Source organism: Eutrigla gurnardus (genome assembly GCF_963514095.1).
Source record: "Eutrigla gurnardus genome assembly, chromosome: 17".
NCBI classification, from domain to species: domain Eukaryota; kingdom Metazoa; phylum Chordata; class Actinopteri; order Perciformes; family Triglidae; genus Eutrigla; species Eutrigla gurnardus.
In genome coordinates this window covers 14,591,544-14,663,632 of record NC_139928.1, presented here as the reverse complement: position 1 = coordinate 14,663,632, position 72,089 = coordinate 14,591,544, and positions in this window count along the sequence as shown.

Below are 72,089 nucleotides of genomic sequence, written 5' to 3'. Positions count from 1 at the left end.
TGTTTGACCTGCCAATCTCCCAGAGACCTGGGCAGCCGGGATGGACCGGCCGCTGCATTCACATCTCTACCCCGCGCCGTTAGTTCATAGGTCAGTGACAGTTGCTTTTAATGACAGTGAGGATGTAACCTTGATGTGCTGTCTCGCCTCCAGAGAAAGCTCCCTCCCCCCCTTCCAGCCAATACTTGACCTCCATAAGACGCGGGGTCAGCCCTCTCTGTGCCGTCTCTATATCTTTGCCTGAATGAAGACGACATCTTCTACAGCTGAGAGAAGAATGGACCTGGGCCATGAAATGAAATTCCATTTCAGACATGCTTTCTTCCTCCCACTGCTTTTAGAAACTTATCAGAAAAGCCTACTCTTTTGTTCAAATGTCAAATTGCTTGTCTGGCTACTTATTACACAGTGACAACTGTGTAGTTCACTCTTAGGTTGTCTTATTTGGGGCAGAAAGTGGGAAAAGCTGGTGAGCACAGCAGCTACAGCTACTGATTGTAATGGATTTCATCAATTTGTTCATATCTTTGATAGTTGGAAATAGGATAAGAAATAGGATGCACATGACTTTCTGAAAAGAGAGGTCATCCCCTGTGATGACCTTTTTGGCAAGAAACTGTCACTCATGCAGCACATTTATCACAATTAATAACTTTTATGTAACTTCACCAGCTTAGTTTACAGTGTTTTTCCATCCAAAAATGAAACCTATCAAGCTTGATGTTTCATTATTGACCTTTTGATATTTAAGAGCTTTCAGACGCGTCACATGACCTTCACCGGCTGATTGGTTACTCAAACTACTGGGGATACAATTATCTAGCATGATTCTGGGCACGGCATGTTTATTCTTGACCTTTTTGGGAGCGAAATACAAGCTTTCAGAGAACTTTCAACTGCATCTCCACGGTCTCGTGTTGCCTCGGTGGCAGAAGAACAGAAGCCCTGGCTTTGATTTGTGCCATGTGTCCTATAGAATCGGATAAATTCTTTATTGTCCTTTGAAATTGATTTTTACAGTTTGTACACGGAAATTACATTCAAATCAAGGTACGAAGTCCCTTATAATGTACCCTGGAAATGTAAAGCACTTATGACTGATGGCACCAAAACACTGTCTGTATCTGCAGCCAGAGTAGAGGGGAGGAGGGTGAAGCATCAGTTGGAGGGGTGGTGATGTGGTGTCAATGATGGCTGGCAGATTGAGAGGGGAAGACCAATTATTTAGTATCTTATTTATATGCTGATATATTATTTTGTAGCATGGGATAGAAGAAACGGGGTGGGGTTTGAGGGGGGCTGCTAGTAATAGGGTATTTAAAGTAAAGGGGCTCCAAGTAAACACTCATTCGTCCTGAATTCAAGAGAAATCATCGGAAACGTCATATTGCTCAGCAGCTTGAGTGCTCAGCTATACCTCCTTTTATTGTTTCTATCCTCCCACAGTACTTTTCCATATCATCACTGTCCTGCAGAAACACCCTCTGCCCATTTCTCCCACCTCTCCCTTCCTCTCTTCCTGGCCCTTTCACTCCTCCTATCTCCATTCCACCCTTTTTTCCACCTCCTCCTCCTCCCCCCACCAGGTTCTTGGCAGTGCTTGGCAGTCGCCCACCTTGTCTAACTAGCAGGTTGGTGTGTGTGTGTGTGTGTGTGTGTGTGTGTGTGTGTGTGTGTGTGTGTGTGTGTGTGTGTGTGTGTGTGTGTGTGTGTGTGTGTGTGTGTGTGTGTGTGTGTGTGTGTGTGTGTGTCAGTAGTCTAGACGTGGTTTCCTCTCCTGTGTTTGTCTTTCTCCTCAGGCCAGCTGATCTGTTCAGCCAGGAATGTTACTGCTACTGCTGCCATACTGTCAACACACTCTCTCTGTTTCTCTGCACCTCCCCCTTTTATCTCTCCACTCATTTTCTTTTTTCCTCCCCTCCTTTATCTTCAACCATCTGCCATCCATCTATGTGCCTCACTCTCTCTCCATCTTCTCAGTCTTCCTCTTCCTACCTCTCTCCTCCTTTCTTTCTTTGAAAAGAAACGGATTCACTATTTATCTCTCCTTCCCTCCTGAAAGGCTTACAGCACCGTCACTTCTACTTCCCTTTTTTTCTCCTCTTTATTGTCTCTTCTCCCTTTCTCCTCCCCCCCCCTCTCTTACTTCTACCCTGCAGACAAAGTTGTCTTTCACTCGATGTCTGCCGGCAAAAAAAACAAACACACCTCAGCGTGCATGTGCAGATTTATAGAAATGCTTGTTTCTGTAAGAGCTTGCATGGATGTTTTTGTATGTGTGTTCACTGTATTTGATCACTGGTGTAAAAGCAACTAGTGTTTAAACCAAGCGTGTGTGTGTGTTCATGGCACTGCCAGCCAGACGACCGTCAGGGTGGCACACCTCAAAGACGGGAGACGGGACAGAATTAGAAACGTGTGCACCAGATACATTACAGTACCGGAGAGCTGCTTTTTCAATTTCTTTTCTGTAGTCATCTTTTAAACTCATAATACATATTCATAATGCCTGAAAAAACTTTGAGGAAAGTATGACTGTGCGTGTGTTACTTCATGTCTGTAATGATATTTATGAAGTCATTCAAAATAATCATCATTATTCATCAGTAATTAGATTTATTTTTGGTTTGGCTAAAAAGGTTTCAATGATTATCAAGCAGGAGTTACAATCCCTCACTGACTTCCCACCCAATCACATGCAAATATATGCAAACAAGGCTGTTTTTATTTTGTTCAAATTAACCTACAAACCAAAATTAAAATAGCCATTTTTTCTTGCTCCTTCCTTTAATTCCTTTCCTATTTCCTTCACTTTTTGTTTCTTCACTCCTTACCTCCTTCATTCCTCCCCTTCACCCCAACCGTCTCGTTTCCTCCCTCTCTCCCGCTGCTTAAGGCCTTCTGGTTGTAAAAATTAATCTTCATAAAAGGGAAAAAAAAAAAAAAAGTTTCTTCTTTCATCTCCCTTGGTCCTCCTACACAAAGACGCACACGCACGTACACACTCTCTCACTTTTGAATTAAACTGATAAAATCCTCTTTCTAGTTGGCCTTGACAACGACCTGCGCTCGCTGAAACACACACACACACACACACACACACACACACACACACACACACACAAACCTCGGCACTGACCACACATCTCATATAAATAAGCAATGGGGAAGGGAATAAAAAATGAGGAAGAAGAAAAACAGAGGGGAAAAAAGAGAAGATGAATCACAAAAAAAGGTATAGAGGACGCGTGTCCCGGAGTTTTTGTCCGGCCTTGCTGAAACAATATGAAGAAATGAACATTAATCACACCCGTCACCCATCACCACGGAGATAACGAAGATATTGTTTCCTTATGTCACTTATCCTAACCACTTGCCTGAACCCGAACTTAACCACTGACCCAAGATCAGCTTTTTCCAAAGTGGGGACTCAGCTTTTGTACCCAATTAACAGTTTTTAAGCATGAAATGTGTTTGCTGAAGTCAGAAGCACACACACACACACACACACACACACACACACACACACACACACACACACACACACACACACACACACACACACACACACACACAGACTCTGCTTCTTCTCTCAGTCTCTAACCATCTGGTTAACTTATCAGCCGTCTCTCTCTAGCGGTTGCCGCGGCAACCAAAGCAAACAGCGGCTGGGGGCTGCCACACAGCACAATGCCTCTCTGTCTTTCTCTCCTTCTTCCTTCACTCTCTGCATACTCCCTCAGTCCCTTAATGCCATCACTCTTCCCTCTCTCTCTCGCTCCTTTCTCCTTTCCTTCATCCCTCATCTCCACCCCTCCCTCCCCTGCTTCCCTCTCTCATCTGCTTTGCCTCTCTCTTTCTCTCTCTCTCTCTTTTCTCCGACTGTCTTTCTCCCAAAGGCAACTCAGCCAATCAGGACTCTAAATTGAATTTCTGTTTCTGCTTTCTACATGAAATGGAGAAAGAGTTATGGTTTTCACAAAGAGCGAGAAACTGAAGGAATGTTCTCTGTGTGTGTGTGTGTGTGTCTCTCTGTGTGTGTGTGTGTGTGTGTGTCTGTGTGTAATTGCGGACATCATTAGCATTGATCCATGCTGTGCATCCCTCCCTCTTTGTCTTTGCTCTCTTAAAACTTAACGTTTGAACATTTTTGGATTAGGCTTGGTATTTTATATTTTACAAGAGTCCATTAACTCTCATCCGACCAACTGGGGTCCCTACACATTCCAGATAAACCAGAGTAGATGGATAAAATGTGGGTCCTAATTTATGTATCACACACTATCAGGGGGGTAGAGCCACTCTGTCCATTATTATTACAGTCAAGGAGGTCGACACACATGCAGCAGACAGAGATTTCCTCTTGTGCTCATATTTGTTTTGCACATGATGCACATTAACTGTAACTTTCCTAAAATAATGATCATCTGTTTTCGTCAGATGACATTTGCTGGATAACTAATAATTCTCTGAGAAGTAAAGATTTAGTTGTGATGGTTGTTTTTCTTAGTGGTGCTCGGATGTAAAATATGTCTGTAGCGAACCCTTAAGGGATTCAAAGATAATTTATAGTCATCATGTGACACAGCGTTACACAACGATCCTTTATTACCTCTAATTGTTGAAGAAAACTTCTTGAATGGTGATCAAAGAATCAAAAACCAGAGAAAAGTCATGATGTATTGGATTAAGTAGATGATGCATCTATCAACAGCAAAACGACATCACACTTTAATTCTCGAGAGTGTTGTCTTTGTTTTTACAAAACGAACCTCTGATTTTCTGCACTGTAAAAACCAAACTTTAACTTTAAAGGGTATCAACCCCTTCGAGACAGTTTTATTTAATGTGATATTTATTATTTTGTTGTTGCAGAGGGACAATTATTTGTTTGTCAATGTGAGTGCGTGTTGTTCCCAAATGTGAACTTTCTTTTTATTTTTGTTCAATGAAAAACAAAATCAGAGCGGATGATCAACATGATGCATCTTTCTTTTAAAATAAGAGAATAATGGAAGATGTAACGGATCACTGATCACTGCTTTGCTTTGTGACAAACAGAAGAGAGTGCTTTCTAATCTTCAAAAATGTGCATTAGTGCAGCAGACATTGAACTTTCCCTCCATACAGGGACCACGGTTGTTTGGTACTTGTGTACATGTGCAGTCACGGTGCTGTCGCTTTAATGGCTTATGAAACGTCCGGCTTTCAACACTGAAGCTACTCTTTTTTTGTTTGCTTTTAAATGTGTTTTTGTGGTTTTTCGGACTCGATGACCGCTATAAAGAATACATACAGTGTATAGAAATGGTCACTGATGGTCTCGTTTGCTTTTGTAAGTCATATAGAGGCATTCAGTATTAATTGAGTCTGTCAAATCACTTGCTGCTGGAATGTGCAAAGGTCTATTTAACGAAGGAGCCTGATTGGACTGCTAATCTCAGTGGAATCTTAGCAGTGAAGGGAAAAGTAAAACAAAGGATCATTTATTAATCATTTAAAGAAAGGCTGAAGATGTATAATATGCCGTTGACTATCCCTTAGCTTTCCTTGTCGTCTCCCTTCTGTCTGAGGATTGCTAATGTGGAAAATGGAATTTGCCCATCAAATTCTAAATACAACATGAAAGGCTGGCAGGAAGAAACCATGTCTGTCTATCTCGGCTCCGTTTTAGTTCTACGGACAGTAGTCCGTACACATGTGCACATGTACACATGCATAGCCCATTATTCTGGTCAACAGCTTATTGTATTTACTTTATTTTCTATAGGTGCATAAAGCTCAAACGGGCATCAATGAGCAAGAAAAAGACATTATTCAACGATCAGTTAATCCGATTCGACTATCAGTCGGGTACGACCCAATATGCACCATGTTTTCCCTGATTTTATAAGTGTGTGTATGATCGTAGCTGCACTGCACCACAGCGTTTTTGCATATTTGCATGTGCAGGTGTGTTTCTCCGCTGCCCTTGCCTGAGGCGGCGTACGTGCTCGTGTGTGTGTGCGTGCGAGTGATGGATGTGTCAGGTGAGCAGGTTAATCTCTTGCTAATGTAGATGAATTTGTCCGCAGCCCATGTTACACAAAAAAGTGCAAACACACACATTCACGCACACACACATATACACATACACACACACACACACACACACACACACACACACACACACACACACACACACACACACACACACACACACACACACACACACACATTGATTCATTGCTAGTAGTTTCTCCGGTCAAAGTGTCCCCACTCTGGGATCTGGAGGACGGGGATGTGTCATGGGCCGTGGGAGTGGGACTTAATTTTGGACGCTGAGCTGAGACCTGCAGCTCCTTTGGTCAGACGGACAGACGACAGTCAGACTTTGAAACCGCGCTGCTCGACAGCACAGCGCCGCCACCAAACGGGCGTCCTGCCACCTGTTGGTGATCCCACGGAAAAAAAAAAAGCTCATCAACGCTCCGGCTCGCTCCGTTTATTCACGCCAGGAGCCGCTGGCCTTCAGCCAATCACTGCAGGCAAACCCACGACCCTCATCTTTGTGTTGGGTGAGCAGCTAGTCGCTTTTACAGGCTTATGGGAATTCACACTGTGGCACGGTGAATACCGTAAAATTGACAGGAATTGGATGGAGAATAAGCCTGCATTGATGCTGTTTTTCTTAAAACTGATGATTTGTTTCTGATATTCTTTTGTGTTGTTTAGGTGGCTGTTTGAGTTTACCGACTATTAAATGATCTCTGACTCTCTGATTTTAATGTATAATTTGGTATTTTATTTTCAGTCATTTCAGTTTATAGTTATTTACATTTTCTTCAGGGAAATATTTATTTCCTAATTTCTTAAATTGCGTAGTTGATTTTTAATTCATTGTGGAGATGAAAGTGACGGATTTATCTGCAACTGTTGATTTTTCACGAATCAATTCTTCAAGCACACTTCTTATTCATGAGGACTTTATGCTTTTCTTTTCTTGTTTTAAGTGGTAACAAAGTTAAAACTCATTTGGTCAACAAGCAGTTTGAAGAAATCTCTATTTTTCTTGGTATTTGTTCGAGGAAACAATACATTACCATGATTTATTGCAAAAATAATTATTAAATAAAGCCATATTAAAAGTATTTTAGTTAGAGAGTTGTTTCAGTGGTTAGAGGAAATATAGTCAATCAATTGTGCTGTAATATAAGTGTGTGTGTGTGTGTGTGTGTGTGTGTGTGTGTGTGTGTGTGTGTGTGTGTGTGTGTGTGTGTGTGTGTGTGTGTGTGTGTTCGTGTGTGTGTTGTATTTACTCATTACTCTCTGTGAGAAGAGGAAAGTAGAAGTTGTTTTAATTCTAATTGTACATTAAGCTTTAACATACTGCATTTTTATTAAAATATTCAGTTTCATGCCAACATTTCCTCTGTGTCTTAGTGCACCATGTTGTCAGCAAATGCATAATCCCATTTCACACATCCTACATGGCACTGAAATCCCATCAGGGACAAATGGAGGCTGCAAATATGGGCTCCAGTTTTTCTTTGGAAGTCGCTGGAGGAACTTTGCGGGTAAATCTGGCTGAAATTGCCCCGTTCTTGTTTTGACAAATTCTAATGGATGGGTCACATTTATGTTTGCTTCAAAACCTCAACATTTTTCCGATTAAAGATCCAAATTCATGTTTTTTCTGTCCTTTTAATTTCTCTCTCATTTAATTTGAATAGAACAGTAAAAATCTATTCATTCCCCAAGAACACTGCAGCGCATCAAAATGCAAAAGCTGAGGGGAACGTGTTTTTGAACTAATGTAAATGAGCTTATGAAATATTGAAGACAATGTTTGGAATTCACTGTCCTCAAAGATCTCAGGAAATATGGTTGACAAATACAACTGCTGATGAATGGAGCGATACAGGGGAAGACAGGCAATGGCAGCGTCAAGGTTTCTACAGATTTGACTAATTCATCCTTTCTTCATCACCCATTCTTCCATTTGCCCATCCTCCTTTTCCCTGTTCCTCTCCCCTCTTCTGTTTCTCTTTGTCACGGGTCCTCAGGCCATTTCTCAGTGTGTTACTGTGTGGGTGTGTCTGTGTGTGTGCATGCCCTGACTGTTTGTGTCTATGCTGCTTTATGCATTAAATTGCTATAATCATTCACTATTGAAATGTTGAGTAAGGCACCAAATCAGGCGTTGCGGTGAAAAGGCCAGTCCTCCTATTCATTTGAATGTGTTTGGTGCTTCTAAACTACAACAATGCAGGGGGGAAGCCAAAAACAATGTGCGGAGAAATGTTGAAACTGCATCAGCTTGTCACCGTGACAACAACCTGCAATAATCACATCTGATTTGGTGGAAGTGCAGCTGCCAACTCCATGGACACTTTAAAAAAAAAAGTGCAGCAGATTTTTTTTTTTTTTAATAAAAAGTACATGTGTTTTTTAGATTCTGTTTTATTTATGCCTTCTGGTTTGAGCATGAAATCACAGTTTCGTCTACGTACTTGCAAATTCAAGTATGATTTCTATAACTTTACCATCATGCTTGATTTTTAAAGATCTGCTCATCTGATCATGTAAATGTGTAAATGTAAATGTGTTTTGTGTGGAGCTCATTTGATGGAGGACTCCCTGACGTCTAGGAAGTCTATTTCCTGAAAAACAATAACAAGAACAACAAAACATAATTAATCTCCATGTATCCAAGCTCAAAAGGTTTCTAACCCCACTCTCTGTTCACTGTGACTGCAGAGATGTTGTCTTCACAGTAAAAATCCACCTGCCGGCTGTCGAGTTATTTATTTCAGGCGTTCTTTCTGGTGGAGTGTCATGGTCATTGTCTTGTAGTGTTACGCCTGCTTCATTCTGGACACGGAAGTGCTACGATAAAATCCCTCCACTGTTTTATCAGAAATAGCCTACGGTCACTGCTGTTTGTGACAGCAGAGTAGAATCACTTATTGACCGGTGCAAAGAAATGCTTCTGATGTGAGCAGACGATTGACTTAGACCTCCACACTCCGTCCAGTCCAAGGTTTTACACCATATCTATGCAAACATACGTATCCTCCTCTCTTATTCTCTCCTCTGTCTTTGTTTGTCTCTTGCCTATGCTCCCTCCCTGAAGCTCTCCTTCTGCAAATAATTCATAAAAACACCACAGAGCTGAATTTTATCATTTCATTCAAAGTTTTCAACAACTTTCCCTCCCACTCTTCACCCTCACGCTCTCCTTTCTTCCTCTCTCTTCTCAATGAATTTCCATTTCACACCCTGACTCTCATTCCAGAGACCTGTTTGCCACATTTCTTTGTTTGTTTCGACAGCCATATAGTGAGGTTCTCATATATTAAATCACCTGCCTTTTTAACCTTTTACCGCCACCATCGCTTATCTTTACCAGACCCTCATTGTAATCCTAATCCTAATCTCAAGGTGGTGCAGGAGGTACAGCATGTCATTGTGGGACGATGGAGAAAAAACATGAGCACAACACTTTTTCTAGTGGAAATAATGACACACACACACACACACACACACACACACACACACACACACACACACACACACACACACACACACGCACACACACACAGCCAATGCCATAAAGTAGTAAATATTGGGTCAAGGTGACACAGCAAAAGATATATTCACTGGCAACCTGCAGGAAATGTGAAGGACCTACACACATATACTACATGACACTACATTGAAAAACAAACACACACACACTCGCAACTGTACATCCTGTAAATAATGTGTGTACTTAAACACCTGCTTAGTTTATGCACTCCCAGACTGTATAAATACATGAAAATATAGGGAGCTTAATAAAGAGTCATGGGTTTGGGATGTTGTGTATCCGAGGAAACCCTGCTGCAGGAAAGATGGATCAGCAGAGTATCGCAACTTTGGTCATGAGCTACGAGCCTTTACTCGACGCGTATTTACTGCCATGCTGTAAGTTACCCTCTGACTCTCTGCTTGTTACACTAAGGTGAGTGTTGCTCACTGAGAGCTCAAGGCTGCCGTTGTACAGCACTTGGATGGAACTCATGCCTCAGATCATCATTTTTGTTCATCTTTATTTCAGTTTTTTTGAGGGGATTTACAGCTAGGGCCCAATTTTAGTCGCCCAGCCTCAGCGAATTCCGTCAGCAATCTGTCTTTGATGCGACGAGGACGGCAAACGCTCGGTTATCTGCATGGAGCAGGCTTTCCACTCCAGGAGACGTGTGGCTTCAGAAAGAAACCGGGGTTTTAGATTGGTCTAGCTGCGCTGCTAACTCATTTACATAAAGACTGGGCAATCGTTGGAGACAGTGATGGACACTTCCGTCTCTGAGTGAAGATTGTGGTCTGAAAACAGATGTTCAGTCAAAATTCTTCATGCAAATATTTACTGTACAACGAGCCAAAATATATCAAATGCTTGTCTTTTTCTTAAATCGAAAAAAAAAAGGAAAGTCTAAATGTTTTAGTTTGCTAATGAGTGTATACACATGGTCACTTGTGCAACATTCTGGGCACATTTTCACTCAGGACATGCTCATTAAGGATGTTGATCAGTCTGTTGTTTATATTGCTGCTTAATAACTTCCCCAGACTGCTGCTCGCACATCTACCTCAGTAATTACTCAGGTTCAATTGTCTCCACTCTTATAAAATGTGGATATAATCCCTTAACGCCAGATGATGAAAAAAACCAAAACAAAAAAAACCCCAAGCTTTGCTGAATGCAAGCTTGAATAACGTGAGTGGAGCAGCATGCAAATCCATTTAGCTGCTCGTAAGCATCTCATTAATGCTATCAGAAGCACGCGCCCGCTCTGCTGCCAGCACGTTCATCCTCATGGCCAGAGCTACACACAATATTACAAAGTCAAGTATGTGTTGATGTACAAATTCTTGTTTCATAATTCAGAATCTTCTGTTTTAAGCACATTTTTGTTATAAGAAAAAATGTCTCATCATATGGTGAATAAATACAATTTCTACAATTCAAAAGAAAATGATCTACATTTCATAAATATTTAATTTGATAGAAAATATGCAATGTTTAGATTAAAGAAAGTGTTCGAAATGTAGCTGTTGTTTTCTCTGTTAGAAGATGGCCTTACCAACCATAACTGCAGTAACTACAACCAGGATCTTCTGTATTTTGCTGATAGCCTTGTTCCATCTCTTTTTGGCCTGGGAAATAATTCATGTTTTTTAACATTAATTATTCCAATCTCTTTCCATCTAATCTCCATCAGCCTCCATCTGGTGTTAATGAACGATGCCTATCGTACAGTGAAAACGTAACCTTCGCTCACTAATCAGTACTTTTGAATCTGACTTGTAAAGCAGCAGGAGGCATGCTACGGGTGCAGCTAATTGTATTAATAAAGGGAGGAGAATGGGTGAAAAGTGCAGGACTTTAACAACCAAAGCCTGGGATTTGCTTCTTCAGTTCCACATGTTGTTAGAGTTAGAGTACGCCTCTAACCCTAAAGAGCTTTCAGTCGCCCAAACACAACCACGTAAATGTTAATCACCCTTTTGTCGTGCGGATAACAAACGTGTACGTTGGGAGTGAACAGCTTGAAGATGTAATTGCTTTCTTGTTATGCTGATTAAAAATGTAATCAGGCAGCATCATAAAGCCTGTCATACAAAATGTATTTGCTCATGCAAATAAGTTGTATATGACTTTGTTTTCATGGGGTTGAAGTCATTCGGGATTCTTCGTTCGCTGGAAAATGTATGAAACCATAAGAGACATGGCTTACATTAGTGAAGAAGTCTTCCTCATTACACTTTTTAAACTAGATAGTCACTGCATGTTGAATTGCTGTCCTTGCAATCTAGTTTTCCTCCTTCTCGCTCTCATTACCCGTTTTATCTGCTCCATCTTATTTAATGATATTACTGTTCAAGGTAAGAAGCCTCCTAGAATTACTTTTCTGTTTGATTGCAATACAAAGACGGACTTGATGTTGGATACTTGTGTGGTAGATGATGGGAGACGGGGAAGGAAACTCAGAGACGGATATAATAGAAGCTATCAACTCCACATTTCCATGAGGTCGGGACAACATTTGACTTTGATACTGGCAGTGATTTGAAGGAATTTGAATTGTTTTTTTGTCACGCAATGCGTGCATCTAAAAGCTGGTCTCTGAGAGAACAAATTAATTTGGTTTATTGTATCGGTGCAGCCGAGTAGGCAGCGGGGAACGATTTGTGCCACACAAAGCAAGCAGAAACATAATCCAAGTTCAATAATTCAATTAACCTTTCCACGCTCAGTGTCTCTTCCTTATCTGAGCATTCTTTCTCTTTGGTAATCCTGTACTTACCCAACTTAACTGGAGATGAAACATCTGAACAGTGAGAGAGCGATCAACAGGAAGATTAAGCAGTAAAAGAATGAAATCAGTGAGGAAAGATTGGAGGAAGAGGAAAGGGTAAAAATGTACTGACAACGGGAGAGTGCAATAAAAACAAAGTAATGAAATGAAATCATCATTAAAGTCTTTAAAAGTCCAATACACCATTTTTTAGGGCAAATGTCCAGATGGTCAGCTTCAGTAGTGTTACAGTGAGACTGTGAGAGAAATCGAGTCAGACGGAGTGAAATGTCTTCTTAGTAAACTATGAAAAGTCAGGTTTCATATCTCCAGAGTAAAAGCACTTTGTCTCCTATCCTATGAATTACGAAGAACTTTATGAATAATGAATAACAGTGAAAAGTCGGTTTCTTTTGATCAATTGAGAACAATCACATTTAAAGTTTTACTCAATTGTGTTGTCCCTATCCATTTCTCTATTTCCTTATTTGGTTCCACTTCCCCTCAATCCTTCTCTATTCAATCTGTCACCTTAATGAGTTGAAATTGGTTGCAATCGGTTCGTTCCAAACATGCTGCCACGGCCTGTTAACGGGATGAAAAATACCCTGAAACGCTTTTAATATTTTTAATGTGCAAATAGACAAGTTTGTTGCTTTAACTTATCATAAGCACAATGTCATCCATGTTTGAATTGGTCCCCTATGAGCCTCGCTTTCATGTCATTCTGTCGTCCACCGGATGCGATCAAAATGAAGGCTTGATTTACGGCACAGGAACAGTAACGGCATAGTGCTTTTGTTTCCCCGGTAACTGTCCCCAGTAGGACTGTCGTGGTAGTTGGTGTCACATACAAAGTTTTACGATGGATGCGATACAAAACTGAAAGTGTCTGCTCCATACAGCAGAAGCAGGGGATGCCGGAGGATTTAGCGTCATGGGGAAAAGCAAGAGCAATTTTTTTTATAGACAGAATTCTCATGGAGAACCTGAAACCGGTAATGAGGTAAACTTCACCTCAAGGTGGCAGCACCTGGAAGCAACACCTCTCATCGGCACACACGCCTTCAAGACATTGGCTGATCAAAGGTATCAATAAAAGTAGTAATAGTCCAAAGTACTGTCTGAGCATTTCACCTTGAATGCATATCTGTATGACACTATCACCTGGAATGTTATTTGTTATCCGTGATTGAGCTGAATGTCATTATAGAGCCAACAGGTGGGAACGAGCAAAATGTGCCTGTATCCCTGGAAAATCACAGTGGGTGCTGCCATTGTGACCACAAATTCAGCTTCCTTTTCACCACCACTGAAGCAGCTTAAGGATTTGTCTCACAGCTTGAGGATTTATGTCCTGATGGCGTAATAAAAATGAAGACAGCCTTGTTCTTCTGTTTCCCAGCTTTAACAGAGACCTGCTTATGCGCACAGCTCTTCAATGAGCTCGAATAATTGGATGATGGATAACACAGTGTAATACTTCGGTTATCCTTTCAATGAGATTCAACATTGCCGTGCTTCTCTTCACAGACGAATGTCAATGGTCAGCTTTTGTTGCTGACTTTAAGTCCCAGTCGGCAAGTCCGGCGGATCGAGGGCACTCCGTCAGATTTTGAATGTTTACAACTCTCACGCTCCTCCCCCACGACCAACGAGCTCCTTCCCCTCGACTTTGTGCCCTTTGAAATCCCGATGTTGACTCTGGTTTTATCACGGGCACCGGCATAATCTTTCTTTTTTCCTTCTTTTCCACCTGTGTTTTCTTTTCCTTGGTTGTTTTGGACCTCCTCGTTTCGGTTTTTAATGAGGAATTGGAAGCTCGTTGCTACTTCCCTCCGCCTCCCCCCTGTGATAGTGGTACGACCTGAGGGGGGAGGGGCTCTGTGTGTGCACGAACACAGCCCTGCGTGCTGATTGGACAGGATGATCTGGGCTCTGTTGTTTTTTTTGCAAAACAAACAGGCTCTATGTGCACGTGTTATGCAATACTCCACAGTGTGTGCATTTTATATTGGGGAGGATTTCACCTTTAATGTCCCCATATATGCTGTAAATGGCTGTGGGTGTTTTATGTGTCCTCATCCTCGGCCTCCCAGCCGGCGTTTGAGACTCCCTTCAGACAAAAGCTCTGCCACCATCAACAGACCTGTGACCGGTAACGACCTGCTTTATGCACCATGCTAGCCATCAGGCACACACAGAGACACACAAACACCTTTATTCTCTATTTAACAGCTTGTGTGTGTGTGTGTGTGTGTGTGTGTGTGTGTGTGTGTTGTGCAGGAGCAGTCAATTTCGCATGTTGAGAGAATGTGTGTATTAAATATTTTGGACAGGGAGATGCAGTTAGACACAAATTATTGTTGTGTGTGTGTGTGTGTGTGTGTGTGTGTGTGTGTGTGCAAGTCAGTTAGAGAGAGTATTTATAGTCTTAGGATGATGCGAACTGGGGACACAAAGCACACACACACAAAAAGTTAACTATACATTAAACTCGCCTCACACAGTGCGCACACACACACACATGCGTGCACACACATAAATACACACCCAACAGAATATTTTATGGTTGACAGTATTCTATCTATTGTTGCCATGTAGTGCGAATCAATACTGTCTCTATTGGACACATACATCATTGGCAATGAGCTGCACTGTCTCCGTGTTTGTCTGTGTGCATGTGTCGTTGTAATGGAGGTGTAGATCAATGACAATAGTGTGTGTGTGTGTGTGTGTGTGTGTGTGTGTGTGTGTGTGTGTGTGTGTGTGTGTGTGTGTGTGTGTGTGTGTGTGTGTGTGTGTGTGTGTTTGTATGTTGGTGTGTTGAGTGTCCCTGTGAATTTTTGTTTAGTGTGTGATGCATTTGTATCATTATTTTCTTCCTTTGGTTTTAATTTGAGGTGCGACCAACACATTACTATCCATTAATGTGAGACGTTTAATTTGTTAACTTACTTAATTCCTGCATTATTTATTCCATAAAATGTCAGGAAATAGTATGAAGAACAAGTTCAAAGAGCCTGAGGTCTTTAAACCTTCAAAATGTTAGGTTTTAAGAGAATGGAATATGAAAACTTCTACTTTTTGACATTTGAGAAGCTGGAAAAGTGAACTTCATGCAACTAATTGATCTGTTTTTTTCAGCTCTATTAAAAAGAAGTTAATTCTTGTATTTTAAATAAATTATTTCATAAAAACAACTTGAAAATCGGTTAAAAATAATAAATGCATGACTTAAAGGGGACATATTATGCAAAACTGACTTTTTCCTTGCTTTAGTTTGTATATTTGCGTATCCGGGGTGTCTCCCGACCCCTTAAACATGAGTTTTGACAACTAAGTCAATATTTAGTAACTGGCAGAGTCAGGAATTTAGTCTCTAAACGAGCCGTTTGGATTTTGACCGTATTGTGACGTCACAATCCGGTCTTTTGCATATTCTTGCATAGTCATTGCATTTTCATGGCATATCCCCGCCCACATTACGCCGGCTACCTGAACAAGGATCCGCCATTTTTTCTTACTCGCTTCACTTGTACTCGACAGCCTAACCGCCACCATGTACAAGCCGAAAGCCAAGCACTGCTGCTCTGTCATCGGATGCACGGGTCCTCATATGGGTCCACGGGGCCGCCTGGTGCCGGGGTCGTCTGGAGCTCGCCATGAGTCCGTCAGGCCCAAGAGTTCGGCCGGGGTTTTGAGCCTATAATCGGGGGGGTTACCGGCAGAGTTCCCGGTTCTCCGGTGCGGACTCTTGTGGCCCTGGGCGGGCCGGTGTTTTAGTGAGGACCACGGGCTTTTCACCATGGTCTGGGGGCATCAGGGCCGAGAGTTCGGCTGGGTTTTTGCGTCTATTAACCTGCGGGAATCCCCGCAACGCGTCCGAGGGTTTACGGGTCTATGGACGGAGCCGAAGTCCGGCTTCGCTGTGCGTAATTGTGTCGTGGCGCGGAGCTGGACCGGCCGGTGCTTAAGTGAGCTGCACGGGCTTTTCACACAGCCTTGTGGGCACAAGTGGCCCGAGTTCGGCCGTGTTCAGCTGTCTGTCTCCCGGCTGGTTTGCGTGCGGCGCGTCTTGGCGTTTCGCGTTCGACGGAGAGTCCGCCTGTGTGGACTCTTGTGGACCTGGGCGGGCCTGTGTGTTAGTGAGGACCGCGGGCTTTTCACCATGGTCTGGGGGCATCAGGGCCGAGAGTTCGGCTGGGTTCTTGTGTCTATTTACCTGCGGGAATCCCCGCGACACGTCCGAGTGTTTTACGGGTCTACGGACGGAGCAGAAGTCCGGCTTCGCGGTGCGTCATTGTGGCGCGGCGCGGAGCTGGACCGGCCGGTGCTTGGGTGAGGTGCATGGGCTTTTCACACAGCCTTGTGGGCACAAGTGGCCCGAGTTCGGCCGTGTTCAGCTGTCTGTCTCCCGGCTGGTTTGCGTGCTGCGCGTCTTGGCGTTTCGCGTTCGACGGAGAGTCCGCCTGTGTGGACTTGCGTGGGGCTGGGCGGGCCGGTGTTTGACCGATGTCCGAGGGCTTTTCAGCAAGCTCTGACGGTGAGAGTCCCGACAGTTCGGCGTGGTTGAGGTCTCTATTTAACGTCTGGATTCCCCGCAACGCGTCCGAGGGTCTACGGGTCTGCGGCGGAGCAGAAGTCCGGCTTCGCGGTGCGTAATTGTGGCTTGGCGCGGACCTGGACCGGCCGGAGCGTGACTGAGCTGCAAGGGCTTTTCGCCCGGGTCTGAGGGCACGGGTCCCGACATTCCGGCCCGGTTCGATTGCCTGTATACGGGCAGGATTCTCGGTGGCGAGTCCGGCAGCCATTTCTCCCCCGAATCAACCGTGTTATGGTTACAAAATGGCGTCCTCACGTCTTACGCCCGGCAGGAAGAGGTGGGCGGTGCCAAGACCGTTTGGGCGGCGCACGCAGTAGCTCATTAGCATTTAGAGGGAAAGTCACTGAATCCGGCCGCTGAAAGCAGGGCTGTGAAACTGGTATGTTGAGAACCCTGCTGTGCTCAATCCTTGGGTTTTTTCGACCAAAGCATGTTACTATCATTCCATTTAGACATCAAAGACCCATGTCAACAAGCAGAAATGAGCATAATATGTCTCCTTTAAGGTGGAAATCATATAATAATGCCATATTCAGCACATTTATTTGATCTTGACTTAGTCATCCTTGGTACATCTTTTTATGAATCATCTGTTGCATTTTTTCCTCACTTTCTTTCACCAAAATCATATTCAGAGCATCCTGTTGGCCATGAGACACACTGTCTTTCAATCAAATAAATCATCATTTATTTATTCACCATTTACTGTCATTGTGAAACACAGATGTAGTGGGCAAAAATTCAACACGACAGAAACACTTTGACCAAGCTGTAAACCGTCATCTTCGCTTTTGGTGGCGATTGATCCGGCAGGGCTGATGGGTAAGTGATCGTCTCAAGGTCCGCTACACTTAATGTAGAAATACATAAATGAGTGGAAATATGTTGTGTGTGTCTGTCTGTTGCCCAGAGAGCTGGATAACTGATAAACATAATTTGTCTGTGTGCATTGTTGTAACCGATACAGGTTTGCATGCTTGATTTAACATTAAAATGCATTGTTTACCATCAATCATTAAGCAACAAACACTTTTTTTTGTTTGTTTTCTATATGGTTTGCATCACAAATTAAGCAATAGCAGATAAAAGTCATATGTGTATACATTTTTCCATTTTGAATTATTGGCACTTAGTTCCTACTGTCATGCAGCTCGACTACCAAGGAGCGCAGCAGTAGGCTTCAATTCCTAAATCATCATTAGCAACAACCAACAGGGCACACCTCAGAGCCCTGAAAATCCTCTTCTGACCCTCAAATGGTCCTCGGAGGGATGAGCTGGGAATAAAAACACAGAATAAGCAGAGAGACGGAGGGTACTTTCACCTCTGAGGGTTATTTGTCTCAGAAACAGCAGGCCCATTCCATCTTTTTACCATTTGCTGAACCATTGCGCCACACAAGATGAACAACAGCGATGAATAGCGCCATTCTTCTCAGATGCAAAAGCAGATAAATAAAATATACGGTAATGCAATGCCTCGCACGATGCTCCAGCTTGGAAAATGGGCTCGCTGCCAGACTGTTGCCGCTCGTGGACCGATGGAGGGGAGGGAATGAGAAATGCTCCAATATCCCTCAATGGTTACATTCAACGGTGCCCATCCGGTGTCGTGTCGCCGACCACGGAGTATTTACGTTTTCTTTGTGATCACACAAGAAAGCCATTTAAAAGATATATTTAAGAAGTAGGAGATCCCTGCTGTCCCATCAACGCACCACGGTTGACTTTGAAAACCCTTCTTGCAGCTTTTTATGGCTTCTTTCCCCCAACAACACACCGACTACAACAAAGTCAACACAATAGCAAAGTTAGCTGCATAGTTTTACGAAAAATACTGGAGTTACGCAATCCATGCATGCACAAATTAATGCAAATATTACAAAAAGTAGTTAATTTGTTAGTTAAAATCTCATAGTTGCAGTTTTATTTGCTATAACTGACAGTCGATATTGGACCTAGAAATCTTAAGGCCAAGTTATGCTTCCGCGTTGACACAACGCAAGGGGGCTTACGGACCCCTTACGTCCTTGCGGACCCAACGCAAGGGCCTGACGTGCACCTCTCAAAAATCCTAGACGCGTGTCGAGGCGACGCAACACCAACGCAGCGGCATCGGCTGTGATTGGTCTGCTAACTACATCCGCTGGAGACCGCTATCCGGTTTCCACTAATAAACACCGCCATTTAAACTTTTAATACTTTTATTGTATGCACCTTGTCGCTTTTGCACAAAGAAATAAAACACTGAAAAACTGTGGACGTTTAAAGCCGGAAAGTAAACAATTAGGCTATAACGAGGCTAACAACGATATACGTCAAGAGTCTCGGTCGGTCGGTCAGTCTTTACAAAAAACATAGCGCCCTCTACCGGTGTGGCATTGAATTGCATTTCGACACGTAAACCCAACGCAGAACCATCACAGTCTCCAAGCAACTGCGTGGCCGTTGCGTGATCACTACGCGGAAGCATAACCGAGCCTTTACTCTTACTAAAGTCTTACTTGATGATCACCTGTTCCCACAAGAAGGTACGCATTCGTGGGATTTGATCATTTACATAATCGATGGGTTGCCATCTATCTGTTCTATGTTCTGGACTGCTTGTGAATTTTGATCGTGCTTAAGAGAAAATAAATAACAAATATAAAAGAAATGTTTTTCCCTTGTGTGTACTGAGTGATAGATTTGACCCTGGCACCCTTCAAATCACACTCTGCAATATTAAAAGGCATTCATGACGGAGGGAAACTTACAAAAAAAAAAAAAAAAATGATGCTTTGGGCTGCATGCGGTAAACAGTATCAAGCTGTAAAATGAAAAACAAAATGGCAGAGGTGTCGTTGGGTTTTCTATCGGAATGCGGATTACATGAGTAATATTTCCAAATCTATCTGTCTCGCCTCCATAACAGGAATAATAAATTTAATATTCCAGCCAGACGCACAAGACTGCCATTATTCACGATACCTGTGTGTGTGTGTGTGTGTGTGCACTATGGAGAGAAATGGAGAGGGTTAGTGAGGGAGAAAAAGTGTGTGTGTGTACGTGTGTGAGCTGCTCACTTACTGCCGTTTCTGATTGTAAGGCCTTGGCTGTATTTGAACCACATGTGTTACATGCCTGCTGCTCTAGTTTTACATTGATAAAACGTGTGTCTGTGTGTGAGCGCACGATCCCTCTCCTTCAATGGAGTGTTAGAGCAATAAAATCATCATACAGCCTCATTGTTTCTGACGTTTAACCAGAGATTCTGGAAGAGGAGAAGACAGGAGAAAACATCCCGAGGGAAACATTCTCCTGTGGTTAAGGGTTTCAAGTCACAGCGATTATTCGGGACGTGATGGCAGGTTTATTTTCATACTAATTTCCAAGCATCATCGTGTGAATCAGATAGCTTCGACGGCACACAGGCAACTGGCTTCCAGCGGGGGATGGGAGGCTGGGAAATTGGGGGCCGTATATTCTTGTGTCATGAGATAATTTGTTGCGGTTAAACCTCAGAATTGTGTTGTGGACGATACAAGCTTGCATTGTCAGAAGTGCTTAGAGTAGACGGTGGAACTGGACACAGAGGAGCACCTATCGGATTTCATCTCCTACAGGGGGGCAGTAAATTAATGGAAGAGCTGGTTGGCCAAAACGTCACCGGCTTCCAAATATCAGTCTTCCAGACTCTGAGGTAATGGGAAAAATCCACCCGAAAACTATTTACAATAAAGAATTTAGTCATTTAGTTTGCATTAAGGCCAACTTTCTTGGTGGTGCTGTGATTCCCTATTTCTAGCTGTTCATTGGCCAAACTATTTATTTTCAAATTAAATAAATGGAAATAAATGTAGATGGAAAATGGATACACGCATATTCAGTATCTCCTAACATTATTCATAATGGTAAAGATGTTTTTTTTAGGGTTTGCTTAGATAACGTAACAAATAAAATGAGAACATTTTGGTATTTTTTGGTATTTTATCTAATGCCATAACATCCAGATTTCTGTGTCATCCCTCAGTCAGAGCAATGACTCCTTTTTAAAACTTTTTACCAACAGTCGATAACCACAAAGAAGAAAAACTCTATGAATTTCTCCACCCATGGTTGCCTGGATTCAAGACACGTTGCATTTTGACTAAAGAGCGTGACTCACTTTTTCTCGATTAGAAACAAATCTCTCTCTCTCGCCTTCACCCCTGCTCCCTCCACCTCCACATAAGTTCACTTCAGATCTGAAGGGATTGGTTAAAGTCATTCTGGGAGAATGCAGGGAAGCATTAACTGGAATAGTGGACAGGTTGAGAGGGAGTGGGTACAACAAACGAGTAAATTGCAACACTTAATCACAAAGTAACTGCTGGAGTGCTCTCAACATCGCAGATTGATGGGAACTAAGAGCGAAAGAGGACCTTAGGGTGGAATTTTCCTTTAATTGACTCACAGCTCTGACATGGTGACAGTGGGTAATACAAGTGGACTGCTGTCCAGCTGTGTGTGTGTTATGTATCTGTGTGAGTGTGGGAGGGTGGCGGTGGCGGTGGCAGCGCAGACAGGAAACAAACTGTACCTCTGAAAAATCAACAAGCTGTGACCAAGTCGCAGCAGAAGACGTGTGGCGGCAATATTAACTATCCTGGTGCGAGACACAAACGCTACCCAAATGAATCATTTCCATTTTCGCTTCGCAAAATTTTTCATGTGGACCAGCAGAAAAGTTTGGGAAGTCACCCTCCGTGTATAATCCATTACAGATTGCTGATTGCCTGCTTTAAACGGTAATCAGTCACAGAATTCAGAGGGAAACTTTGAATTTATTTTCCATTACAACCGACCGTATGTGCCTCCGCAAACCTATAGAACATCCCTCAGAGATGACAATTATTTCAATCTATATATATAAATATATATTAATACCAATAGCACCATAATGTGCAGAAAGAGGGCAGCACGGTTGTTAAGTAGAGCTCTCGTTTAGCTATGAGGATGTGTTTTTATGCAGCTTCATTGGACATAAATAAGCAATGAGCGCCATCAGGTGTCATCAGTGTCACTTCAACACAACAGCGTGTGTTATCTTCAAAGGTCAAGGGTGTTTAACAGGATGTTGGAGTGTTTCTTTTCAGTTTCAATTCACACACATATGTGTAACTTATTAATACTGTTACTGCTGAAACCTGTGGGCCGACACACATTTACTGTAATCTCTTTAAGAGGAAATGCAATATGCGTGTTTTAATCCTGCCCTTCCAATGAGAGCAGAAAACGATACGGGGGGTATTTTTCTGAGCAACCATTTATCACACTTTTATTGAATAGCTGGGCTTCCTCTCTGGATTCCTTATTTGCCACTGCTTTTTTTGGTGTATTCCATAACTTTAAACGCTTCAGTCAAAAATGTTAAAACATTTCATGTCTATAAACCTTTTATTATCCTCGACAAAAGCGGTTGTTATTACGACAAATCTTTCAGTGTGTGCAGAGCAACTAATGGCTTTGCCATATGTGCGTGTGTGTGTGTGCAAAGTGTGTGTTCACATGTGTGCGAGTGTGTTTCTGCATGAGAAATATTATAGTATAGATGAATTATTGAATTGAATCCATGACTATGCACTGCTGTGCCACAAGGGTCTTTAGTGTGTGTGTGTGTGTGTGTGTGTGTGTGTGTGTGTGTGTGTGTGTGTGTGTGTGTGTGTGTGTGTGTGTGTGTGTAAACCTCTAGCTTTTATATACTGGCTGGCAGACAAAAACAACAACCCTGAAGGTAAAGGAGACAAATCTAATCACACAACACAAGGGGAAAAGCAATCACACACACACACACACACACACACACACACACACACACACACACACACACACACACACACACACTCAGACAACACAGGCACTCTTTCTTCTTCCCCCTTTTTTACACATACATGCATACTCACAGACCTGGATATATGACAACTGTGGAAAGTCTGGGAACTGGCTAGGTTTTCAACAGAGTGTCTGTTCAGTGGACCGTTACCATAGTTCAGCCGGGTTTGGCCACAGCTCCTGTCCCTTTCCTTTGCAAAATGCACCAAGATAAATAAATACGCCTATGTATTTCAAAGTCCATGTATTAAAATGTAATTTGTAGTTCCAGGCCAAGATGTCTCGGTTAACTCTAACGAGAAGCAACATGTTTATAATACACCCCGACTCTGGTCAGTACATTTAGTTCTACAACAGAGCAGAGAAACTCCGCCAGTGTTGCAACAGCCCTTTTAGAATTGATGTTTGTGTATCTTTAAAAACCGGCCGCACAATAGTGAAATGATTTAGTTTGGGATTTATGGGGCTTTGAGACATGAAACAAACGCTGTATAACAAACTGCCATGGAAATCTGAGTTAAAAGACGAGGCCCGACATATCCACAGATACACGAACATGAAAAATGCAACGACTCGATGAGAAAGGAGAGAAAAAACGCTTCAAGACGGCGTAAAGCGGTAATGCTGTGCATCGCAACGCACGGATTGGTTTAAGAAATCAATACGTTGGAAGCTGAAGTAAGTGATGTTCAGACCCACACGGTAAACATGTCATTTGAACAGTAGGTATGTTAATGCTGACGAGCCGAGAGAAAACCCATCTTCCTTTTTTTCCCTCTCTGATCACATATTTTTGATCTTTACAAGCTTCTGATGAGGACCAGCTCGCGCAAAAAAAAAACACGACTAAGCACGACATGACGTTTCACACATTTTTTTCATACGGAGTCACGCAATTAGAAAAAGAGAAACCCACACAGGAACACGCGACTGTCTCCTCCAAACACCATCTAGGATAACGACAAAATGCAGGGTGAGAATATAAAATACGTCAAGTAGAAGTGATTATAATGGTAGAGGGAACAACAGAGTGAGTGGACGAGAGAGAAAACAGGATAGAGAGACATAATTGCGTAAAAACAATAACTGAAATACATTGACGGGTCATAAAGATAAAAGAGGGTTAAAGCGCGAATGAGAAGTGCGGAGAAAAGTTGGAGAGAAAAAGAGAAAGAAAGGGAAAAGAATCATAGTTTCCATTTTCCAGTGCGTCACATGAAAACATCTATTCATTAGAGCATCAAAACTAACACGCAATGTTATGACCACTTCAAAGAGCGCCATGAATATAAACAGACATATACAGAGAGAGGGAGAGGAATAACAAAGATGGTCTCTGTCTCTGCAGCCAAATGAAAGCAGTATTTATATGTATGGTTTTGCTTATGTGTGTATTTGTATACATAGAGGACCTGTTCACAGTAACAGGCCACTGCAGTCACTTTCACTATCAATCTATATATAATAATATAATACAATAATGTAAATTGGTGTTTTCTGCCTCACTTCAATACAAATCTGAAGTCCTTTATCTGTATTCAAGAAGAGTGTTTTATAGAAAACCCTGGTGACAGTCGTGGCCTTTTTCTAGCTCTGCGATCTGAATTTGAGTCAGTCGGGGCTTCGTAGACATTTTTAAACGGTTCACGTGATGTAAAATGACCTCTCTCCCCCCAGAGTAAGGCATTTATAAGGCCCCGACCTTACTTATTTCACATTCGTTCACCGAACAGCTGAACTCACACACACATTTTAGATTTGTAACATGTGCCCAGGGGCCTCTAAACGCCGGTGGTCTCGCCTTCGGTCCTGCCCAGGCTGAGACCCCATGGTCAGATGTCCAGGGGCAATCTTCCCATTGATCTGGTCACTAATCCTCTGCTAGATAAGGCGGATTCCAAGGTAACTTTATCAACTTTGTCTCTTTTCTTTTTTATATCTTTGCTTTCTATACTTTTCTGTCTTTCTCTCTCCCTCTGGCACCATCCTCCCCCCATCAACATGTGATTAACCCCAAAAATGGAAAAGCTGCCCCCCGTCAAGATTACGTGGCCTGGGGCTATTTTGAAGTGCAAATTGTCAAAACAGACATTTCCATGTAAACGAGGATGTATGTGCTGCATTCATCAGTGTATTTTCAACCAGGTGCTCGCAGCTATGGACTAATTCTCTTTAATAGTTGTTAAAAAAAACACACACTGGGATTTTGGGAGATTGGCCCACTGATTAACTTTCCTGCAAAGTGACGAGAACACTGCAAGAAGAATCCTCACACAAAAGCAACACATCCTTAGTAGTAACACACTATTGTATTGGACGCTTTGGAAGGAACACGAAGCAACGCGATGAAAGGTGCCTGCACACTGAGTTTGGGAGCATCAACTCAGCGTGTGGGCGCCTCTCTCTAGAATAACAGTTTTCATAAACAGCATGCTGAGTTACAGTAGCTGAGAATACTTTTTTAAATTTGATCAAATGAGTCAAATCCATTTTGAATTACGGAACCGACAGTTTTGTATAGTTTTGCTTTGTTGTTGTCAAGTTACGAAACAGAAATAAAACAACCCGACGGCATTTCCCCCGAAGGAAAAAGAACAAGATGGGTGTTTATTGACGTTAATACTTCTGTCAGTGAAGCTTGCAGGATTTGGAGGTAGTTTTTTCCGTTTTGGCTGCCTTGGAGCGACGCTGCTAACTGTACTCACAACAATGAGTCACCCAATAAAGTTGTAGAAAATGTTGCAGGTTGTAAGTAGGCAACTGTTTGCTAGCATAAATAAGTTCAGTATTCACTCTTTGTTTAGCTCTGTTTGGGGAATAGCTGGCTACAAGCTCCATTATGTGCACTAGCTAGTCTGCCCTTTGGTGCTGGACGGTTTGTGTAAAGGCGGGTAATCAGATAATTTTGCTGAGAAGAGCTCAGCTGTCAAAACACGGACACTGAGAGTGGAACGAGTGTTTGAAAACGGTTAAATTGTTTCCAATAAGCTAAAAGATGCTCTAAAGGTCAAAAGAGGTCAGGGAGAACTACAGCGTTTGGTGATATCTAAACGAGTTCATCACGTCTTTCAATTAACACACATTAGACCCACTTATTATAAGGAATATCTGTAAGTGCTTCAGGATTACCTTGCCCATGAGCAATCACGGTGGCCGGGTACCATTCACATAGTTGTATTCACATGAGGAAAGCTGTATGAAAACAGCATAATTCAATAAAACTTTCACAATTGTTTGGCTTTGCTGAAGAATATTTGATCTGCTAAATGGGTTAAAGAAACACCAAATACATTCTGACGTTGCCAAAAATTAACTCATATGGGAGACGTTGCCTTCAGGGCCTTTTGCCATAAGGGGTTTATTATTTCCTTAAACGTACCTTAAGTAAGTTTGTAGGCTGCGGATGTACCGTATATAACAGTGAAAGTACACAAACATTCACATTCACACACACACACACACACACACACACACACACACACACACGCAGAAGCCCGCTGCAACCAGAAAAAAAAAAACCCCAACAAGAAACAAAGGGGGAAAATACACAAATCCACATGAAACCGAAATAAAACATTTCATAATGCTTTGAGCACATTCCGCTCGAGCAATCACATAAACACATAAATATATATTTTCCCTCTGTTAAACATTGTAACTATTATCGGATTACAGTATCGTTTCATCTTTTGTTTTGGTGGATCTGGACTCCCGATTTACAATTCTAAACAGGTCGGATACATGGACGCTTTGAAGTCTGACGACTGTTTCACTCTGCTTCTCCTCTCTCTTTCTCCTAGTTTCTGTCTCTCTTTATCTCCCTCCACGTCGCTCTGTGAGTCTTGAGGTTTTGGTGGAGACATCTCTCCTGCTGCTTCTCGTACACAGCTGGCATCCAGAACGGTTGTTTCAGTATCGATCTCTTAAAGGATGTTCTGCTTTCGGTTGTCCGCTCTTGGAGGGTCAAAGGTGAGGACGGACATTTCGTTTGGGAGATTCTTGATGAAGATTTCTTTCTTCTTCTTTCCCTCCTTCCCCCACTTGTATATATCTTTATCCTCTGCATGCTTCTCTGCCGTCCTTATTTTCCTCTCACATATGTTGCGGTAGTAACACTAATTGACCGTTCTTAAACATCCCATAACCTAATCCTCGTTTCTATGACGACATAATTCAATGCCACAGTCAGGTTACTTAACGAATTCCTCGGAGAAAGAGGCACACACGTGCACGTAAACAGCGAGGCGCACATCTGCTTCGTCAGCTTTCCAGTTGGCATCCTTCTCCGATTGAAGTAAATAAAAAGGAACACCGACGTAGAATCAGTGTGTGTGTGTGTGTGTATGGTTGATAGAGAAATGATGGAACTATTAAATTCATTAAAAGACAGATTTGGCAGTCATGCTTTACTAGGACACAGATACTCACACGCACACAGATATATCGAGATATAGAGATATCCATATTTATAGTATTTCCTTCTGTAATGACCCAGTTCCAGTTGAAGATAACATGTATACTTCTTTAGGTGTCTGATGGCTGGAGCATTACATGTTATCAACATGGTATTTTCCACAAGATCAAGAGCTTTAAACCTTCAATTTTAAGCTGACATGAACAACTGGTTAAACTCATAGAAGTCACCTTGAAACATTTCAATATTGTTAACTTTTTTGCTAGCCTAAGTAAGTTTCTGTTGGAAATACATTTCACATTTGGTATGGGGATAATATTCTATAACATTCATATAGTTATTTACTAATGTATCCTGGAATTAAATAATGATAAACACAGCTAGAGTATAGAAGTTGCTATCAAACCATTGAGTTAGCTGCTCCCTGCGGCGGTGGCCACAGCTTCCATGTCATGTGAAAAAGTGAAGTTGCCAGGATGCAGGATGTCAGACTCATGACAATCCTGACGTGAAAAGGAAATGGCTCTTCAGTCTGATTTATCGGGCGAAATTAGTCTGCCAGTTAGCAGTCACAGGTTTAATTCTGTCAGCGGAGAAGAGCCAAGAGCACACACACACCACACAAAAGCACTGGGCTAAGAGGATTAATTGATCAGTCAAATCAGATGTTCAGTGTTCAAGTGCAGCGACCCCCCTCCCCTCCCCCCTCCCCCCACCGGTCTAATCCAATAACTGCCGTACTGATGACCGGCTTCGTCTCAAGTGGAAAGCAAAACTCGCCGTGTTTATTTAACTCTCGTCGAAAAAGAAAATGTGAACGGAGTGAAGAAGCCTACACATTAGCCGCCTCTGGAGGGGCTCGGATCCATTGTTCTAATTCAGCTCTGAAAAGTTCAGGCCCTGAAGTAGCACTAATGGTAGACTCCACTCATGTAGTAGTAATGATTCATTTTATACTCCCCGACACACACCAGCACTATGCTCGTCTCTGATAACTAATCCCCCCCCTCTTCCCACCTCCCTCCTCCCAGCACAAAAGGGTTCATTCACACCAGAAACAGATTACGGAGAAGCTTAATTAATGGGGCTCTTTGTCACACCTTTACACACACACACACAAACAAACAGATATTCATACATGCTGTTTGCTCCCTCTATGAGCACAGTGCCTGTCGCCGCTTATCATTCATGTCTACATTTCCTGTCTGTAATTTGAACGAGGGCATGCTGCTGAAAGCCTGCTTGGAGCGCAGTGACCTGAGACTTGCTAAATGACAGGCAGAGAGTGGAGCTGGTGAACATAATGACACAAGACGTGAGATAAGCCGGCCCCGTTAAGAAGAATATCTGAATGCTAATCAGCGGCAGTGATTCCTGTGTTTACCCAGGGGCTGTTTGCTGAGGGTCCAACCTCTTCCCAGCGAAGCTTCGCTTCACATTCACACAGTTCACTGACTCCTGCTCTGTTAAAAAATAAACACATTACCCGGCACCTCCACTAGAGGCGCTGTGGGTCCATTGAATTGCTCAGGGGTACCGCAATGCTGGAGTCTTGAACTCGAATCATGCATTAATCAGTATTTTTTTTAAATCAGCATTTAATTGGATGGCTCTCAAACTCCTTTGAGCTCTGTGGGTTTGTTCTTTTTTTTTTTTTTTGCTTCTTGCAGCATATTGTTTTGATTTTACTGCTGATGGATGGTTCAATCTCAGCGGCTCTCATCGGCCCTTGCATGCAGGGACTGCTTTGATAAATGCTGCGTACTCTACCTGCCCAACACCAAGCAGCAGACACACGTTAGCGGCTAGCTGAAATCTAAAATAACCCACCGTGTTCATAGGAGATAAAATCATCATTCATCAAGTGACTATACAACTCATTTGTTTCAGCTGAATGCGTAAATACAGGCAGTAAGCCTTTGACATTTTTCTGCCCCTGGGATGCAAATTCAGCTTGAATTCACAGGAAAGAGTGTCTTCTCACTTGTGAAGGAAATGTCACATTTTGAGTGTAATTTTGATGTCTTGTTGATTGCCACCTGACAAAGGCCAGTATTCACTCTACTTCAACTCCTGAGAAGAAGAACTGGGACTTAAGCTGCTAAATGCTTCACTATGTTCAATAGTGTCTGCTGTTAGATGCTCATTTTTTTGGTTAAAAGGCAATGCTGGTGAGAGCTATGTATAGTCCAAAAAAGTAAACCATTTGCAGGCGACCCCTTTCACTTTACAGTCATTTGAACCACTGTTCATATCACACAAAAGTATTGCATTGGTGCAGCTTTAAATTTCTCTCTGGTAACATTTTCTAATGCCCTGCCCTTGCAGACGATACATAGCTCTTCACTGTATCCCGCTGTACCTTTTGCTGCTGTCAGTAGACAAATCTCAGTTGGACTAGTTGCTATAGCAGCATTGTGTCTTATTCCTGAGCTATTAATCCAAAATATTACATTTTATTGACTTGTTGACCTCCTCACATCCCTCATCAACGTAACGAGTAAACACCGGTCTCGCGTCTCTTGACGCTACTCGTATGCAAATCATCTCATAATCACGCTACACACAGTTTGACGGCTTGTAGGTTTTGTAGATTCTCTGTAGAACGTCAGAAGTCTCATTAATGCTGTGCTCAGACCTCATTAACATATTTTTGTAGCATACTTTCCAGGCACCTAGCACGAGTCCTGATGATGAGGGTCATGAGGAAGATGCAGGCTTGGTATTTATTTACAATCCTGATGCCTATTCATATTCACGCACACAAACACACACACACACACACACACACACACACACACACACACACACACACACACACAGACACACACAGCTTTGTGTACTGTGGAGAAACACACATGCGTCACAGACATGCATCTATCTATGTATCTGCCTGTCTGTGTATGTATGCATTAGCGATTTTGTGATCAAATGTTGCCTCGGCTCATGTATATTCATGATCAATCAGCACTGAGTGCAGTTAAGCATAGCCTATCAGATTCTACCCCGACACTCCTGGATTTGCATATTTTAATTGCTGCCGCAACAAGTGTGTTACTGACGCATTGCCTGCGTACACACACACACACACACACACACACACACACACACACACACACACACACACAGGTAGTAGGAATTTTGGGATCTGTTGCTTTCATTTTATAATCCTCTCTCTCCTCTCTGTGTCTCTATTTCACTTTGCAAATAATATCTATAGTCATTCTGGCTACTTCCCAATAGTCTGCCTGGAACTGACTTGAGGTATCTGTGTGTGTGCGTGTGTGTGCGTGTGCGTGTGCGTGTGTGTGTGTGTGTGTGTGTGTGTGTGTGTGTGTGTGTGTGTGTGTCTCTCTCTCTCTCTTAAAACATTTGAAAAGCAGGTGTAGTTTGTCTGAATGACTTCTCTGTTTTATAAGTAGCTCTCTGAACCTGCCAAACTACGTGTGTGTGTGTGTGTGTGTGTGTGTGTGTGTTAGTGTGTGTGTGTCTGTGTGTGTGTGTGTGTGTGTGTGTGTGTGTGTGTGTGTGTGTGTGTGTGTGTGTGTATAATGAGGCTGACGTCAGTCATCTTGTCTGACAGCTCCTTTCCTGGAAACACACCTGAGAAAACACACGCTGCCGTGCACATGTGTGCGTTTTTCGGGGGGGTCGGACGCATGTGTACAAGCAAACACGCATGCACACACTTTGGAAAACACAACACACACACGTCCCGCCGCTGACAGATGAAAACATGACATCCCCAAAAAGTCAACATTTCAGTCTGCGACCTTTTCTGATTGATAGCCCTGTTGGTGAAATTACACTGTTTAGAGAATTCTGTGTTAAAGGGTGCAGGAGTCCATCAGAGCACTCATAATGAGACCTGTATGACCTCATTTTATAGGTTTTATAGCTAGTTAGAAGGAATTTAATGAACATTCTCAGTAAAATACCAATGACAATTATTGCAGAGAGCATGTTTTGCAGATGTATACAAATGCCTTAATTTATTAACAGTTGATATACATTATAAAAGTTTTATTGTTGTCTTGATAGAAAGAAATACAAAATAAAGTTAAGATACAACATATTGGCAAAATATCTCTAAACAATATGAGAAATGAAGAATTTAAAATTTGATACACACACAGAGAAGATTCCTGTTATTTTGAACCTTAATAGATCTGTGTTGCACCCGGACTGTGAAACATTTGCATTGGTTATGCACTCTAGCATCTAGCTACCCAGTACAACCAGTATAACCTGTTGGCCACTGTGCAGCCTCTGGAGAGTACAACATTTCATGCCATGCTGAGTGACACCATAGTTGTTGAGGCTCCTCCCCAGACAGATATATCTATAAACTGGTTCAGTGCCTTTCTGATCAGGCCAAATGCTTAGATTGTGGTGTATCTCCACAAAAATCGCATAATCAGATCAGGTCTTAACACCTACCAAATGTGGGGTCCAACAGAAAACTGGCCCTCCAAATTTTTCAAACTTAATATATATTATGCTGTCAAGTCCTCAAATAGTGACGTAAAAGATCCATTCTTTTTATTTCAAGCTCATTACAGAATCTAATTCTTCCACGCTGACTTTGCGGTTGTAATGACGGCCTAAGTGTGCTGTAAGTAGGGCTACTCCAGCTAATGAGACGGTCACCACAGGCTTGGTTATCTCTCCTCGCTACGCTAATTAAACCATAGCGTGCCAGCAGGTCCACTTACAGGTGAAATCTGCGGCGAGGGTTGCTTAATGTCATCACACAGTAGGAGGATTCTGTTGAAGATTAGCCAGAGCCTTCAGAGAATTCCCCAGTGATTAGTTTTAAGAATGGGTGCAAAGGCAAAAGAGACAAACACATGCAGACTGTCATTAAAGGACGACATAACAGAAAGCCTTGGGGTTTATGGGGAATGTGGTTTAAATTTGAGAAACAATTAAACTGCTGACATGCATAGAGACTACCACAAATTATAATAATGAAATAATGAAATGATACACTGGTTTAAGACGTACTCGGAGCACCTTTTTAAAATACTTCTTTGACATTTTGGGAAACATGCTCATTTGCTTTCTTACTGTATCGCTCTCATGTTTAAAATTAACTTGATACAATATAACATTAATTTGTGAGCTTTTTGTGAGGTGCTGGTCAACTTGTTACCATTGTTTCCAGTTTTCATGCTAAGATAAGCTAACGGGCTGCTAGCTGCAGCTACACGTTCGCTAATAACGGTGTCTATTTCTTTTCCATGTCTTTCAACAAAAACATGAAATGTATTAAATAAAGAAAAGGACTGACTGACGGTGAAGGTATAATATAAATAATAAATACGAGACCAGGGTCAGACGGAAAAAAAAAAAAAACATTGTTGCCGGGGTTCCCTGCGTTCCAGCCTGTCTCATTGTAAATTCCCTCATTTAAAAAATGGTGAAATTCATTTCTCACACAGATGGGAACAGGCAAGGCTGATTTCATTAAAATACCCCATCTGTTGGCGGGAGAGAGAGGGAGACCAGGGGGGGGGGGGGGGGGGGGAGGAGGGGAGGGGGGGGGGGGGGGGGGGGGTAGTAAACAAACAAGGGTGAACCAAACAAAACAGTTCTCCTGTCCTGGTATAATTTGTTCTCCTTCCAATAGTGTGTGTGTGTGTGTGTGTGTGTGTGTGTGTGTGTGTGTGTGTGTGTGTGTGTGTGTGTGTGTGTGTGTGTGTGTGTGTGTGTGTGTGTGTGTGTGTGTGTGTGTGGTACTGATGGGAGCTGAATTTGAACCGACATGCTGCCATTTCTCGAGGAGCCATCTAGGGAGAGAACGTGAGAAACGGAAATATGTGTAGGAAACAAGAAGGAGACGGTGAGAGGACATGAAGGAGGAAAACATGAGAGAGAGACATTACTTTCCCAGTGACTGTGAGAAGGATGGATAAAGCTGGACAGGAACGATTTAATTCTATATACATTTTCAAGTGCCAGTTCTCACTTTCTACAATCTGTGGTATAATATTAGTGAAATATCTTGGATTTGGCAAATAAACAATGGACAACAAAAACCTGTGGTCAGTATTAAGCAAAGTAAAGTAAAAAAGCAAACCTTGCAGGTGTGTTTTATCTTGCATTAGTCTGATGCACTACAAGGCCGCATTCCACCCCAACATTCACACTATTACTTGCCTGGCACTGAATGCTGGCATTCACCCGAAACACTGAGTTATAGGTAATTCCTGGGATACGAGACTTTTCACACCTGCAAACTGAGCTTTTCATTATGAGAACCTCCACCATCAGACCACCAGCACAGAGCTGCACCCAGCCAAGAACGAGTCCAGTACATTACCTCCTCAAGCTCGTTTTCTAGGCTTGTGACGTCCAGAAACTGAACCAACTAGATGTTGAGTTTGGCCGTAGTGAGAAACGGTACAGACGATCATGGAGAGCAGAACGGGGCAGAACAGAGGTTTAACCAGAACATCCTCTCCACTTCTTCCCAGATGTTGACTGTGACGCACAATTGTGTTGCTTGCTCATCGAAATGTGATGAATAAAAGGAGATTTTTTTATTTTGTTAGATATCTCACACGAAGAGCTTTATGAAAATGAAGACGCGAGCGCAAATTGCATTTTCAAAATGAACTCCGGGACTCAGAGTGGCCAAACTCTGTTATGGAATGAGTACGACGTGTAATTTAATAATAATGGTGAGATGGATGGAGGAGGATGAGAAGGAATGAGAGAGATGGAGTGAGCGCTGGAAGAGCGAGGCCTGTTATAATTAGTTTGAGCTGTATATTTATTTGTGAGGCTTCTTTGTGTAAAGATTCAACAAAAACTGCAAGTTGCATCTCTTCCAGAGCTTCAGGGTGAATCAGCATGACCTCATTTGTTTTTTCTTCAGCCCCTTGGGGAAGAAAGTCATCGTCCCATTTGATGATTGTTTTCACTGACAGCAGTTCTGAACTGAAAGTGATATATATAAAATATACTGTCTCTTCTACAAAACAAGCTACAAAGGGAGGATGCCTATCACAAACGTATGAATGGATTCTGATGATGTGTTGCAGAGGATTATTAACTTATTTTTTATTTGTCATAATTAGTTCAAGCTGTATATTTATTTGTGAGGCTTTTTTTAAAGAAAATAAGGCAGATCTAGTTTCCTTCCCCATGGGGACAATGAAGTACATCAGAATTAAAATAAAGAATACATGCAGAAATAACCAAGTTTTATTGTGATGGCTGCACTGTGTATTTCAGCAGGGCGCCCAGTTGTGTACTACAAGTATAAATACATCAAATCTTAACCCCCACCTCTGTGTTTATTTGGTGTATTGATAGTTTCACTACAAATGATGATATAATAATACAGAAGTGGCTTGAAGTGATGAAGGTTTAATATACTCTCGTACTTTTATGCATAATTACTTACTTATACGTATTGTTTACTGTTAGCTGAGATTAAGTCATATCATCAGTGTCCACAGTCGTTAAACGTTAACGTATAATAATTCAGTAAACATTCTCTTCTGGCTCCACTTTGAATTATTCATCGGGGATTGATCATGTATTATTAACCATGTTTTAACAGGGATTAACGCACCAACTTTCTTGGGTTTAATAATGTTAATACATCTGGAAAGCTTTTGCATCTCGGTGACTCACATTAAACAAGCCCTTCTTTCTCGGTAAGATCAGCGTTATCTTTTCTGGCAGTCACAATTTCGAAGTGGCTTTGGATGATAAAATGATTTTTCCAAAATATTTTTGCAAACGCCCCCAAATACCTCACAGATATCTCAGAAGGCAAAAAGAACACAGAAAAGCACCCTCCAATTTAACCTAAACCTCCATCCTCACATCATCAGTTAGTGTCTTTCTCCCCCGACCCCTCATTAAAGGCTAATTTATTTGAGTTTTGAAAGTTTGAAGGTGACATTTTGGGGAGATATTAACCCATAACTCACGCACTTCACTGGAAATTAGAAGTTTTTTTCCCCCTGCATAACTTATTATGCATATTAACTGGAATAAAATCCCTTAAAATAAGTTCCACAGTTTTTTTCCCGCCCCAAAAAAAGTATATATTGCAGTAGAACTGCTTTATAAAATGAGTACCGTAAATGTGAGTGTATATGTCTGTCCTTATGTGCTGACGTCATCCCTTTAAGGAGACTCAGCAGTAAGTAACACACTGTAACACACACACACACACACACACACACACACACACACACACACACACACACACACACACACACACACACACACACACACACACACACAGACACACACACACCCACCAGCAGCCAGCCGCACAGACCCAGTGATAATGCACACTGGGCATTTATCTTTACAGTGAATTATGGTACACTGCGGTCTCATTGACTCTGTGCACAAACGTGTGTGTGTGTGTGTGTGTGTGTGTGTGTGTCTAATGCATAAGTGTTGAATTATGGCCCACACTCTGCGGTGTCTATGTGTGTGTCTGTGTGTGTGTGTGCAGGAGCGTGTGCTGAATTGAATTATGGCATTGCGCTATCTCATTGACTTCAACTGAGTCCCATTCATCACAACTTAACCATGGAAATATACTTTATGGACAAAAGGCTGTGTGTCTGTGTGTGTGTGTGTGTGTGTGTGTGTGTGTGTGTGTGTGTGTGTGTGTGTGTGTGTGTGTGTGTGTGAGCCCATGTGCATAAACAAGTCTTTGTGTGTGTGACCATGGAAATACCCCTTATGAACATTACCTCATGGGCGTTGTCAGAGAGAGAGAGAGAGTGAAGGGATCACAGGGTGCAGAGTTGGTGTGTGAGATAAAAAACAATGTTATTGCTATTTTGACTTTTTTTTTTTCTTATTCGTTCTCCCAGCAACTATAAATTATTTTTCCAGCAGCAATGGAATTACAGGTCCGAAACCTGGAAGTGAACACACAAACATGCGTGTGCACACACACACACACACACATACACCACAAAAAAGTTACCTCACGTCAGTCGTACAACACACAAAAGAACGATTTATGAGACTATAACCTAAAATATCTGTAGGTGTGCCTGCAGTCCTACACATTCATACAGTATGTACAATCCATTCCCACTGACCTTTTCCTATAATAATATCGTCGCTGTGTGTGTGTGTGTGTGTGTGTGTGTGTGTGTGTGTGTGTGTGTGTGTGTGTGTGTGTGTGTGTGTGTGTGTGTGTGTGTAAAGGTCACTCCAAAGTAAAAGTCCATGTGAGGCTTACAGCCAGCAAGGATTCATGTTCCCTATAACAAGCTTACATTTTTCTATTTTTTTATTTTTTTTTATTTTACGCCGGAGCTCAAAGTTTAGTGTCCTGCAAAGAATTTAACAACGGCAATAATTTCTGCACCCCCTAAATAATCTCCTGGTGTGTAACAGGAGATGACAGGGCATAGCATGAGGAGGAGGAGGACCTCAAGAAAGCAGCACCGGGCATCGTTTTCATCCTAAGTGTGTTTTCCGTCATGTAGGGACGTGTCAGCTGATGTTAACCACTGTAACCTCCGACTTCTTTTTAGCGGTGTGGAAACCCAGCAGGATGAGTTTGAACGGCACAACTACTGAGTTTCATTTAGGAGGACACACACACACACACGTTTATCCCCCCAGTGACAGCTTGGTAACAGCAGTACAATCACACCTGCGCCCGTTGTCTCCGTCTCTGCTGCTGCTTTGAAACCTCGAGGCGTCTCTCAGAGAACCATCAAGCACAGCTTCCTCTCCTCCGTCCGCCTTCTGAGGTATTAGTATTTTGTAAACTCCCCCGTTCGCACCGCTCCCCGTCCAGCTGCACGATCGCCACCGAGGAGTTTTTAATTGTCCTGTTGAAGCTTAAGTGTCGGTCGATGCCCTCGCATCTCCATCCCATCGCCCCCTCTGCCTGGTGTTTATCATCACTGTTAAAACTTTTCATCCTTCTCTTCCAATCTTTGAATCACTCTTCTGCAGGGCTCAGGATTACTTCTTGGCCCTTAACTGCAGTTTCTCACCAGGTGTAATCAGGTTACAAGAAACCATACAGGGCCCAGATCACTTTCTTTCCAACTCCAACCATCAAACTATACATCAATATTGATACTACATGAATTTATGAAAGTAAATAACAGTTATATGGACATGGTTGCTCGTCCGTTGATAAGATGATGTGTGCATCCTTAGATAAATAATAATAATAAACACCTCCAGCTAAAATTGCCTGATTAAACGGGTTAAGTTGGACAAAAGGCTCACTGTGTCATAAAACCTTCTGCAACAAAACGGCCTTTTGTTTTCAAAATCATGTTAAAAAGCTCATTAAAAAATTCACCCCAAGTCAACATGTTTTGGGGAAATTAAATGATCACCAAATGTAGCCAAATGGCACTTCACAACAAATATTAAACATTAATTCGTTAATATTTTTATCACTGTTTTGTAATTATTAGTCAATATTTTGCATATTTTGCCTTAATGTGACATTTGATGCAGGATGATGCTTTGGTTCAAAACGTATTTTTCACAACACATTGAACACATATATACTGTACATTGTGAAAAAATAGGACACACACACACACACACACACACACACACACACACACACACACACACACACACACACACGCACACACACACCCAACAGAATATTGTTCACAAAGAAAAATGTGCTTCTGGCCATGTACTCCAAAATATGCTGAGCCAATGAACTGTTTATAATTATAGATTTTGTGTGTGTGTGTGTGTGTGTGTGTGTGTGTGTGTGTGTGTGTGTGTGTGTGTGTGTGACTATTGTCTGGCTTTTTCTTTTGACTTCATCTGACCTCAATTTACCTGCTGCCCGCCTCTAAATGCAGCACCACCTCACACACACACACACACACACACACACACACACACACACACACTGAAACATACTTTTTGACTTGGTTTTGCACACACAGACACATCCTTTGTCTCATCCCCCCCCCCCCCCCCCCCCCACACACACACACACAGCCTAATTTTTTTTCATATAAATAATACATTGCTATATAAGAGCTGTCCTAAAGTCTGCAGAGAACCAGAGACAGAGTGAGTGTGTGTGAAAGGTTGTGTGTGTTAGAGTGTCTAAGTCTATTAGATGACTGACTCTGACTCTCTGCACAATGTTACACACACTGTACAGTGCTGCATTTATCTCCGACTGTCTCCCTCCATGTCTCCCTTGCTCCTCTGAAGGCTGTCAGGTCGCATATGCCCACTGATGGCCCTGATCTATGTGTGTACGTATGCCTGCGTGCGTTTGTGCGTGTCTGTGGGTGCTGTGACCTCTATGCCAGCTTCAAGTAGGTCCTCTGTTTAAGGGTGCTGATGGCCCGATTTGTCTTCCACTTGTCAACTTCAGCCTCTCCAGAGACACCGAGAGCGAGAGAGGGAGGTGGGGGGGTGGATGAGGGTTTGAGACTGAAAACAGTGGACGCGTTTGTAAAACGGAAAAGTTTGGCTGCTGGAGCACATTTGGCTGTTTGTAAATTCAAGATGTTAACAGAGATTCTCTTTATTTACTTGAACTGTCAGCATCTCGTACAGTCTGGTGTAAACATCCACAGTCTGGAGAAAAATATCAGTATCGTAATATTATAGGAAAATCCAGGTGAATTACTTTGGGAGCAAGACTGAGTTATTGTGAATAATACAACAGATAAGGAGCTCCCAAACTGAATCGCAATATTGCTTAAATTATTTTCATGAAGTAATGGAATTCCAGATTTTTTTTTTTTATATAGTTTTTTTGCTTAGTCTCTGGCAGCCATTACTTTTTGGAATAGCAGACTCTTGAAACCCTGAAGATGAGACGCTGCAGCTACCAACTATGTTTTGCAATAAAAAGTTATTTGTAGTAAATAGGTTATACGTCACAGGAATGTTCCTGAATAACATGCCCAACAAAACGGAAGCAAGTAGGGTGACTATTACTCACAATGTAATGCTACAAACTGTCTGGTGTAAAGTAATAGCTGGGACGGTCCATATATCACCAAACTGCTTCTGTCGCCAAGTTTTGTCACCATCTGGTACCAAACGTCAGGGGGATTTATTCTGCGCCTCACTCCTGCCCGAGCCTCTGAAGCCTGCTGCTGGTGAGTATCTGTGTGTGGCATGTGTTTGTGAGTGCGGAGCGAGGGTAATTGTGTTTCCATTGTTTTAGGTGTCAACAGCTCATGGTGGGCTACTTGTTTGCATATTGTTAATTTCCCCCTCTCGCCGTGCATCTCTGCGTGCCTCTACCTGATTCGTGTCTACGGCCCCCGCGCATTGACACTCGATCCGACAGGCCTGCTGACACTCTAGCATTTAGCCTTGTGCGTACGTGTGTGTGTGTGTGTGTGTGTGTGTGTGTGTGTGTGTGTGTGTGTGTGTGTGTGTGGTATGAGTGACAAGGTGTGACACACTAGCATTTGTCTCGTAAATGCCAGAGCAGAGAACTGACACCAAAGGGCACAGAGACAGCGTGAGGAACGGAGAGAGCAGCCGGGGACAAGAAGTTAAATGGGGGGAAAAAAATAGAGAGATGGAGGAAAATGGGTGTGATTCCACATTTTATTGGAAGTTCACCAGCATATATATATTTTTTTATATATATGTAAAAACCATAGAAACCTACACTGCTACTCTCCCTTTAAACATTGAGCTGTCTTTGTTTGACTATGGCACCTTTTCCTTTTGGACGTCCCAAATTCTTTTTCACTTCCCAGTGCAGACACACGTCAACACACGGCAACGGCTCTCCTTCTTAACAAATGTGAAGGTCTTTGTAGCGCAGGGGGAAAATTCAGCCGATGTGTTGAGAGATCATTTTTCAACATATTTCCTAAACAAACAGTGAGCTTTGTGGCAGATCAGCCAAGGAGCTGTCCGAGGTGCTCGTCTGCACCTGTATATGAAGATGCCATTGTTTTCACCTGCGTGCTGGTTTATACGTACCCTGACTGGTTAGGCCTCTACTCCCCAATAAACGAATACGAATTATGAAGCTGAACAGTATCTGGAACAAAACTAACATCAGCCAGAGGGAGAGGTCAATAAAGGACACTCTGTAAACAGCTGTGTGGCCACGAACAGGACGAATCAGTCAGAATAAGTGACACTAATATATTATTAATCCAGGATTTTTTTCCCCCTCTGAACTGTACTTCACAGTGCCCATATTTGATGACCCCATTAACTGTGATTTGAGTGCTACATGCATACATTTTTTAGATTCAATCTCGTACCAAAGTGTGACAAAGTCATGAAGTCTAGGGTCAAATGGGGGCGCTCGTTTAACAGCTACCATCACAGACCGGCCTTAAATACTGTATATGCTGAAGCAGGAGGGCTCATCATTGTTTTATAGCCTTTTCCGCTGGTTCAAGGAAACCATATATATATATATATATATATATGCATTTATTTTCTCTGAAACACAGCGTTGTGTTAATAACTCAAACATCGAGAATAATCCAAAACGCATTGATTTTAAAAATGAAAATACGGGCTTCCAGGTCGCTCCCAACTTTGAAATCTAAACAAGTTCAAGAACCCTTTGAACCTTTCGGCGTCCGCTCCGTCAATATTGCATGTTCATGTTGAACTGACTCGACCAGTGCAGAAGTCATATAAGGAAGAGTCTCTCAGATCTCAGCCTCAGAGCTAAGATGAATAAATGTAGTCACTCCGTCTGGCACCGACTCATTAAAACATATTAATTCTCCCGTCGTGCCGGGACCAAAACTGTGTAAATGTAGCCTCTCACCCTGGGACACATTCTCATTAAAATATAATAGCACTTGTGTCATGTAGGGACTCAGCAGACGCCTCCGATGACCCACGTTGAGATCAGATTTAAAGACAATTAATAAATAGTTTCGACCTGTGATAGGAGTGTGATCAACAAGAAACAGATATGATATCTTGTGATATTGTTGTCATTTGTTGTGATGACTTATGCTGTGAACTCTAAATAAGCACATGTGAAATTGCAGCTAAAATTTAAATATGTTATATACCACACAAATATGGTGAATATGAGTATATTTTTTAAAGTGTGAAAAGCATAAAATGCTGCAGGAGTCACAAGTTAAGTATAGTTTTGTGTATCTTTCTTAAAGAGCATTTATGTCTCTGATAATCTTCTCTCCTTCTCTGCATTTACAACGGCATATTAGAGTCATTGTAGGTTAAAAAAACACCCATTTTCTAACAATGACGGAGTCGGGTGAGGGAGGTTTAAAGTGTCAAATTATTGACAATTATCGTCTCTTCTTTCCTGTAACATCTACAATATTGTGCATAAGAGAGGACATGGATTCATAAAATTACCAGAGGCTACCATTACCATAATAACATCAAAATAACACTACATTAGGAGCAACACAATTCAGACGTTACCATGGTTTTGCATTAACTTTCTCATAAACTCATAACTTTATAATCTAGCAAATTTATTGGGGTTTTCTTGTAAAAAGTTGTTTTGCGGGATACAGTCCCCGTCCCACGGCTCTGTAATCTCTTTTTTCTCCCTTTTCCCCCCAATAATGGCCGGTTGCACTGCCGTACTTTATAGTTAGCTCTTAAATCATCAAATACAAAATGGTTAAAGTCTCACTATAATGAGTTCCTCTCAGAAAACGGCAACGTACTGAGAACCAGTGAAAGTTGGACAACTGTTTTCTTTTCTTCTACTTTTTGTTTTCTTCATGTCCGCCTCTGAAATGTCATGTGCACGCTAAAAGCCCATTTTTGCAATTTTTCTCCCTCTGTGAAGCATTTTAAGAATCACCAAATTAAATCATTATCATTCACTATTCAATGATAATGATTTCTTCTTCCTTCTTCATTCTTTCTTTCTATTTCTGGAGGCAAATCTGAGAAAATGATGTTTGGGAAAACGAGCGCCTTCGTCGGTGTTAAAATGTTTGTCGGTTTGAAGTGATTTTCACTGTAACTGTATGTTCATACACATTCAAAAGATGTTTACTTCTGGAAGAGAACACCACGGGTTCCTGTTAACAAGGTCCTCTTGTGGTGAAGAGTGCCCAGATTTTGTTTACAGTTATGGAAAAAGAAAAATGCAAGAATGTCTACAGTCGGAGTATTAAACAAAAAGAAAGTATGTTGCATTTATGAAGTCAGATGTTTCCCTTTAAAACGTAAAAACAACTACCAATACATTTCCAGGAAATAATATCCCGAGTCCTGGCTCTTCAGTCCAATCCAATTGAATCGTGATTCATATCAGCCGCGATAGGCCCTTGCAGCAATGCATGATGGGGAAAAGTCCTTCCACTTTCTCCAAAGTGACTTGAAAAGTGAAGTGAAGTTAAATGGCCGTTTCCTCCCGTCAACGTGACGTGTGAGCGCTGGAGTGTGTATGAGAGCTTCACTCACTCACTAAACAGGGAAAGCTGTCTCCGTTCACACGGATCTCTCGCTGCTATCGCCGGGCAACGTGTACTAATTAAAACCATCGATTGCGTCTCTCGCCACTCTCTTTATAACCTGTAAAATCTAATTTTAACATTCCCCAGTCCATCAGCTGATTGAACGAATCTGCTTTACTCCCGAGAAACTCAGATGAGACTCAATTTGCTGCTTCTGAGGAGTGGAATAAACTTCCTCCTCACGCGGCAGGCTGTTTGTTAAGGTTCGAGAAATGAAACGCAATGGGAATAAAATCTTTCAGTTCCTGAATCAAATTTAAAAATGCACAAACAGTGGACTCACAGAATCAGCCCAAGTTTGAATGTATTTATTCATAGTGGGAGACAATGGGCTCGCGTTTCACCAATAGGATTTATATGATCCGGGTGATACTGACGTGTTTCATACAGTCAAATCCCTCAAACTTCAGTTTGCAGAATGTACGCACGCACACACACACACACACACACACACACACACACACACACACACACACACACACACACACACACACACACACACACGAAGAAGAAGAAGAGAGGAGAAATCCTTATCTTCAAACATTGTGGCTTCCACTTCTCGGAGATACTTGTGGCGCCTGTGTGCGTGTGTCTTTGTGTGTGTAAGTGCGTGAGGTTGTGCGTATAATTTCCCTGTTAGACAATGAAGTCTTGTGTATCATCATGTGTGTGTGTCTTCTTGTGTGTGTGCGTGTTGTCTGATGTGGTTTTGTTCAACAGAAAAACAAGCCTTTAAGTTTTACAGAGAAAATCCTCAAATCCCCAAATGGATTGATAATTACAAACAGGACAAGACTCATATGTGTGTGTGTGTGTGTGTGTGTGTGTGTGTGTGTGTGTGTGTGTGTGTGTGTGTGTGTGTGTGTGTGTGTGTGTGTGTGTGTGTGTCTGTCATGGGGCTCGAACATGTTTTATGAGTTTCTAAGGAAAAATAATTACAAATTCCTGCCACAGCACAAAGAGCGAGGGCAGAGATACAGACTGAGATTTACATCACGAGATGAGCAGAAACAATAGAAACAACCAGACTGATGGAAAAGAAGCACAGAGACCGGAGACACAAACAGACAGAAAGTGAGAAGCATAAAATTCCTGATATGTGAATAATATTAAATTGCTGCAAGATGCTAAATGGTTTCATTTAGCGACATTTCAAAGTTTCTCCCAAAAGCTCTTGCCAATTAAGGCAATTCTGGCAAGTGGTTTCAATGTCAATACGAGCCAAAAATCTATTAGTTGTATCGTAAAGGACCTTATTTCTGCGTCCATAATCTGTTTCCTTTTTCAATTTTCTATAATGTTTTGATTCAATTGTGCAAAACTGAACCACATTCAAAACAGCTTAGGAAATATCGGCGATTTCTGACAGTCATGCCAAGGAGACATCTTTGATGTGAAAATGAAGACAGCGCCAGAGAGAGGCAGAGAGGGAGGAGGAGGAGGAGGAGGGAGGGGGTGTAGGAAGAGGATTGTTTAAAAGAGACATTTTGATGAATGAGGAGAGTTTTGGGCCAGTGGCAGTACAACTAAGCCAGAAAATTATAGACTTCCAAACAACTTCACACATAGAGAGATCTCTTCAATTCGGCAGAATACAGCAGGGCAGCGGAGAAGAGAGCAGAGCACAATAGAATGTTATAGAGTATTGGAGGAAATAGAACGCTATACAATAGAACAGAAGTCGAAGGAAGTAAGACGAAAACAAGCCTTCCTGTGGGTGGCACGCTGGTGCTTTGAGCTAAATGCTAACGCCAGCATGCTAACGGTGGCAATGCCAACATGTGGAAGTCTTTCGGTTTGAAGAATTTATTATTACAAAGTTATTCTAGTTGAGCCTGAGGGGAACATACATATCTGGACCGAATTTTAGGAGAATCCATCTCATAGTTGTCAAGAAGACATTTCACACAACGAAAATGAAACCTTGTGCTGTCGAGGAAAAGTCAGAGGATTCATCCTCTGCGGACCACGAATGACTCCAAAAGTCCATGCTTATTGATGTCATGGTTGAATTATATCAGTCCGTCTTAATGCTAAAAGGGCAGAAAAGACGACAAATGTATTACACATTGCAACAATATACACTTTTACATAGCATCCCAATAACAATGGGGCTGGGTAATAATTTAATATGATAATTTATCATCTATCAATGGAATTTGAAACAAGCACACACGCAATTTTAATCAGAACTAAATAAAGTGTTAAATCAAACTAATGTCTTAATCTGGTCACTCTGTATTTGTGTGTGTGACAAAAGTCATTTTCTAGCAACAGCATTAATATATTTTTTTTATAGATTTCTCTCTCTCTCTCCCTCTCTTTTTCTCTCTGTCTCTCTCTCTCTCTCTCTCCCTCTCTGTCTCTCTATCTCTGTGTGTGTGTGTGTGTGTGTGTGTTTGCCTGTTCTGTGTTAATGAACTAGCGGATTTGCAGTGCACTACACAGCAATCAGTCATTATGTTATGCCTTTCTGCCACTGGAGGCAGCAATTGCTCACACACCGTCTCTCTCTCTCACTCTCTCACTCACATTCTCTCTTGCTCTCTCTCTCACTTTCACTCTCTCTGTCTCTCACACACTCTCTCTCTCACTCTATCCTTCCTCTCACTTCCCTCTTTGTCTCTCTCTCTCTCACACACACACTCTCTCTCTCACTCTATCCTTCCTCTCACTTCCCTCTTTGTCTCTCTCTCTCTCACACACACACTCACACACACACACACACACGGACACACACCAAACCATCCGTCAGGCGTGTGAAAGATCCTTAAGGCCTCAGCATTACTCTTGTTTGGTGTGATAGAGTGCTGGACGACTGTGTCTCTGTTTCATTCTCTCTCCTTCTCTTTCCGTCCGCCTCTCTTTTATTCTCTCGTCTCTTAATCTTGCTTCCTCACGTACTCTCAACCTAAAAGTCTGTGCTCCTCCTCTGTTTAACTCACTCCATACCTCTACATCGGCCTTCACCGCCTTGTCCACTCTGGCCTCTCCTCTTTCTTCTAATCCTCTTCCTGCTTCTCACACACACACACACACACACACACACACACACACACACACACACACACACACACACACACACACACACACACACACACACACACACACACACACACACAGCCTAGAAGCTTGTAGTAATCAATCATGATGATTATGATCTGTACCGTTGCAGTAACATCAATGAGGCTTTTGAGGAACGATGACATCATCCATCTACAGTATACATCACTGCTTATATGGTCTTCATTTGGCCTTCTTGAAGTGGGGACAGAGACGGACAGAGGAAGAGACAAAAGCTCTACTCCGATGGGATTAGTTTCCCGCACGACGTCTGAGATATAATTGCTAACAAAGGGCGACGCTGCTTTCATGTTCCCATTCGGATGTGATCAGAACCGATGTGGTTTCTTTCCAATAGGAACAGTTCGTTTTGAAGTTTCTGACATTAAGGTGAAGCTCCGTCTGAGGCTTCTTGTGGTGACACTGACCGGCCATCCATCATATTTGTACGTCTTTTAATGGGTTCTCAGCAGGCAGTGCAACTGATGCATTGAAATCTGTTGCAAAACTTCTATGATATCCTTCTATGTTGGATGATTTTGTATAGTTGTGTTTTCTGTGGGAAGCCCTCTAAGGCAAAATCTGCTCTAAATTGTTTTCTCTGTTGTGTTTATGAAGAAAAGGTGTAAATAAAAGTTTTCTGGGATCATGTTTCCTATTTTGTTGATGAAAACTATTCGCAGGGGTTGGCAGGTTTTATTTTTTATTTTTATTAATTGCTTTTTTAATACTTATTATGGCCACAAGAGGCTGAAGTGCAACACTACCCCACATTCTAAATGGGACTAAAAGCATTCTTCCTGGTGAGTTTTAGTGTATCCATGCACATGAAACACAAGGTACATATAGTGTGTGTTAGCAGCTTATCTAAAATTCTTAGGAGCAATTTTTACCTGCCGATAGGCAATACATAAACATTTTTAATCCAATTCACTACATGAGTGGTGCATTTCAGCCTCTTGTGGCTGAAATTAGTATAACAACAACAACATCGGCTGGAAAACCCTTATTTTCACCTGTTCTTAAGTCATACTGTAAACACAGAAGAGATCAGTTGTAAAAATGTGTTTTCTTTTGCACTTGCCTCTCTGGGTTTCCGTAGTTTTTGTAGAACACGTAAAATATGCGGTTGAATTTGTTGATTCATCAAATTGTAGATTGTAAAATTCTTTGACTTTGTCATGTGTGATCATCTTGAGCAGTTGAGAAATTGTGAGCATCTTTTGCAATTGTTTTAATCTTAAAATATTTTTGAATAAGAGGTACTATATTTAGTGACACCTATTCAAAATATTTTTGAATAGGTGTCACTAAATATAGTACCTCTTAGCTTGGAACAGTATGTAACTTCCTGTCATTTTTACCACAAGGGAGCATGAAAAGCAGCCTATATTAATTGCAGAGGCATCTATTAACCAATTACCAAATATACCCTGAAGAAACTGAGGGCAGCTAAAACTCGGACAGAAAACGTTAAAAAAAAAAACCTTTTAACAGTCCGATTTAATTCTGTTTTTTTATCATTCTTTTGTTTTTTAGAAGGAGACTAAGAGGGAACCTTAAATGGAGGAAGTGGAATAAGAATGAGACAGAAAGAGACGAAACACAAAGTGAGACAGTGTTGGAAAGCAGGAACAGACGAAGGAGGAGGTGTGGAGAGAAAGTAAGACAAGAAAAATGGAGTTCCCTTAACTTGTGATGGATGTTGCAGCAGTGCAACCTGGGATTGATTTGGGGATGGCTGTCTGTCAACAAGCCAACCAGAGAGGAAATAGGTAGCAGTGGAGATTGATTGCCATGGCAACGGCCGCTAGTAATGATCAGTATGTGTTTGGGTAGCAGTGCTGCTTTCACCCTGACGTCAGGAAATGTAGTTTTATCTGCCTGAGCTCACCCTTTGTATCGTCACTGTCTTTTCCTCCGTGACTGCAAAGTTCAGGCTCAGAACCGTTCATTGGCTTTTTGGGAGAAATAAAATATTACGAGCATTATTCAGTATGTCTTAAATTTTTCTGTAAAAGTGCCATCCTTTTCAAGGACTTTACCTAGCTGCACTTAATGTGTTTTTGCATCCATTTTTACTGCTGGTGAGTCTTTTTAAACGCATCTTTTTTGATCATTTATCATCTTTGACTCATTCAGCGCTGTGGTTTGATTACCAGTTTCCATGCTGCATCCAGTAAAAGTATATTGAGTCGATATGCAGAAATCATAAAACAGTCTACTTAAATTTCAGCCTCCACATTTTGTTTAAGACAGCACTCACTGGACGCTGACCTGAGAATTAGTTCACCGGTTTTTGATCCTGCGCCTCGGCACTCGGGGTCCCTGCTGGTTTTCATTTGAGTCAATGAATCCAGGAATGAGTCACATGTGGGACTGCAAGTGAATGCAGTTAACCGGGTGGTTTGATAGAAACCCAACAGTGCCTGGACCTGGAGGAGCAGGACTGAAGAGCCATGCATTAATTCACAAAAATTAGGTTTGGTTACTTTGATCTATTTCACTCCGACTCTTGCAGAGCCGAGCATGACCAAAACCTGCTCATAGACTATCTTCTAGTTTCACTTTAAGAGAGTATTACGTCTCTTTCTTAACAAAATCCCCCTGGATATTGCAAATATAGTATAATTAAAAAAACAGTCAAATCATTTTACATCTCTGTATTTGTGTGTCATTCAGGAAGTATAATTTATATGGTTTAAAACACTGGAAAGACCATTGACCCTTAATTACAACTTTCAGAAAATGAAGCTGTTTATATTGTTGAACTGATCAAACGGAGCTGCTCACTTTGGTTTTGTCTCCGCTCTGTATCCATTTACGTGTTTGTGTTTTGCCAGCTGGAACGCTGATTTACATCTTGCATAGTGAAAGAGAATTGAAATCAATTAGAGACACATTATTGACAACATGTAAACCACACGGAGAAGATCTTTTGACAAGAAAGAACAAGATTAAAAAACTCCAAATGGATCGACCACACGAGGCTCTCCGTTCCTCTTTTTCTTCTTTCCGCATTCGGTAAATTACCTTTCTTTTCCCACCCTTCATTTCTTCTTGTCCTTAAATCTCTGTATTTGTTCCTCTTTTTCTCAGGTGCCACTGTAACTCTTTTTTTTTTTTATCTCTGTGTCTCTTTATAACTGATTCTATCTGCACCTACATCAGGCTATCGTGTCTTTATTTACAGCATTTATGTTAATGAATATGGATTTTCTGCTGCCGGTGAGATTTCAACGCTAACTTTTCTGGCTGTTTCAGCACACACACACACACACACACACACACACACACACACACACACACACACACACACACAAAAATCAATCCTTGGTGTTTGGAGTGACATGGGAGGCTGTGTGTACACAACTGACAACATATTAAATAAGTAGACGTATTATGCATAATGGTAAGAAAAGGCACCCAATATGTCCCTGTGAGAAATAGCAGCAGTAGTGAGACACCGTGAAATATGAGCGGTGTGTTTAAAAAAAAATATGAAAAAGTGAAAAATATAATTATATAATAAAGTACGACAAACATGAAAGTATTGCAAAATAGGAACCCTATAGAAAAGATTTTGAGATGTGTTCATGCATAAGTATGACTAAAAATATAAAATGTGTGCACTGACAAGTGTGTGTGTGTGTGTGTGTGTGTCCGTGTGTGTGTGTGTGTGTGTGCGTATTTAAGAAAGTGAGCTGGCATTTTACTGCACCGACCCGCCCTTCGAGGAGAGCACTGTAGAAAATCCATCTGGATCATACACACACCTAATGACGTCACACACACACACACACACACACACACACAGAATCTGTGCAGAAACGTTTTATTTTTGTTTCTGAATTGGAGCTAAAAGACTAAACTCACTGAACCGAGAGGCGGGGACGGAAAAAGAGAGGGAGGATGAGAAAATGAGACAGAACGGCAAAGATAAAAATGAAACGCGTAGACGTAAAGAAAGACGGACGAGTAAGTCTCACTTTTAGCGCGCACACGCACACACACCTAATCAGACTGTATATGACCACCCCTATCCCTTTCCCCCTCATACATAAATATCAAACTATGTTATGCAGGTACGACTAATCCCCTATATGTGTGTGTGTGTGTGTGTGTGTGTGTGTGTGTGTGTGTGTGTGTGTGTGTGTGTGTGTGTGTGTGTGTGTGTGTTAGTGTGTGTGTGTTCGGGTGGGGGGGTCTGGCACTGCATGGTAGTCATTTCCCTTCTAGACTCAACATCATACAGATACACACACACTGACACACACACGGCAAGCGTTGGAATATCATTACGGTAAGAGCTGCAGTGAGCAGGCCCCCGACACAAGCGGCCCTTTGTTCGATTGCAGACACACACACACAGCAGACCCAGACTCATGCCTTCCATATCGCCAATATAATTACAGCTATTACATCTGACTCAAATATAACTTTACATCTCTCTCTCTCTCTCTCTCTTTCTCTGTCTGCGTCTTACTCGATCTCCCCTCTTTCCCCCTCTCTCCCTCTGCCTCTCTTTCTTACAGTGGAGTACCCATGTTGGACCCATGTATGACTGTGTGTGTGTGTGTGTGTGTGTGTGTGTGTGTGTGTGTGTGTGTGGTGTGGCATAATGCTATATAAACATTACCTCAACTAACGAGCGGTAACTGGTCTGGCCTTAATGGTGTGTGTGTGTGTGTGTGTGTGTGTGTGTGTGTGTGTGTGTGTGTGTGTGTGTGTGGTTTAACTTAATGACCTGTACAGTCAGTGTTTTGTTCAGAGGGATTTTACAGTGAAAGGAAGGAAAAATCTCTCAGTCATGTATTGAAGGAGGGATGGTGAAGGTTTGAAAGATGGATGGATGGATGAATGAAAGGAGGACTTCTATCCGAGTCCTTATCTTTAACTTTGCATCAGTTGATTTGTGGATGGACAGAAAAAATGACTCGAATCGAATACTTAATTGTTGTGTTTCTCTAAAACAAACGATTTGAAGACGTCACCGAGTTGTGAGAAGTTGTTTGACTATTTTGGATTATTTGTATTCACTTAACAATTAATCCATTAACATCCATAATGTGTGTAAATATTTGTGCCTGTTTTTTTTTTTTTAAATACTCAAAGTCTTAAAGAAAGTTGAACTACATTTTAGTTTTCTAAAAACAGGGAAAATCTCACTTCGGTCGAGACTGAAGAGACATAAGAAATCCGACTTTTAAACCTTTTCTGTGTTTAATTTTTCAGGAGGATGTCAATATTTAATAGCTTCGGTCTTAATGAATGCAGGTTAGAGCTTCATAACTCTAGAGTGAGGATTGCTTTCAAGTTTGTCTGAGCAATATAAATATGTGAGAATGGAAATGTCCTTCGGTGACTATTTCTTCAGGAAGTCTTACTTTTCAAGAGAGGCCTGAGAGCAACAAACCGTTGCAGTCAGACACCCACAAGCAAAAAATAAATAAAACTAGACAACAAACAGCAACAAAACAAAGCATTAACAGCAATTACAAGAGTCATAAAGAGAAGTCTTATCCTGAGGTTTTACATTTTCAAAGGGGATACAAATAATCTGGCTCAAATTTCCATTTTCACAGCCATGTGTCTCGCTGCCTGTTCTGAAGCCAGCGTGACACCATTAACCACCATTAGTCAGCAACAGGAACAGTCAACCCGGGTTCGCTTCCTGCAGAACTGACCAGCAGAGGGGTGGAAGCTTTCAGCCAGTACACCTTGCGGGAAGGCGAGTGCATTTGATTTTAGCACGACCTCAACTACAATGGACCCCTCTGCTCCTCTGAGGGGTCCAGCATGGCGAGGCTAGTCCAGAGCTCAGTCCGCGGTGTCACCAGGACCCACTTAAAGCCGATTTAAAGCACTGAAGACTGAAAAATGTGACGCGTGCTGCACAGAGAGGCCCGAGACTAACAGCAGCAGCCGCGTGTCCCCGCCTCCCCGCTTAAAAAGAAACGTATGTCTTGGCTGCAGCCCCCTTAAATCCCTGATATTTAAACAGCTCCCAGGCCTTTTTCAAAAGCCATTTAGGCATCAAAAGAAAAAGGAAGGGATGAAACTGTAGCGGCGTAACAAGCCCAAAGACTACTCTTCACTCATTTTCATTCTTCTGAGACAGTTTGCCAACTAGTAGCCATGACATCAGATGGTTTCTTTGAAACCGCCACACACATGTCTGTTGTTACATCAAGTGTTATTGGCCTGCTGTCTGCAACATGATCGACAGTTTAAGTTATTTTGCAACCTCTCTCTCCCTTCCCCCCCTCCTCTCTCGATGCTAAGTAGTCGCTTTCCCCGGCTGCAAGGCCAGCGATTTTTCTACTGTGTGTTTGTGTTTGTTTGTGACAAATTAGTGGCTGGAGACAAAAGGCCAGGAGACCGTGGGTGGGTGCTTGATAATGGAAAACATTTTCCGTTTTTCTTCAAATACAAAGTGCAAGCAACACACTATGACATGAATGTAAAGGACAACCTCTTCACACTGTTTAAACTGTTTGCTGATAGAAAGTCAAACGCTGTCGTGGATTTGACCCTTTTTTTTTAGCTGAATTGTTCTTTTCAAAATGTATTTCCTCGACTAATTTTTTCCTTCTATTGCCATGCTTTTTTTAGCTCCACAGTCACTATTGAGTAGTTTTAAATACGTATTTCCAAAATGTATTTGTTTCTGTTGTCTTTTTTGTATTGGAGAGTCCAGTAAATCGCCTCAAGAGTGCTGCAGCTTATGTTGTTTAAAGCTGTATATTTTAACAACATAACATATGTGTGTGTGTGTGTGTGTGTGTGTGTGTGTGTGTGTGTGTGTGTGTGTGTGTGTGTGTGTGTGTGTGAGAATTTAAATGAGCAATTTACTTCGTGCACACTGATGGATGTAAGAAAATATGAAGCCTTGTAAATATCATTTTAAGAAAAATCCCTTTTTGTCTGTCATGTCTGTATCTTTTATTTTGTAGCCTTTTTTTCTTTCCTGCTAAACTTTTTCTTGTCTTCTCCTCAGTTTTCACGTTCAATCTTCTCTCCACATAATAAAGGAGGTGATTTAGTGGAGGTAGATTAGGTCTTTGTGTTTTACCAGCCAGACCTTTGCATCATTGTGCCACTCAGCTTACTGTGTTCGTTGCTCCACAGCAGAGCAGATTAACAATGACTCGGCACAAATATGGTGTCAAATTTTCCATAAACAAGTCAAAAAAATGTATCTCCATTGCCCTGTTTTTTTTCTGTTTTTCCTTTTTTTTACATTAATTTCTCCCTTCCTCGAGGCTCTCTCTCTCTGCAACTTTGCATCATCAAAAACACTCATAAGGAACAAGTCAAGCTTTTAAGATATGTCAGATGTATGGCTATATTAATGCACCCAATGATTCATGCATTGCACTTGTTTGCTTTCCCTCATTTCTATTAACCTTTGATGCATCCAAGCCTTCTTTTTCTTATTTTTTTTACATTTATCCAAAACAGGCTCTTTTTTGAATATTTTTCTCTCATTTTTCCCTGTATTATTTATACAGGTTAGGTAATGACAGGGTTCATTTCTGCAATTATTCTGTGTTGCACACACACACTCTGCTGTGCTGTCATTAGTTCAAATGTAATTGCAACAAGGAAATGAGACACCTCTGGGTCATCTTTGTTGTTAATTTGCTCTACGTCCCAATTTGGACACCATGCGCTCTACCCTGATGATTTGCGACTTGCCGGTGTGAACTTTGAAACTCACTAAATTTGGAAAAAATAAAATCAGTAGCAAATTATAGTAAACGAGTTAGGCATAACACGCAGACAGAGTTTCCCAGCAGGAGTCCAACAGCCAGTCTGCATATTGAGAAAGCTACACAGCTGGAGGGCCAGTTTACACCAACCGAATCCGCCTGGTTCAGTTTTTGAGTTTGCAAACTGGAGTCCAATTTGTCAGGTATCCTGATATAGCATGACGCGTTTGAGTGAATTTGCCGACATTGCACATTCTGCGACGTGACTATTGTGCATGTATGTCTATGTTTGCACTCAACGGTGTGTGAGGCCTATGAATCCTGTAAAATAAAAGGCCAATATTTATTTTTCTTGCAGTAAACGCATCAGGTTTTTTTTTTAATATAACATCCGTGAATGTGCATGTTCACAGCTTTCTATTTTTCTTTCCTTTTTATACATTTACAAGTCAGGAAATCTAAACAGTAGTGATGTTTGCGTTGCAGGACCTATTAAATTTAACAGATTTGTACGTTTTCATTGGATTCGAGGCCTTTTCCTGCCTTAATGTGTTGACACCGGCAACGGAATACTGCAGGTCCTTATACGATGTAAAAAAAACTATAATTTTTAAACATCTGAATGAAGTCCTCGAGGAACTAATTTGCAGTGAGTTGAACAAAGATATATGATAATGTTTGTTTACTGGGTGTGCAGATTTGAGAGGGTGTATCTCTGCAGGGAGCGCTGTTTAACACACGCACCATCTGGACTTCTTCAAACACTGCATCAATCTGAGTTCCTGAACATCAGTGGGTGTGTGTGTGTGTGTGTGTTAGGTGTGTGGAAGGTGTGCACATCGTACGGTGTGTGTGTGTGTGTGTACACTTATGCATTGTATACTAGCTATTTGTCTGCATGTGATTGCTCGATTGGACCTGCATGTGCATAATTTCTGTAAACGTGCATGTGTTACTCTTATTTCCGTGTGTGTGTGTGTGTGTGTGTGTGTGTGTGTGTGTGTGTGTGTGTGTGTGTGATTAAACTAACGTTATCCTTCAAACTTCCTTAGTTTAGTTTCTGGCTGATTTGGTTTATTTTGCCAGGTGACTTCGAGCCTGGCTGCAGACCTCTTAATCACTGACCCCACATCTTTTTTTCAATGATTTAAATGATCAGGTTATTTGTGAACGCGGTGGAAAAACTGCACCCAACCATGTTTTTTTCCCTGTCTTTACCACTTTGTGTGTGGCAGAGCCGCAGACAAACAGGAGCGCGCTACTTTTGCGTAATCTCCCTTTATGGCTGATTAACTGCAATCTACTTTAGATTAGATTGTAGACCGAGGGCTATGTGGCCATTGTCTCCAGCTGTTGCCCACATCAACAGTCTGCAGCAATTAATATTTATTAGTGTTCTTTCCATTTGCTCTAATTACATCTTTTAACCTACTTCCTAACCTACATTACCTCATTGTTATTGCCGCTCAGCTCTCTGACGTTATTGATAATGCACATTATGCCACTCGCATTTGTACTGCCGCAGCAGGTAATCAAATCTTCCAATCCATTTTTTCCCCATTGCATTTCTACTTATTATTGCGGCGCTGCACCCATTAAAGCGTTCACATCCATCCATTCAGTTGTCAGAGCGTGACTGTTCGCCCAGTGGTTTACTCCATCTCACTGAAGAGCCAGAGTATAAATGTCGGGCCAGTGCAGGTCCGCGATTCACCTTTGCACTCTATAATTTATTTCAAACTGTGAATAAGTCAGTCAACTAGGCTGCAAGCCAGCTAGTAAGTCATCCAACTGTGCATCCAGTCAATCAGTCAGTCATCCAGCCAAGTGGACAGTCAGCCAGCGAGACAACCAGCCAAACGGTTTGCCAGCGATGCCAAAGAGTGAATTACCCATTCAGGCCGCTGTCCAAACACAAACAGCCAGCTAGTCAGACAGACAGACACAAGTGTAATTAGTGATAAGTGATTAGGATGCTCGAGTCATTTAGGATGAACAACTGCAATTAGGGCATCTCCCTTTCTCTACTCCCTCTTGTTCAATACTTTCTGCTCTCCGGTTACAGTGTGTGTGTGTGTGTGTGTGTGTGTGTGTGTGTGTGTGTGTGTGTGTGTGTGTGTGTGTGTGTGTGTGTGGCCAGACACGCACACACATCACGAACACAAACATTAGGATTCTGCTCTTTGCTGCACTTAGAGAAACTTCCATTGAGAATCCATTAGCAGACTAAAAGCACTCAGACTAATTATGAATATAAATTCACTGGTGTTCTCAGATGCAGTGTTCATATGGGCAAAATGTGTTTTTAGGAAAGAAAATATTTATCTTTTTATTATTATTATTATTATTATTATTATTATTATTATTATTATTAATGCACTGTATATAAAAGTAAAGTTTACAGCAGAATAAACAAATGAGCAACTTTAATGCAAGCTGTAGAGTAAAAGGTTTTCTCAAAGTGTGTATACAGCCATTAACGTTTTAACTGAACGACATTGTTTGTTTAATTAATCCAGCCATTGATTTTGTAATGTTTTCAAGTAGTTATTGCCTTCTTCTGGACTTTTAAATTGTTTCTTCCCGGAAAAGAACAGCATGTTTATGATTTCATATTTAAAAAGAGCAACTTCATATATTAAAATAAAATTTTGGGAAAAAATGCTTTCAAACCCAGTGTTGTTGCCTTGCAGTTCAAAATAATATATAAATTATGGGTTTTTTTTTATATAACTTAATGATGACTGGTTTTATTGGGGCATTTACCAACCATTTAAGAAAAATAGTCAATATGGAAATGCATTAAAAATTACAGGAACTCCCGAGACTAGAAGAACATTGATAATTGCTGGATTTCACTTGCTTGTGTTTTGTGGCCAATAAATAAACCACCTACAGTAAACAACAGATTGAAGTGAGATAATACTGGGCTGACAACAGATGTAAAGCCTCACCCTTCCTAGCTTGCTCTCTCCTCTCCCTCCTTATGTGTGTGAACCTCTTAACAACCCAGATGAAGGGATACAGTCTGGAATATTGGGTTTCTGCTGCTAATGGGACACGTTTAAAAAGGGCCATCACACAATGGCTTTTTCTCCTCCATTTTAATTGTTGCCTTGTGGAAATCTTTTTCCTCCTCGTGTCTCCATTATCTTTTTTAAATGGCGTAAATCTGGTGACCCCAAAATAGGAAGGATAGCTGGAAGATTATGACTGAATGATTCACGCATTCTAAGATGAAAATATTAAATTTGAAACAACATAAAATAGGTACGACGGCGTATTAGGGCCACTGTCGGGGAAAAAAAAAAAAAAAAAACAGAGCCGAGAGAGGTGGGCAATATTCTGAGATTAAAAGTCGCAAATCTGCGAGTTTTAAAGTAGCAAATTTGCTAGTTTATTACGATGCTAACATTTATGCTAGCTAACTTCCCATGAATGTCGCTTTTATCTTTCTAATTAATCCATCCAAATGTGCGACAATGCTTTACTAAGGTCCTTAGGGTGATGGCTGTTGATCGTTATTGTTGGTTAATTTTATATGGGCCGCAAATTTGCCACTTTAAAACTCGCAAATTTGCCACTTTAAAACTCTCGGCTCGGTTTTTTATTTTTATTTTTCGACAGTGGCCCTAATACGGCGTCGTAAATAGGTGTCTATAATTGTGGGCGAAAAGTTATTTGAATGAATTAGCTGAATTATTCATTGATAGGTTTTGCAACCCATTTTACAACTGGTAGTACATATCACCAACAGTTCATGTACAGCAGCCAGGCTGTTCATTTGTTTCTGCTTAATCCCCCCCGGCCCTCAAGTCCCCCGGAACCCACTGGAAAAATATGTCGTAAACACTTTATTCAAATGATGTATTGCTAATTTAGGACCAGAGCTTTTCAGCTGCCTTGTAATGTAACCATAAGAGTTAACCTCCCGGTTACAAGGTTGAGTCATAATTAGTTGAGGAGACATTCTGCTCATTTATTGAAAACAGTCTCGGCCCAGAAACAGTTCTGGTCTGAGGGACGTGGCCATATTTACCAGTCCTCCACGCAGCGGTGAGGACAAACGTCCTTTTTGTCTAGACATGATAGACTCAAGACTCTGTGTGGTCACAGGAAATCAAAACTGAGTCAACAGAGGCAGCAGATTTGTGCCAGACACACATGTAATTGGATTAAAATGTTCCTTCATGAAAGACATTAATGATCACTGTTTACAGAAGACAGACGGAAAGATACAAGACGAGAAGGCATGTGACAAAATTCCCGATGCAAATTTGAATGTGTCACATGGGCACGGCCTGATCTTCAAACCGGCGAGGCCACAAAGCTTTCATACCCGTGCTTGTTCTCTCTTGAATTCAGTAACTATATTACGAAAATAACAAGATAATGTTGTTATGTCACAGAATGAATAAAGTCATTTCTACTCAGACCTCCTCTGTGTCTGCTGATAAAGAGGACAGATCCAATATAAACGCTTTACACCGACACACACACACACACACACACACACAGACGGACAAACCCTCATTTAATAGAGAAGATCCGATACGAGCTGTCAGTGGAATCAAGAGGCATGAGGAGAGATTTATGGCACGACATTACTGACTCCAGACCAGCACGGAGACGGGGACAGTTTCAAGAGGTCAAAAAATTTGAATTTTGAAGATGTCGAAACTCACACAATAAAAAGAACATTTAAATAAGATGTTATGAAGCTCAAAACAATAATGAGGTTAAAAAGTATTTTATTAACAACCAATGTGTATACAGCATGACGTATAATTATTATATCAATAGAAACATTGTCTTTATTGATTGTAATTCATGCTGTTATAATCAATCAATCAACTTTATTTCCAGACTCATGGTCCAATAAATACACAAACAACAACAGCACACTTAAAAAAGACACTGATACCAGTGTTTCCACATGGATGATTGGTATCGCACAGTACTAAGACTAGGGTTTGACAGCAGCGTAATAATAGATAAACATCAATGCGTTTATCATATATACCAGTCAATTATACTCTTTTCACAATACAAACACACACACACACACACATTTATGCATAATATAAATTTTACCAGATGCCTTTTCCTGTATTGTGATGCAATTTATCATCTATTTTGACACTTTTATCTGCTTAAAGCGTGAGAAAGATATATGGATATATACCATCCAGAGTAATTGGTTGTTCCCCGTCAGATCACATATTTGAAAATATTCAAAAGCTCAAACGTACTTAAATAGATTTTGTGACTAATTCAGAAGGATCTATTTATGCTGGCATGCAATTGCAATTTCTGTTCAATTCATTTCTGTTGTTATCAAATCAATGAGTTAAGTGGCGAGGACACCTGCAGTCAAAGTACATTACATTAATATGCGACCAGGCGTCGTTAGCGCTGGTCTGGTAGCAGTGAAAATGTGATGTGGAATGTCATCGATTCAAGCCTGCTCAAAGATGATTACGTTAACGTTTTTTGTTTTGTTTTGAAGGTAATAAAATCCTTAATGCTGATGGCCTTCCCATCGGCAGTCAAGCTCCACACATTGAATTTCCTTGAGGAGTTTAGTTGTGAGTTCAGTTACAGACTTCAAAATGCTCGTACAACTCTTGCGATTCGTCCTCTTTTAGAAACGACCACAAGTGGCTCTTTAGAGGTTTCTTTCCAGGATGGGTCATTTTGGAGAATATGCCATTGTTTGCCACGCATGTCCTTGAATTTCTCAGCGTTGTCGTTGGTGAATGTACTGCAGTAAATAAATTGTGATTCCGATATTTCAATCCAGGACGTGTAATGTATTACGATGTACTGCAGAAAAGTTGGTGGTCAGGGTAGATGGCTAGGCGTTCAATCAAGACGTTCTTTACAATATTAGCCTGTCTCGCCCATCTAATTTCCTGAAGTGACAAACCAACAGAATATCATCACTAGACAGAGCTGCTCCTGACAAATCCACACTGCATTTTTACGCATTTTGCAGCCTTTAACGTTGCTGTTTTTATCCGCTCTCACAATTCTCATCAGTGTTGTTTCCAGCAGGCAGCTAGTTTTTGGCAAAACTGCTCCGATAACAAAGTGAGTGCCAAGCTGGTGGACATAGAGGAGCATTTTCCGTTAAAGAGACAGATATTCCTGCAGAAAAAGTTGGTGGAAAAAAGAGAATATTAATTTGGCAGGTGGCCATACTCGACTCGATGTGAAAATTGTAAAATACATCATGTCAATGTTGTGTGTGCTGCTCGCTCCGCTGCCCCCAAGTGATCTTTTTTAGGAGGGTGTTCCTTTTTATACATAATTCCTTTGCATTTTTTCATTAACCTGTGAGTATATTAGTACCTTTGCATTATAATAAATAATGTGTGTGAGAAATATATGCCTGTATCTGTGTGTGTGATGTCTCTGCCACCTTTAGGTCAACCAGAGGCCACATTATCAGAATATCAATCCATCATGTTTGACCATCTATTCTGGACATAAATCTGTGTTATCGTCACCAAAAATGAATCTTATAATTTAAGAAGACAGGACGGAAAAGCAATCCCGATGCACAGGGGAGAAAGGAGAGAGAGAGGAGAGAAGGAGATGGAAACACGGAGGGGTAAAGGAGAATAGAAAATGCAAAGTCATAATTGGGCTATAAAGAATATTGTTAGCAGCAAATGATCCATGTAATGTGATGACTCAGCAGTTCCTGGATCCTCTCATGAGCCAGCAGTCCTTTGATGGCTGATGTCACTCATGGATAGACACACAGGACTAAAGGTCAGAGCAGAACCAACTCTGTTTGGGCTGGGTTACGTCAGATGGTCGTGGATGTACGAACTCACCACTGAGTTTCCAGAGTTGATCTAAAAAGGTTTTTCAATAGATTCCTGGAGGAGTGCAGTTGTTCTAGATCGCCAGATCGCTAGAAGTCACCCTTTTTTGTTTTATTTTTTGTCTTAATTTCTGGATGAGCAAAACCGAGAAGCTGAATGTGAAAATGCAAAAGCTCTCATCTCTCAGCCTTCTAGAGATCTGGTGTGCGGTGACATCTGAACTTCATCATTGTGTTTGTTTATTCCAAGTTGGTGTCCCAAGTTTAATCTTTTCATCACTACCTTCCTCCGGGCGAGGCTGGTGGTGGCCGAGCATTCCTTCTTATTTCTATTTCAATTGAAAGTGGAGCCTCTTTCTTTTTCTTCTTGTTTCTTTATTTTTGTAAAAAAAAAAAAGGTTTCTCGCTACTTGGATCCAGTAGTCCACGTTATGCATCTTGGGCCAATCTGATAGCTATGGAATACCAAAACACACACATGTTTACACGTATCCATAAAGCATTCTAGCCAGATGTTGAAACAACATCATTTAGAGCTCTTTGGGAATTTCTACTGCATCCGTTATCTGTATGTATCTGTGATAACGGCCATTCAGAGGTTTCACGTCCTTCTAATTAATATGACAGGAAAAAGGAGATAACAACAGATGAGGTCATACAGAAGGTGAATCGAGCCGCTGTGTTTATTTTTTTTATCTGATCCCTGATCAGTTGGACTATTGATTAATTTGTGTGGCTGCGGGAGAATTGATCAGAATGGGTCAGGGAACGGCGTGAATGAAAGCTTGCGAGGAAGATAAAACTTTCACCTCCCTCCTTCCTACACTCATCCATGTGTTTGTGTTAGTTCGTGGATGGCTGTTTGCTACCGCGGCTATCTAAGCTGTTATTGTTCCAGCTAAACTGCAGAAGTTATGGCTTCTTGGACGGTTACTCAATACTCTGTGTATAAGTACGTGGAAGAGTTCCCGACCTGCCTCCTACACATGAATCTTTCATGAGAAGACTCGAGACCCTTTATGGTCTAATGCAGACAGTGTCCCCGCAAATCCCGTCCAGTTGGGAATCTGGTCCCTCACACATATTGGGCTTGATGTCACAACTCCATCTGGATCCATTTTTTTTTTCTTTACAGGCCCGTTTCTGTTCGGATATAGGAGAGAATCCAGGCCATATGAACCATACGAATATCGTGATTGTCCTAATCACGATCCGCAAGCTGGTAATTACAGAGGGTTCAAAGATTCCAGTGGACTCGACCGGCAATCAGTCATTATGTTACCTCACTCATCGATGTCATGTTTTTGGAAGAACGCGTCCAGACTTCGCTACAGGTGAAATCGAATATACGGCTTCTTCCGTACCAACTTCACTCCTCATATTGATTGTCTTTGTCTTTCTGCCCAACTCTTTTTTTCCCCCCCCTCCTTATCCCGGGTTACGTCCCTCCTCATCTTTCCTCCTCCTTCGTCATCCTCTCTCCATCTCACTGAGTCACCGTCCTCCTCTCCACTTGCATATGCGGTGAATCAGAATAGGTTTCCATCGGGAACGGCTCTGAATGTTATCTTTAATTTCTTTTCTTTTTATTTTTTTTTATTCCTCATCTCTGCTGCTTGTTTCACCCTCAATTTGCTACCCAGAGCCAAAAAAGCAACATGGGATTCGTGAAACGTGCGCACGCCACAGAAGATGCGATTATAGCCCATCCATCTCTCTTTCCATCCTTCTCGCTCTCTCACTTTGCAAAACAACTTGGGAATCGTGAAACGTGCTCTCATCTCCTACTTCTCTCTCTCTCTCTCTCTCTCTCCCGTTTCCCTCGCCCTATCCCTCCTGGTTTCTGCCTCCCTTTCTATCCTTTTATTACATTTTCCCCCTCACTCGTCTCGATTTTCGTTATCACTCCTTCTCTCCCCACTTCAATGTCTCTTTTTCTCTGCCTTTCTCTTCGTCTATATTTCGCTCCCTCGTGCTCAGAGGTAATTCCCTCCCTCCTCTCCCGAGTCTTATTCATCATCATCATCATCATCATCATCATCATCATCATCATCATCTTCTTTTCCCTCTCTCTCTCTCTCTCTCTCTCTCTCTCTTTCAAACCCATACACACAAAACAAATCCAGTCTGCATGCCAGTGTCACCGCCTCGGCACAATGTAGAGGATGATAGCGTTTGGGTAAGTTGACGGAAGAGAGAAGAGAAAGAGAGATTTGGGATGAAGAGGAAGGAGAGAGTTAAGTTAAGATGGAGGAGAAAGAGAGGAATTAAATACTATATCTACACACACTGTATGGGCTCAAGGTCGCCTTGTGTGTAATAAGCTGTTTGTTTGCTCTTTTCCAGAAGTGCAATTTTCTATTTGTTCTCCAAACACACTTATTAAAAAGGCTTAGAACAAAGAATGATGGCAACTAAACGAGGGGCGGGGGACATAAGGCTACAGAGACGGGGAGAGAGAAACACTGGCAGAAAAAAGAGCCTATTTATTATGGATTTGGCTGACAAGAATGACATGAATAGGAGGCTTTCTGAATGAGTCAAATATGGTTCAGTCAGAGGGAAAAAAACAACTGACGCACATTGTGAGTCAAAAAATATGGGAAAATAAATGTTTTGTTCACATCAGAAACCGGGGCAGTTATTTCCAAAACCTCTGCATCTCCATTGTAAAGAAATTCTCATTATTATTACAATGAAGGATCCTGTTGAAGTGTCAAAATGTTGTCAGCCACGGTCTTAATCATCCTCTAACAACAGAAGGCTAATGACGGGTTGCACATTGTGTGGATGCACGTTAGCAGGCAAGGTTATATTTGATTAACCTCCATTGAATTAAAGCAGCCAATGCAATTCTCCATTTCACTGGCGTTTATTCATGTGTATAAACTTGTAGAAGACGAGAGGCTTCGTAACATACTGAGGAGATAAGATAATACACGTGGGAAAGAACGGGATGAAGCCGGTTATAAAGAAAATGCAGGAACGTTGGGCAGTGCGACTCTGTCGGGGCGTTTTATCCTCACGAAGGTAAACAAGTCATTGCTCTTGGTCATGGATGTGCAAAGGCGAAAGAAAAACAAATCACATGGCGTGACAGACACTGTTGTTTGCGTGATGCATTGTATATGACTTTGGAAATTTTCATAAATTCAGTCGACAAACATGCACCCACACGGACGAGTCCGAACACACATCGATCAAACTCGGTCTATCTTGCTTCGACGCCCACGGACACATTTATTAAAACGGTGATGTCATGAAAACATAAAGACGGAGCTACGAGAGACACACACTCTGTGGAGGGAATGATAGATTAACATCATGTGTCGTCATAGACAGTTTACCCATGTGACATTAGCTAAGATGATGGATGAGTGCGGTTTATAGACAAAAAAAAAAATCTGTCTTTGTGCGTGAGTGTGTTTGGTTAAAACAGAGAGAGCGTTGTCTCCGGCTTGTGAATGTAAATATGTCATTTTATTTTCATTTTTTTCAGGCTTGCCCACATGTCATAGACTAAACCCACTTGTTGAAGGCTGTATGTATTTTGGGGGTAATCTTTTCTTCCCCTTTTTCTCCACGTTTGTTGTCTGAACATTATTGTTTACGTCAAATTATTCTCTGGATTTGTCTAAACTGAGTTTGTGCATCGTTTTTGGCCTTAATCATTGATAATCACCAAAATTGGGTCACAGGTAAACGCTGCAGTACATATACGCCCATGTGAGTGCTCGAGGAAATCTATTAACATGATACCATTATGTTGAATGTGTATTTTGTTAAACCAGATTAGATCAGTGAATTAGATCAGCAGAGGGTTTACCAGAGGAGACAAGTATTTAAAAGAATTGAAGGAAAGTGTAATACATAGTTTGATCCAGGGCTGTTCGATTTTGCCCAAAAATAAAATACTGATTTTCTTCTCTCAAAATCCGATTTTCGATTACGATTGCGGTTATTTTGTGAAATGACAAAAGGCAATGAAATTATTTCAAATATGCTGTTTTTTATTGAACATTTTGCAAATAATTTCCCCATTGGGATTTGAGTGCAAACCTTGCTCTTATTAAACAAAAAAATCCCTCAAGGGATTAATATAACGAACAATTAATGAACTTTTGCCATCTGGCTTTGCTCCATGTTATCTTCTTGTAGACCTCTTGTAAAAACACAAAAAACAAAAAAAAACAATCCCTTTGGGATTAAGAGAAAAACCTCACTTTCACATGTACCTTAAGGTGTGTCCATTAAACAAAAATGAATGAATAAAGTGCAGAACTTTAACTTAACAAGATTGATTTTACGATTTTCACGTTTTTAACATTATCCTTATTTTACGATTACAGTTTAAAATCGATTAATCAAACAGGCCTAGTTTGATCTATTTACTGGCTTTAGGTGGGGTGGGGGGGAACAACAGCTGATCTAATTCTTATCGCTGACTCCAGATGACAACAGGGACCCTCTGGTCCAGGGGGACGCCGGTCTCATATCAACCTGTCGTCCACGAAGAGATCTGATTGGTAGCCGTGCTGGTTGTTGGTGAAAACTGTGATTTAGCAGGAAATGTTCCGTCTACGACGTCGTGATGTACAAACACTTGAATTTACGACAGTCCTCGCAGTCAAGGACGCTGCTTCAGGGTGTGCACACGTGCGTGCAGAAGAGCGCTGGGTTTATTTTTATGGAAGCTGTGATTTCATTGGTTGTGAGGTGCAGTTTACAGTGATGATGGGCTACAGTTGTGTCTTTGAATAATTCACTTTTATTTAAGCCCTAAAGTATCAGTTGTGTACTTAACTACTTGTACTGCATTAAAAGTAGGCTATGTACTTAACTTTATTATTGATGATTAATTAGAAAGTCTCCTTAAAGGGCAACTCCAAGGATTTTGGCTAATAGCAACTTCCTCTCCTCACCAAATCACTCATTTTCACTCTTCAGTGTTCTCAGGAGCAAAACAGAAAAAGACTGTTTCCCGCATCTTTGACACTTTCTTTCATGGCGATGAGTCACTCTTATTCAAACTAATGACACCTCAACTCCTCACACTAAAACTCTCAGTGTGAAAAGTACTTCTAATGATGAGTAAATCATGTGTGAAATTTGAGCAGCTCCCCTGTAATTTCAAATTATTCCAATTATTTGTGCTGCTATTTCAGTTAAACGCCAATAAAGATGTCACAACAATGAATAAAGCTATTGATTGCTAACACACTGTGTGTGCGTGTGTGTGTGTGTGTGTGTGTGTGTGTGTGTCAGAGACAAGATATTGTGATAAATGAGCACTGAGCTCTCTTATTCTTCTCACATTAAATCTTTTTTTGCGGAACAAAAGTTGAATCATCGTTGCATAGTCAGTCACCGTGTCTTATTCCTCAACGTTGGCTCAAACATTATCTGTGAACATCACCGAGAGTGAGAGTTGCTCCATTGGAAATAAAAAGAAAATCAACTTTGTGCAAACAAAAAAAACGGCTGTTTGAGCTTTTCCATGAAACTGAGCTATAAATCACTGTTGTGCCAACACTCCTAATGAGGAAAATATGTCCTTATACCCAAAACTGACACTGGCGATGCCCACAAATATGGAAAAAGCTGTCGGGAGATGTCAAGTCTGGTTTAGGGCAAATTAACCCTTTTAAAACTGCTAATCGTAACCACTTGACGTGCGTAATCCGAGAATTGTCATTGGTTTACGTTGTGTTGTCAGTGTGTGCGGCGTAACCGAAGAGCCGAACAAAGATTTAAAAACACGAGTGAAAAAAACAAAACTCATGGAAAGCTGGATTTGATCCTGCAGAAATGGCTTTGATAGCAATGTGTAAAAGTAGACACTGGTAGCGTGTAGACAGTTGGCACCGTGACACGGAGACAGAGCAACACATCGAGAGAGAGAGAGAGAGGGAGGGAGAGAGACATTGTGGTTTTTGTTCTCATGGATATATAATCAGTTTAAGAGGAAGTTTTTTCCCCGCAGTTGTGCTTTGATGCACAATCACATTTCGACCCACACTGTAATTCTGTCTCCCTCTTCATCTGTCGCTCTCTCTCTCTCTCTCGCATGTGTTTGATGTGGTGGCACCCTGGCATTGTTCTTGCTATTGTGCCAGTGTGGAAAGAAGGGAGGAGGGACAGGGGAACGGGACGGAGGGAACGAGACGGAGATAGATGAAGGGATGGTCTTGCAGTATTGATGTGGCATTGAGGGCCCCAGTAAAGTTGGAAATCTGGATATAATTGACAGCTACACTGGCAGATCTGGGATTCCCATCAGAACAGAGGAATGTTCTACAATGTTCGGGAATGACCTCCGAGAACCTTCTGGAAGGGTCGGCAGGCAGAGCGACATGAAATACCATTCGTGTGTCTTTATTATTCCTTCCTCTCCGTTTGTCCTCGATTCCACCGGTATCTCACCGGTGTGTGTATATGTGTGTGTTATTGTGCTTTATGGGGACCATCTTTTAGCCATGAAGAATGATGCAAAGAGTCCAAATGAAAAGCTCCAACTATTTCCTCGTTTCTGTTTTGTTTTCTGTCGAAAATACACAAAACTAAACTTTTATTATTTTGGTTTTCAAAAGGTCATAGAAATGCATGTATGCATGTTTTTATAGTTTTTATATGTTTTTTGCGTCTTACATCTTTTGTTGGGCTCGACTCTGATGATGTGATACTTGACCAACTTTTGTTCTTTGCGACCCTTTGTTGTTTTCTCCACTCCGGTTTACAATCTGTGTTAAACATATGAGCATTAAGTTTATTCGCTACAACAAAAAGACATTTTAGGGGATAAAAAAAAAAAAAAGACTCCACTTCAATAAAACCTCATCTCTTGATCATTTTATGGTCATTTATTTAGAACGGCAAGCTGACAAATCTGCTGAAGCATTTTGACACAAAGCCTTCAGAGCAGATGCAACATGAGTATCGTTTTGTTTTTTTGTTTTTTTACTTTTTAAGTGCATACCATGCAATTAGCAAGCATCAAGAGAACAGCCAACGTGAGAAGCAGAATGTGTTTAGGATCAACAAGTTATTTAAATCAAATCATATAATCCCATCAAACCAAGATAATGAGATTATACAATCTGTTGAGGAAAACACCTGTTTCCTCTAAATGTCGCACCTGAACCTGATTCCAGATGGATGTGTTTGTCTGCTTGCGTGAGTATCTGCAGATGGGTATGTGTGTGTATGTGTGTGTATCTGAGTTTATACCGGGACTTCTTTCTCAATCCTCACACACATTTCTTTCTCACTTTCTCACTGATTCTCTGTTTGACCCCGTCTCCTTCTCCCTATTGATTTAGACCACAGCAAATTACCAATTCCATTTAAATAACTCTGGATGAATACAAAAGAGTCCCTTTCCTGACTCATACTGAATACTGACAAGACAATGCAGAAAAGTGACTTCCGGATGAATCTTTGTGTTAGCCTACACCAAACCGCTTAATAATCACAGTATAACACCAAGTTAGTTCGACTTCAGGGATGTCAATCTGTCCATTAAGGAAGTCACTGTGAATCAATTCCCCCGGTTTTCTGTGCAAATGAAAGTGACAACAGGAGCAATGGAGGGAAAAGCATGACAGGTAGTCCAGCTCCTCCATGTGCATCCATATGGGAGGTTAAGTTATAATAAGTTATATAGCAGTGCAGCTACAGTGAAAAGATGCTTGATCCATCGCAGTTTTTTTCTTCTTATGGCTCTCATTCTATGAAAAAACCTACTGCCTCAGCCCAAATGTTTTTTTTTCTTCAAACATTTCAATAGAAATTCACTAACTTACTTGTACAGGTGTCGGAGATGAGATTTTGCTTTGGCAGTGTGTAGTCATTTTCACATTTTGTTCATTGTCAGCTTTGCTTTGCAACTGCGTGAAGGAGTTCCAATCACTTCCAACAATGTTTGTTGCCTCAGCACTATTTCCTTCTTAGCGCTCGCACAACTTTGTCCTTCAACATTGTCACAGTGTGCGGACGGTGAAACTTCAAACTGCCCACTCAGCAAATAATGTATTACAAACTTTTATCCCCAAATAAAATGGACACTTTTGAGTCAGTGGCAAAAAAATGCCGTACTATACAAAACATTTGGTTTGTTGGCATTATATTTAATATAAAATAATATAAAAAGTCAGAACTGTCCCCTGTACCTGTCAGACGTAACTGTGTGTGTGTGTGTGTGTGTGTGTGTGTGTGTGTGTGTGTGTGTGTGTGTGTGTGTGTGTGTGTGTGTGTGTGTGTGTGTGTGAAATTCAAAGCAGGGCACAAAGCATGTGTGAGAAAGATAAAGGTGGTGATGGGAGACTGAAGAGAGAAAGAGAGAGAAAGATGGAGACAGTGAAACTCAAAGAGAATGAGTGAGCCAGAGAGGAAGGAAATTGAGAGAGACGGGGGAGAGAGAAGAGAGGCCGATGATTGATGGAGCCAAAAAGCCGATTTCTTGCTTCATCTGATCTGCATTACTCTGCAATCAGCAGACACACACACACACACACACACACACACACACACCCACACCTTGCAATCAACACACATACATTTTCAATGCCTCCCTCACAGACTATATGACTGCAATCAACATACAGGTTACTGATCAGCCACTGTCCTTACACACACACACACACACACACACACACACACTCTGCTGGAGATGAGCATCTGCAGACATTAAATGCTGCATGCACAGGCCCAGTGTGAAGGATGCCAATTTAAACATGTGTTAATGGTAACGCGTCCCTCTGTGTTTTACAGCTACTTTGGGTTTTGTGCTTTGGGCTCAGACGGCCTTGTTCGCTTTTTTTATTTTTTATTTTCTCTATTAATCCCCCGAAGGACAAATTCATCTTTTTCGCTTGCCTCCTCAACAGGAAGGTCAAACGGTAGGGTCGGTTACACACCGCTCCCCTGGAGCTGTAGGCCTTCAATATGTTGCTCAAGGACATCGCTTTCATTTGGACGGAAAATACAACCAAAAGTGTTCATACACAATGTTGAATTTTGGGGATATTCAACAGTAAATGGATGACCAATGCATAAACAACATTATCAGAAGAATGTGAAGTAGTAACAGCATTGATGTTATGTGTCGTGCATTATAGATATCTACTGCCAACTAGCAAGGTCCAGTCTGTCCTGTAGTACTGCTTGTTCCTCGAGAGTGAGTCACTGTTGCCCTGTGAATCCAGACAAAGGCGTAGATCTGCCCCAAGGGCTTTCATTATACATCCATGGTCCGTGTAGGTTTAGTTTGTTTATTGAATTAAATCCAAAGTGGCAGAAATGAGAAAATGACTCACACCTTCGCCTTGCCTTGAGGCTGCGTCACCAGGAGGAGAGCGGCAGGAAGCTCCGAGAGACTTGCCCTCAGTTGACCTTTTAGCAGTTGGATCCAGTTCAGCCAGTGCAGACCCAGAACCGGGGACTGATCCCGGGCAACGAGAGACCCGGCTGCTTTCAGTGGTTTGGAATGTTGTGTATTCTTGCCTTGCTGTAAGTTAGTAGTGATTTACCTGGAGGTAGGGTAGTCAGACATACTCTCTTTATATTAGACTTGTTACCATGGAGCTGATCCTGACTTTGTATTTCTCCATGCAGTGAGTGGGAAAAAGTGAACATTTTTGATTCTGATTGGCTGGAAAGGTGGGTTTTTTTTTAAAGTTTAGAAATAAGGTGAATAATCCGAGTAACGTTGAACAGAAGTTGTGTCTTTGTCATTCTCAATAAAGTGAGTATTGTCGTCTAATCTAGAGATAAGGACAGCAATAGCAGGGCTTAGGTTTATTTGTGTAACAAACAAGAAATGAATATATGGCTGCAACGATGCACATTTAATTTTTTCAAATGTTATGGATCTGGCTTTCAGATGTTAAACCAAGCTAATGGAGCTTTCCTCCTTCGACTCTCTAAATGTGGTGACATTATGTAGCAAACTGATTGGATCTTTGGAATATACGCAACCTTGTTAACCCTAAATAATGATGTAATGCGTTTTTAAAGTTGAACTTAGTTTTTAATAGTGTTCCTGTAGGGAGAATGAGACCTTTACTATGGAGATAAAAATATCTACTTCCCTTTATGCATTTATCAAAGGTTTGCAGCCGCATACACATGTATTGCACATACACATGGTGCTGCATACGCAGTATGCTACAGCACTGCACAAACTGTATGTTGATTAAAATGAATTTGGTATTCGATCATAGGTAACAACACACACACACACACACACACATACGTGCGGCCACACAAAACAACAGCCCTGCTTAACATAGAGATGATAAATGAAAGCACAGATTTGGAAATATTCGAAACTAAATGAAACAAATGTCTGACTCTCTCTCTCTCTTAAGCCAACACACACACACACACACAAACACACACACACACACACACAAACACACACACACACACACACAGAATGACTTATTAGTGGTCTAATGTATGTGAAGTCTGTCGGAGCAAATGCATGCAAACGCACAAACACACACAGACACACACTCTCCACATGGATGAATGATTAGTATGTTAATGTTGGTGAAGCGTCATCATTTTTCAGTCGAGTGCTGGAGGTTGGTTTGTATGAATTATGACCTCTGTATTTCCACACATCTACCACTCTCGCCGTTTCCCCTCCGTCCTGCTTGCATCCAGCTTTCTATCTCGATGTGTGTGCGTGTCTCCCCCCCCCCCTCCCCCCCCTCCCCCGTCACCCCTTCTCATCGCTCATCCCTCCTGCCTGCCTCATCATCATAATCAGATATGATTTATAGCGACGCAAACACGCACACATGCACACAAATCGTTATTTGTCCTGCGGTGGGCTATCATAATTCTAATGATAACAGAATCTCTGGGAGATTAAAAAAAAAAAAAAAAAAAACACTGCAACAAGATGCTGTCTGATAAATTACTCTCCGTGAACGGTTTATGTGCATGCACACACCCACAACCCAGCAGAAAGCCCTTTTATGTACACACACACACACACACACACCTGCTTAACAAACTGCTCTTATGCATTTAAAATGACTGAGTTCATGTAAGCAGATGGGACACACACACCTATCCTTCATCCGTGTCATTATTTCCCCATACTTTCTCCAGCTTACTTCTTCTTGATGTGTTACATACTGTCTCAGTTTAGCCAATGGAGAAATGCTAAATGATGCCACAGTATACTAATGAGGTTCCTGCTGCGAGCATGCTAATGACGGCTGGTAGCCGACGTTAAAGGCGCAAACGGTAATATTTCACCGGCTTTTTGCACAAAACGGGCATTATTTATGAGCGCGGAGCTTGCAAGTGTTGGTGATCAATGGCCGGCAGCTCAGCAGCCACGGAGGTAACAGAAGAGCTTTCAAACTTCCTTAAGAGGCAGGTCTGTTTAGAAAGCTTGCATGGGTGAATGTGAAAGTAATGGCAACAAGGGAGATTATTAGGCCTCGGAGGACTTCTGCACTCTATTGAACTTAATGATTTCATGTTCCAAAATGAAAAAGCCACAATTTAAAATAAGTAATGCCCGGCCCTCGCTGGATGCTTGTGGGTATGAAAATAAGATATTTAATGAGTTTGCTTTGAGATTGCTGGTGATTAGAAAGTCATTGCTCCCCAAAAAATGTTTTCTCAATTTATTTAGCTCACGCAAAATTTAGTAGATTTTCAGATGCACCGGCTGCTTTTTTTTTTTAAACAAAATTGATTTGCAAAGATTCTTTTAAAAGGAAGCTAGAGTGAAAAGTTCAACACTTATACAAGGGGGGAATATGTGTTGAAAATAAGAAATTTCAAAACCCCTTCATCTGTGTCCAG